The sequence below is a fragment of the Beta vulgaris genome, chromosome 4 (genome assembly GCF_026745355.1).
Source record: "Beta vulgaris subsp. vulgaris cultivar EL10 chromosome 4, EL10.2, whole genome shotgun sequence".
NCBI classification, from domain to species: domain Eukaryota; kingdom Viridiplantae; phylum Streptophyta; class Magnoliopsida; order Caryophyllales; family Amaranthaceae; genus Beta; species Beta vulgaris.
This window is the reverse complement of record NC_079205.1, coordinates 40,701,394-40,773,482: the sequence shown is the minus strand read 5'-3', so window position 1 is coordinate 40,773,482 and position 72,089 is coordinate 40,701,394. Positions and strand designations below refer to the sequence as shown.

The 72,089-nt window shown below is 35.1% G+C and overlaps 2 protein-coding genes across 8 annotated transcripts; one reads left to right on the top strand and one right to left on the bottom strand.

Annotated features, from left to right (window-relative positions):
* The first annotated feature begins 15,467 nt into the window (after positions 1–15,467).
* LOC104907693 (phosphatidylserine decarboxylase proenzyme 3) lies at positions 15,468–57,911 on the top strand. Of its 7 annotated transcripts, XR_007273450.2 has the most exons (23): positions 15,473–15,945; positions 22,113–22,192; positions 23,374–23,398; positions 28,536–28,595; positions 28,945–29,013; positions 29,271–29,360; positions 29,441–29,491; positions 30,549–30,632; positions 30,772–30,863; positions 36,535–36,690; positions 36,911–36,995; positions 41,299–41,410; positions 43,747–43,847; positions 47,128–47,175; positions 50,994–51,140; positions 53,849–53,944; positions 54,040–54,114; positions 54,259–54,348; positions 54,938–55,024; positions 55,120–55,170; positions 55,722–55,865; positions 57,304–57,417; positions 57,544–57,911. XR_007273450.2 is itself a non-coding variant. In XM_019252656.3 (22 exons), the coding sequence occupies exons 1-21, from the start codon at positions 15,778–15,780 to the stop codon at positions 55,830–55,832; spliced, it is 1,878 nt and encodes a 625-aa protein (XP_019108201.2). In that variant the 5' UTR covers positions 15,473–15,777; the 3' UTR covers positions 55,833–55,865; positions 57,544–57,911. The 7 variants fall into 7 exon arrangements, 6 of the variants coding, with proteins under 6 accessions (XP_048499074.1, XP_019108201.2, XP_010694963.2 ...); XM_019252656.3 differs by lacking the exon at positions 57,304–57,417; XM_010696661.4 differs by lacking the exons at positions 57,304–57,417; positions 57,544–57,911 and having other exon boundaries at positions 15,474–15,945; positions 55,722–56,036.
* LOC104907692 (putative clathrin assembly protein At1g03050) lies at positions 55,715–62,502 on the bottom strand. Its single transcript, XM_057394300.1, has 3 exons — positions 62,249–62,502; positions 58,087–58,534; positions 55,715–57,546 (listed from the first exon to the last, which is right to left on the bottom strand). The coding sequence occupies exons 1-3, from the start codon at positions 62,489–62,491 to the stop codon at positions 56,420–56,422; spliced, it is 1,818 nt and encodes a 605-aa protein (XP_057250283.1). The 5' UTR covers positions 62,492–62,502; the 3' UTR covers positions 55,715–56,419.
* Between the last annotated feature and the right edge of the window lie 9,587 nt (positions 62,503–72,089).

Genomic DNA, 72,089 nt, shown 5'->3' with positions numbered 1-72,089 from the left:
TTATATATTTATTTGCAGTGAAAACACAACCTTTTACACGATCGTGGACTTGTGGGTCAGGGCCCACAACATAATAACCTCAAAGTTAAATATCAGATTACAAAACAAAATACTCGATCCTCGAAAACAATAGAAGCCTTTATTCTAAAACAAGCACTTAAATATTAACAATTTCATACATTAGATAAAACTTTTGAATCATTAATCTAATTACAACTTAATAACGAAACTCTCACTTTGATCCACTCTAAGATGCCAACACCAACCTGCAATTTACAGAGAGAAAACACAAAACAAAAGAAAACAAAAATGAGCCGAAAGCTCAATAACTTTACTTCAACCTGCAATCACGACATGCTTTCCGAGTGGGAAATATAGTTGTAGTGGTGAAAAATTCACTACAATCAGGTGTATTTTCATCAACCTCTTCTACATGGACATCATCATGACACTTTATAAAAACAACAAAAAATAAATGTTATCATAAAGTTGATAAACATCATCAATCATTAATTATACAATCATCAATCACAAACACAAAAAATTATTTATACATCAATTTTCTAAATTTGATAAATATCATCAATTTTTCATCAACATTTTTGTAAATTAATTGCACGTACGAAACAGATTTAGTTGTTTCATAAAGTTTGGACCAAACATCTATATCTGCTTCGTGCGACCATCATGAAATAAGATACTGCTTCGTGCGACCACCATGATATAGAAGATACTGCTTCGTGCTATACATATGAAACAGAATAGATTGTTTCGTGCAGATTACACGAAACAGAAATAAACTGTTTCATTCAATCTGCACGAAACGGACTAATCGGGTTCGTGTAAATTGCACGAAACAAGGCAAATCAATGCATAATAATCGCCCGACAATGCATAATGAAGAAAAAAATGAACAACATACATCATATTGAAATTCGTTTGACTCAAAATTTTCGTCCATTGAGTATCTGATTAAAATTTGTGAATTAGGTCTTCTATGAAGCTTTTTTTCCTCTAACAGTTAGAAAGGAGGAGAGAATATTTTTAGATAGAGAAAGGTTTTTTTTAGAAAGAATATGATAATAAGGGTTTTTTGGGCTGCATTAGTAAAGTGAGGCTGCGCTTAGTCACCTCTTTTTTGTATTATCTTTTTTTACTTTTTTAATTAAAAGGTAATCTCCTTTTCTATTTTTACTTTTTTTATTTTTTAATTAAAGTAAGTAGTTCCTTTTTTATTTTATTTTTTGGTGTCCGACCCCCTCTTGACATATAGAATAGAGATTTTGAAACTACAACAGATTGAGATTAAAGATCCTCTTGTATATAGGTTTTATCAAATTGCGACATACTAGCTCCACAAATATTCCTACAAGCAATTGACATACTTTTTTTTTGTTAATAACATAATTATGTCAGCAAAGGGGCTAGCAGCAGCTTAATTTCTCTTCCTCTTCAAGGCTGAAGAGGTATCATCACTCTCCATGTCATCTTCTCTTCACCAGATTGAGCCAGACTAGGAGGAGAGAATGATTGAGAGAGAAGGGTCCATCTCCCATTGCTCTATTAGTCTTACAATAGAGTTATCAGAATGCAATGAATTAATGAAACGAGTTCTCAATAATTGAGTTCAGATCACCAAAACTGTCAGAATTAACATTTTCAAGCAAATAAGTAGTATCATCATTCTTACCCGAAGGAGAGATGAGAAAACCATGGCCTTCAAGCTCATGGTGAACCATGATCTAGGAAGTAGCATAAAGGGTAATTATGAGGGAGGTAGCGTGGGAAAAGAGATTGGGAAGATGAACTTTAGGGAAATCGTTTTGGGGTGGGGGGGAGGGGGGTTCTAGGGTTTTTTGGGTCTCTCTCACTTCTCTTTAACTTTTTTTTTTACAAGTCACAGAGAACTATATAAATCACATCAGTAATGATGTAAAATAATAAAATGACATAAATTAAAATAATAAAATATTGAAATCAAATTCATGTTATTATTTGTATAGTACATGTCATTTTTTTAGTAGTTTATGTTATTATGTACATGTGAGATTTTTTTTGAAATAATTTACATGTGAGATTTTACTACACCATATACCAATAACTAATAAACATCAGAACTTGATTTATGCACCCAAGTGCACCATGCTCACTATGCATCCTAAAGAACATATTTTTCTATTAAGAAGAACATGAACATATATAAGCAATTTTCTATGATAAATAGAACACGTAGTTCATACTAAAATAACATGTAGGATCTTCATTCACAAAAGAACATGGGTCATATTGAAAAGACCATATAAAAGAATGCACAATTTAAATTAAAAAAAATATACCGATTTCAAACTGTATATATTTTCTTATTAAACAAATTCATGTTCTTTTTCATATTGAGTTATGTTCTTTTTTTTTTTCTATATAATTTTTTTTTTGATGTAAATAACATCTCTAAGAAACATATTTAAATTATAGAACATATTTTCTACGTGAAAACACAAACATGTTCATTCTTTAGTTAATAGCCAACTGCTATATATATTCTATAAATCTCAAATATTTGTCATCTTCTAAATTCTCGTGCAAAAGCAAATGTAGCAAACATAGAGAGTAACCTAGCCCCCCTCTTTTTCTCTTTTCTCTCTAAAACCCTAGCATCCCATACCCATTCTTCATCAATTAGGGACTGCCATGGATGTTTTCATCGATAGTAAGTCCTTTTTCCCCTTTTATTTTCAGTTCTTAGTTCTTTTTCTTGTTTTGTTGAGTAAATTAGTATCTCTTTATGAGATTTCTTTGTGAATATCTATTTATCCCCTATGAAAGTTGTGAGTATGATTTTTTTTTTTAGGTATGAGAAATTGTTGATGATTTTTTTTTTGTTTTTAGGTATGAGAAATTATTCTCATTGGTTGAAGTTCGAGATTGAACATGAAGGTATTCTAACCTTGGATGCGATAAACATGGCTCAATCAAGAATGTTCTTCAAAACTATGTCAGAATGATAAGCTTCCTCATCGATAGTTGTTTGATTCATCAAATACGAATTTAATTTAACCTTATTTGATTGAACCTTGATTTTCTTTAATATCTATTGTAGATGACGTTTGGCTTTTAATTAATGAAATTTCTCTTTAAAAAAAATAATTAAAACACAAACATTTGAAAATCAAATAACATACTAATATAAACATCCTTTCTAACAAAACGTAGATTATGCACTATGATCCACAATGCTTATTGTGCACCCAAAATGAACATACCATTTATAAAAAAAAAAAACACAAACCTTTTTCAACAACTTTTCTACTTTAAAAAAAACACAAGACTTAAATTAAAGAACGTGTAAATTTATATTTATAAAAGAACAGAGGTTATAATGAAAAATATATATAGTAAACGAACATCTACATTTAAGATAAAAGAACATCTACCTTTTAAATTAAAAAAAAATCTTTAATTGCAAAATTTTGAGAAAACAAATAACAATAATTTTTTAAAATTATAAACTCTAAAAATGATATAACGACATACTCCCTCCGTCCTCTATTAGTTTACTCCTTTTTTTTTCTTTTTTCTTTTTGAGGGGAAAGAGAAGTGCATTAATCAAAGGGACAAAGTGTCCATAAGTACATAAGGTGTTACAGTACTAGGACAGTGATGCTCCCAACATCGTTCAACACCAAAAGGCACAACTCTAGCAAGGTTATGGGCAACAGTATTCCCATCCTTTCCTAACATGAGAAAAAGAAACAGAAGAAAATGCATTACGCATAGAAAGAATGTCCCCAAGTATTGCATCCAAATCTGAGAAGAAAATTGCTGCTTTCGTTAACCTCTTCGTTACTACCAGAGAGTCGGATTCAAAAATCACATCACCATACCCATGAGCTTTGGCCAAGCGGGTTGCCATGTAAATGGCCTTGCATTCAGCTACCTCGGGAGGCCAGTAGGCACGCTGTAACACCCCCAAAATCCACACGCGTCTACCACTGCTACGTCGCGTTGACTTCGGGGGCGTTACCGCCGCGATGGAACGCAAGGCATAATAAGAGTTGACGATAACTTAAAACGTTGTCTTGAAAACTAAAATGCAGCGGAATTAAAATATAAATACAACTCGGGAATCATCAATGACCCCTTTCATTCAAACCACAAACCATTTATATAAGTCTTAGAAAAACCAATAATACTTATTTCAAAATGTTTTAATGTAAATATAAAAGCCTAGTCCCCGTATGCTCGAGATTATGTAGCAGCACCAGCACACCTAGTCTGCTCCCCATTGTACCATCAATGGTTCATCGCAGTTCATCAAACACATAATAACACACAATCAGCTATGCTGAGTACGTAATGAACCATTGAATACATATAAGCATAAATGATGCACACATGACCAATCTTAAGCATGATGCTACATTATTACATCCTTTAACCTTTAATCTTTAATCTTTATTTGGCATCGAACGGGCACCGTCATCTTACTAGAATCATACGGGCTACTGAATCCTTAATAGACACTAGGTCTATTAGATGAAATGCAAATACGGTTTTGTTCCGTCTCACACCCATCACCTTAGTATGCATACCCCCAAGATCGAACGGAACCTTCCGCCTACTTGAGTGTCAAAAATATAAGGACACTACTGTCGTCACAGTAGGCCTGCGTAGGAGCGTAGGACAAGTCCCACACTCCCCCCAGTGTTCATCACTTGTAGGGAGTCCAGCTACAAGATATTGCCATAATTCATTTTAATATTAACCATTCATTTCATAACCACATATAGTCATTTACCTGTTTTCTTAGTTACAATGCTCAAATCGTATCTCTTGTAACACTCTTGTTACACTATGGATACATAGAATCATTTACCTGTCCTCTTAGTTACAATGCTCGAATCATATCTCTTGTAACAACCTTGTTACACTATGGATAGATTAAAAATGCTCTTGTTTTACTACGATTGAAATTACGCATTCCAATGCAACATATCGATTTCAATTACAAATGTCTAACCAGACAATCTCAATCAATCAAACGTTCCTTATCATGCTTCTAGGTTCCAATAACATAGTTGCAACCTAACTATGATACTAATACTTGGGATTAAACTGGTACGCGTACGTACCTTGTAACGGAGAATTTTCGCTGTCTTAATCGAACGTTCCGCTTATGAAATTGGGACCTAAACGTTAAATAAAAGCTTTAGTGCTACGTCGTTGTAACTTAACAACTACTACGTAATTAAGACTATACGGTTTAATAATTCGAATAAACGATAACTAAACCCCTTGTTTATGAATTTTGTTATTTTCTATTATAAAGAGTTTAACGTCTTTTAGGATTTAAGGTTAGTGAGCATACTATATATGTTAGTGTCATTAGTCAACTATCTTTACCAAACCAATTAAATCATAAGTCCAACCATGTTTTATGTCCAAAAGTCTTAGGTCCAATCCAGTATTATGTCCGAAAGTCAGATCCGCAATTATACTCAGATCAGTAAAATAAACTCATTAACTTGAATTATTAATTAACTAATTATAATTTAACATAATTATGAAAACATAAATTATAATTAAACTTAATATAATATATTCAATATATTAAATGTTTTATACCGTTAAGCTCGCCGGAAATCAAATTCCGGCAACCGATTTCTGGCAACGGCGCAACACACTCGCGCACTACCGCAGCCCTCGATCCAGCCTCGTTGCTCGCAGCACACACACGACAACACGCTTCGTCGCTCGCATCCCTCGCACCAGCTTTGCCACTCGCAGCCCTCGCACCACACTCCAACGCGAGGCTTCACACAGCACCCCTCGAGCCTCGTCGAAGGCTCGCACACACACGCTGCACTCTTCGCACAGCCCTTGAGCTTCGTCGCTCGTCTCGAACACCGCACACACACACAGCCTCGCTCGTCGCATGCAATCGTCACGACTCGCTCGATCTACGAACTCCCTTCGCACAAACCCGCTCGCTCACAGCACTTCACGTCGCAGCTCGCTCGCTCGCTCGCTCGCTCGCTCTCTATAACACGCCACGCTCGTCGCTCGCCTCTCCGCACGCCCAGCAGCCTCGACGAGGATCCGCGAAGGACCCAGCGAGGGGACGAAGAAGAGACGAACGACGAGGGAGAGACAAGAGATCCGAGAGAGAAGAGGAGAGCAGCGAGAGAGGAGAGGAGCGAGAGAGGAGAGAGAAATTGAGAGGGAAGAAGGAGGTGACGGCTGAGAAGGAGAAAGGAAAACTTAGGGTTTTCTGAAATTTCTCCTCTTATTTCCCTTTGTATAGTCTTCTAAAAGTGGTAACTCTAGATCGGGTGAACTCGGCTTAACTTTTATAAATCCGAAATTAACACAACCGACTCGTATTAATATTATTATATTCTTATTATTCTGTAAATAATATTAAAATACCTTTTTATTATTTTCTTGGTATTTCTTAATTATTACGAATTAATTCCAAAAATACGGAGTATTACACACGCACACGTCTAGTTGCAGTAAAGCACACCTTACCTTCCGAGTCGCAGGCTATCACTCCAAGTCCCACCCATCCTTCCTCGGCCAAACTTGCATCCGTGTTCAATTTAATAGCGCCAACCGGGGGAGCATACCATCGGCTTGGGCTCGGAGCCGCAGGGGGGCGCACTCCTCCATAAATCCTCACAGCATAGTTATTAAAATCATTAACTTGTCTCATAATTCTCTGGCCCACAATAGTGGCAGGGTGACTTGTATGCTCAAAGACTCTCCTGTTTCTTTCAACCCAAACGTTCCATAGGAAATAGCAACCCTTTTGAACCACATTTGCATCCATCTGACTCCATCTGACTAGGGTATCACACATGGCTTCATCTTCCACCCCTGGCAATAATATGTAACTGCCCAACTCTTCCCACAATTGGATTGACATCGGGCAGCGATAGAATAAATGTGATTGCGTCTCATCCTCTCTGGCACAACAGGGGCACCCTGCATCGTCAATGAGGTGGCGTCTCTGAAGCACTTTCTTTACTGGGAGTGAACTTGTGCAAGCGCGCCACATGAAATGACGTACCTTAGGCGACACATCTAAGCTCCATAATATATTCCACACTCTATGAAAATCCTCCAGGTTCCCCCCTTTTCCCAACATATAAGCAGTTTTCACCGAATAAGTGTCGTCCTTAGAGTGTCCTTAGAGTACGCTCAAGTTAACTCGTCCTGTAGACATCTAATGCTTAAAGGAATGGCCATTATACACTGTTGATCACGTTCATTGAAATGGCTCTCGATTATATCCACGTTCCACTCCTTCCTTGCAACATCCATTAAATCTCCCACCACTTCTAGTCCCTCCACTCGAGCACTCTTGATGACTTACCTTCTTCATCCCCTACCCATGGTGCACTCCATATGTCAATTTTCGTACCATCTCCAACCCTCCAAATCAAACCCTCCAATACCAAACTCTTCGCACCCCAAATACTCTGCCACGAGTAACTATGCGAGTATCCTAACCGCGCTTGACAAACATCACCATGAGGATAATACTTGGCACTCATTACCCTACTCAAAAGGGACTCTTTATTATGTAATAATCGCCACACTTGTTTACCCAATAAAGCATCATTAAAGACCGCAAGGTCCTTAAATCCCATACCCCCATACACTTGGGCTTGCACATTTTCTCCCAACTTAGCCAATGCATTTTCCGCTCATCCCCCTTTCCTCCCCACCAGAATCGCGCAATAGCAGAGTGGATTTCTTTTATGACAGCAGCAGGAAGCTTATAAACTCCCATTAGGTATGTAGGCAATGCTTGGATAACAACCTTGATAATAACTTCTTTCCCAGCTCGCGACAATAACTTTTCTTTCCATCCCCTTAACTTCTTCCACATTCTATCTAAGAGTTCCCGAAAAAGCACTTTCTTAGATGTAACACCCCAAAACTTTGGTTCTAAAACTTTATAAAATATTCACTTTTCATTAAAATATCTGACCAAACCTTTAGGGTGTTACCGCCGCATCTATTGTTCAAAATAAATGCAAGGCTAATTATTAGAAGTAAAAAATTTACTCACAAACCAAAGTATCAAAATAAACCAAACTAAGTTGTCTACTTTATACCAAAACAAAACTAAACAATCTCAAATGATAGTACTGTAGTGTTTATTAAACTAGATGAACTTAAAAACTATAAATTCACTCATTCCTGCAACGTAGTCCCTTTCACCAACCTGCACAATATAAATAGGAACAGAACAAAGAAAACAAAAACACAAAAATTAGCGAAAGCTAAGTAATTACAACTCCATCCCGTAAAATAATAATAATAATAGTTATATTTTAAAAATATTTTTTATAGCATAATACAGACAAATATAACGTAATACAGACAAGTATAACATAATACAATCAAGTATATAATATGATTAACCATTTCAATTATTCAAGTTTATATGAGTCATACACAACAATTTTATTTATTAGAAGGGAATTGAACGTCAGTAGGCCGGGACTAATCCCAGTAACCACCTACTTCAAAATGGGTCGTCACCCAGATAAATAAGAGTAATGGCCAATATCGTTTTGCGAAACGTCCCAAGTGTGCACACCCCTCACTAATCTAATGGGTATCCGCAATGCGCACCAATAGTATTAGGAGGAAGACAATAAAGAGTTGTAACATGATAAAATCAAATACTGTTCATCTCCTATGGAGGATCCAAGTCCACAGGATAATTCCCTTAATAATATTTTCACTTTACGTGATTAATCGATTTTAAAAGTTGTGACACATCAAAAATCACATTAACATTAACAGGAACATCTTCAGTTCAATAAATATTTTTCACAACTTAACCACTTTATAGAATTATAATAATCAACGTCCATAATTCATAATAACCAATATATCCATCATTTGAGCCTCATAGAGTCACAATATATATCAACTTATAATACCGTTCGTTACACCATTAACACACTAGTTATACTCATTGAGTACATTATCAATATTAATATAATCTTAATACGATGGTATAATTAGGTATATTATAAATCCAAATTCATAACAACAATACCAGTAGATACATATATATTATACGCAGGGATAATAGTACTATAGTAATAATAATAATAATAATAATAATTTTAGTCATAGAAAGTACTATACTATTCCTGTTACATAATATACATCTAACATAAACATAAATCACATAACCACATGTATTACACATAGCACATACGATTCCTAACGGGATTCTAGTTGTTGATGGACATTGTGAATTACCTCGAATGCGTCCCAAATATAGCAATATCAACTAAAAGTCGCATTCTACGAAATATCCGTCTACAACAAATAATATTACCTAAAGTTAGTCACTTGATATAATATTCCGAAAAGAAAATTTAACCAAAATTTACAAGCTTAATATTAACCAAAATCCGAAAACAGAAAAGAAGAATTGATAATAATAAAATCTCTACTAAAACACGTGACATGTCACCATGAAAAGGAAAATTTGTATATGGTTAATGGTTTTGCTGTGTGACAGAACACGCTGGCACCTACTCCCATTCTACCACTATACTAATACACCTTTTCCTTTCTTTTTTTTTTTGTATTAAAAACTTTTAAAGCTTGACAAGATGTTTTTTTTTTTTAAGAACTGCTGCACGCAGCAACAAGAAGTAGGAGGAAGAAAGGTCAAAGGAAAGAAGAAAGGAAAGAAGAAAGAGAAAGAAGAAAGAAGAAGAAGAAGAAGAAGAAGAAGAAGGAGACCGACGCCGGACTCCGGCCAAGTCGTCGGGTTTTAAAAGTTTTTTTTTTTCTGTTGAAACCTTCGAAACACAACAATGGTGTTTTTAGATCTGAAATTTAAAACTTACCAAAAAGATGAAGAAAGTGTATTACGTGAGAATTTTTGGGTGATTAGGGTATATATATATGTGTGTAAATCTAGAGTATTCACTAAAAGATAAGTAATTAAAAAAAAATTCAGAATTTTCTTTTCTCTCTATCTTTCTTTTTGAACGAAAAAAAATCTGATTTAAAAAAAAATTCTGATTTCGAAATTTTTTTTTTTTTTTAAAAGATAAAAGTCTGATTTAATAAATAAAATCAGTTTCATAAAAATCTGATTTATTATGATTTTACTTTATTTTTCAGAATTTTATATTTATAAAATCTTATTATAACGAAATAAATTTTATAAAATAGTTACAAAAATTTGGGATATTACATCTACTCTCCCTTAAAAGAAAGTTCGTCCTCGAACTTTAACGCTATCGCTTGCTAAAAAGTTAGTATCACATTCTACCCCCCTTAAATAGTTTCGTCCCCGAAACTCAAGCGTACCTGCTGAAAAAGTTCGGGATATCGGTGTTTCATATCATCTTCGGTTTCCCAAGTAGCCTCTTCAGAAGTTTGACTTGACCATAACACCTTGACTAGTTTTACCGCCTTGTTCCGGTACTTCTCTTTTTGGTGTCAAAGATCCTAACTGGGCGTTGTTCAAAAGATAAGGTCTCATCTAGTTCAATGGTTTTAGGTTGAATGATATGGATAGGATCATGGACATATTTTCAAAATTGAGGCACATGAAAGACATTATGAACATGAGCTAACTCCATTGGTAAGGCTAATTTATAAGCTACTTCCCCAATTCGCTCCAAGATCTCATATGGTCTAATGTAACGCAGACTAACTTCCTTTTCCTAACTTTTCAACGGATAAACTAGCTATGAAAGAATGAGACGCCCCAGAATCAAAAAGCAAGTAAGCAGGGTTAGAGTTTACGAGGAAAGTACCCGTCACAACATTGGCCTTGGTGTCTGCTTCATTCTGGTTCATAACATAGATTCTTCCATTGTTGCCTCGAGCACCATTTCCATTGCCATTCTGATTGTTGTTTCCTCTATTTGCTCGATTGTTATTCTGACCATTATGCTGAGTATTGTTCCCCCTTGAGCATTCGAAGTCTGACCCTGGGAGTTGTTTTGTTTAGGGGCGGTTGTTGTTATTCTGGTTCTGATTAGGCCCATGACCATTCCTATTACCCCCATTGTTTCCATTTTGTCCATTATTCTGACGCTTGGGACACTGATTAGCTTATGTCCTTTCTCTCCACAAGCATAACAAGTTATTGGGTCTCCTTGACAGGTAAATCCTGGGTGGCTTTTGTTACACTTCCTACAAGTAGGATTCTGGGTACGGGATCCCTGCTGGTTTGATCTCCCCTGACCTTGGTAGTTGCTACGATTCCCTTGATAATTACCACCACCATTAGTGTGATTATTCCCCCCATTACTATTGTTACCCCCATATCAGGTTTCTTGTCATTTCCATGGTCATTTTGGTTGTTAGGTGGGTCTTTTCTCTTATTCCTCCCATAACTTCCTCTTCACGCCTCAAAATCCTCTCAATATTAGAAGCCTTAGCATAAGCCTCTTGAAAAGTTGCAGAAGTTGCTCCCCCAAGTCTGGTCTGAATTCTAAATGCTAACCCATCCTCAAACTTTTGAGCCTTGGCTCTCTCATCTGGCACAACATTAGGGCAAAATCTAGCTAACTCATTAAACTTTTGGGCATACTCTTGCACAGACATAGTACCTCCCTGGTTAAATCTAGTAAACTCATTGTATTTCTGCCTCCTAATATGTTCAGGGAAAAATCTATCCTTAATAGCAACCTTAAAAGCATTCCAATTAAAGTTTTCCTGAGCTCTAACAATAGGTCCTTGACTCTCCCACCAAGTGTCTGCATCCTCCCTCAAATAAAAGGTAGCTTGGTCTACTTTTTGAGCTTCAGGTGTCCCAGTAGCAGTAAATAACTTATCAAAGTCTCTTAGCCAGTTCTCTAAGAGTAAGGGATCTTCCTTTCCTACAAAGATTGGAGGTTTAAGGGTTACTAACTTCTTTGCCATAGCAGCTTGTGGGTCCTCTCCCATTATTCCCTATTTGGTTTTGTAACACTAAACCCAACGTTGCGAAAGTTGTTCAAGAGATCTCAGTCTCTCAAGCAGTTGTTCAGGGGTTTCAGCCATTTGTTCAAAAGTCCTCCTACGAGATCTAGTGTATACTTGATAGGTTTGCATACAATTCCTGCACATTAGCATTGGTATTACTACACCTATTCACCTATAGATGATGATGATCTTGCACATCGTTTTATTTACTCAATACAAACTTTCATCATAAGAAAATTATATGCCTCAACAAAACTATATTTAATCATAACATTTCAAGACAAACTTTGCATGCTTCCATCAATTTTGACAAATAAACAACAATTATAACAAGAACTTAAACTCTATTCAACTCAAATAGTCAAGTAATAAGATTCCTAATAAAAACACATAAATAGGAACTTAAAGAATTTCCACAAAGAGCTGGAATACCAAGATACTTCTGGTGTCTATCAACTTGCCTCATATGGAGAAGATTAATCAATTCTTCTTTTTTCACACAACTTACACCCCTACTAAAGGATACCTCCGACTTTTTATAATTAATTTTCTGCCCGGATGCTGCTTCATATTTGTTGAGAACATCAACTATTGTCAAGCACTCCTGTCGGGTAGCCCTATTAAAGAGAAGGATGTCATCTGTAAAAAGAAGGTGAGAGATTTCTGGACCATTCCGGCTTGCTTTCGCACCATGAATTTCTTTCGTAGCCACCTTTTGTGTAACCATCTGAGAGAATGCATCAGCAACCAAGATAAACAGGAAAGGAGACAAAGGATCCCCCTGGCGTAATCCTCTAGAAGGGGTAACAAAACCACATACCCTTCCATTAATAATGAAGGAATACGAAACAGTAGCAACAAAACTCATAACCAGATTAACCCATCTTCCATCAAACCCCATCGTCAACAGTAGCTTCCTGAGAAAACCCCACTCCACTCTGTCATAGGCTTTACTCATGTCAAGTTTCATCGCAATCAATCCTTTCCTGCTATTATTCCTCTTCTTCATAGTATGAAAGATCTCCAGAGCAATGAGAGAGTTATCCGAAATCATTCGTCCAGGGACAAACGCACTTTGATTCTCCGTTACAATACAGGATAGGAATTGTTTAAACCTCAAAACAATAGCTTTAGAAGCTATTTTGTACAATACATTGCATAAGCTTGTAGGCCTGAACTCAGAGACAACAGTAGGGGATTTAACTTTGGGAAGAAGAGCAATATTAGTACAATTAACATTCCCTGGGCAAGAATAGTTATGTAAAATGCTGCTAACAAAATTAAAAACCTCATCACCAATTATATGCCAGAATCTCTGATAAAAGATAGCATGCATACCATCAGGCCCTGGGGCTTTACATGGGTGCATATCACTCAAAGCTGCAAAAATCTCCTCTTTTGAGTAAGGCTTCAGAAGAATATCGTTATACTCCTGTGTCACAGACATCTTCACATGCTGCAATACCTCCTGAAAATCATTAGAAGAAGGCTCGGAGGAAGTAAAGATCTCCTGAAAATAATGTTCCACCATACACTCAATCTCCTCGCCATCCGTTTGCCACCTCCCACCTCCATCAAAAATACCATGAATGAGGTTCCGTTTTTTCCTTTGGGAAGCTTTATGATGAAAATAGGAAGTATTTCTATCCCCATCCTTTACTTCCGCCACTCGCGATCTCATGTACCAGTAAGCCTCATTCTTAGCATGTAATTCATCCAACTCCTTTTCCAAACTCACACACCTCTCACAACTGTCATTCGAAATAGCTTCACATTGGGCTTCATGTAACTTTTTCTCCACTACTTCAATTTTCTTTCTAAGAGTCCCGAAAGCTTTTTTACTCCATCCCTGCAACTCCCTCGCAACAGCCCCTAATTTCTCACAAATTCTACAACCTCTGCTGCACTCCACGCACCCCTAACCACCTCCTCACAAGCATCATCGAGAAGCCAAAAGGTCTCAAAACGAAACCCATCAGCTCGTCTTCTCGGCATCCCCTCATTTCCCAACACAACGTAATACAATAGCAGCATGGTCCGAACAGTAACACACCTTATGATCAATAAAAGCCTCTGGAAATATGTTCAACCAAGAACGCGAGACGATAAACCGGTCCAAGCGTTCTCGAATTCGAGATTTCGGACTCCTCCCTCTCTCCCAAGTGTGCCACTGACCCACAAACCGCAAATCTCCAAGACTACATTCATCCATCACATTTCGAAACCCCACCATAGCTCTCCGCTCCCTCGAAGCACCCCCTTCCTTCTCATCATAACTCAAAATTTCATTAAAATCGCCCCCAAAAACTATAGGCCCCTCATACTCGTCACACAACCCTTTTATCAAAGCCCAAGTTCTATGCTTATTCTCCTCCTCCGGCCATCCATAGATCCCCACAAATCTCCAGTGAACATTCCCCTTACTCACTATGTCCCCACAAATATGATTTTGAGAGGAAGAGAACAGAGTGAAAGAAATGGCATCATCCTTCCAAAATATACACAACCCACCTGCTCTTCCCACACAAGACACACCATAGGCACTAGAAAACCCAAGACTCTTCTTTTTCTGTTCAACAATGTTTTTTGTAACCTTAGTTTCCGACGCAACAAAATGTCGGGGGTATTGGAAGTACTAAGTCTTCGCAATTGACGAACTATTATTTTAGTTTACCTTAGTTTCCGACACAAACAAAATGTTTTTTGTAACCTTAGTTTACCCCTTTCTTTTGCACAAAGTTTCAGTAGAAATAATTTTGTGGGTAATAAAAAGAAAGATAAACTATTATTTTATATGTGTGATGAAAAATTTGTGGTTTCATTACAAAAATAGCAAAAAACAAAGGGGTAAACTAATAAGGAACACCTTACAAAAATACGGATAAACTAATAAATGACAGAGGGAGTAGTTTACAAAAGGATGCACCCCCCTCCCCTCTCTCTTTTTTTCTCTCTAAACCCTAGCCTTCCCTACCTCTTTTTATCTGTGAGGGGCTGCCACGGATATTTTCATCCATGGTAAGCCCCTCTCCCTCTTTTATTTTCAATTATTAGTTTTGTTGAATAAATTAGTATTTCTTTATGAGATTTTTTTAGTCTTTATTTTGGAGATCTCCTTCTCCCCTATGGGAGTTGTGAGTAGGGTTTTTTTGTTTTTAGGTGTGAGAAATTATTCTCATTGGTTGAAGTTCGAGACTCAACATGAAGGTATTGGAATCTTGGATGCGGTAAACATGGCTCGATCAAGAATGTTTTTCCCAAACTATGTCAGAATGATAGACTTCCTCAACAATAGCTGTTTGATTCAACAAATACAAGGGGGCTGCGCTGTATTGCTCGATCTGGGTTCATTGTAGTTTTTTCGAAGACAAATTTGATTTAACATTGTTTGATTGTATCTCATCTTTCTTTAATATCTATTGTAGATGCCGTTTCGCTTTCAATTAATAAAATTTCTCCTTAAAAAAACAAAATTTACAAAAAGATGCACCAGGCTCTACCTGCCATTAGCGAAATGTACTTATTTGCGCCTTTCTGATTGCCGAATGGATATTTCGTTGATGAAAAGTAAAGAAGTCAGTAATTCACTCCATTATCAACTTTGGTCACACCAGTCAACAGTCAATTCCAACGTCTCTCAGTCCGACCACCTCCTTCAACTTTAAAATGTTCGATTAACGAAGAAGCAAGGAATAAATTCGGCAATCAAATTTGACAGCACTCATTCGGAATCAGTCCAATCTTTCCAACTGATTATTATTCGACAGGAGAGAGAGTGCACGCGCGCGCGAGAGAGACGAGAGATCAGAAAAAATGGGGCATGGAAGTTCGAAAGATTCGTCATCATCTCGGAGGGGGAAGATGCGTCAAAAACTCCGGCGAATTGTTCGCCGTGAAAGTCGTTCTAAGCATTCTGCTGATCGTTTTAAGTTGGTTTCCGCCGATGATTTCGCCGGAATTGCTCTCCTTACTCTTATCTCCGTATGACTCTTTCTCTTTCTCTTTCTTCTTTTCATTCATTTTCCCTTTCTTTATGCTTGTTTTTTGTTTTTTTTTTTTTTTTTTACTTTGTACGGTTTGTTAACGATTGGATCTTTTACTAGTTGTACTTGTCTCTGTCTGTTGGTTGTCCGTTAAAAAGAAATAGATGGTGTAGAAAAAATAGCTTTAAAAATTTATTTCATCATTAAAATCAAGGCTGTCTCATAAAATTGGGATCCTATTAAATTTTTTGGTAAATAGAAGAAATGGAAGAGTTATAATTGGGAGAAGAAGAAGAAAAACGCTAAATAGAAATTAATCTCTTTGTATTTGTAATTAGATTTAGGTTTTTTTTTTCCTTTTCTTAAGGTTGACAACTAATAGAATTGGTCTCTTATATTTCGGGGCATGTGAACATGGCCTTACGCCTCTGATTAAAACAATGATATTTATAAAAAAAAATGAAAACGATGATATTTTTCTAGCAATTTAAATATGAATTACACATGGGGTATTTTAGGCATTTCAGAGACACCAAAGTCCTCAAGTACTACCTTATCGAACTAATAACGTTATATTGGTGCGATGCATTCGAAAACATGTAGAAAATTATTAAAGAGTTTTTCTTGTAAGAGATCGCCTACTTTTAAATTGAAATTAGACAATGATAAGCCCAATATTAAAGCCCAATAGTGGCTAGGTTAATTTATTTTGGTGACTAGTTTAATCCATTTAGTTACCAGGTCTACTTTTATATTAAAATTAGAGCGTCTCTTTTAATTGCAATTATTAAAGTAATTGCTAATTACTCTCTCTGCTTCTTTTTATCTTTCTCACTTGAAATTTTGACATTATTCATGCTTAAAAAGAATCTTCTCAAATGTTGTCCATTTATAAGAAAAAACATAGTTATGTGGGGGTATTGTTTGATTCGTTTCGATTAATACTTTGTTAATATTCAATCGTTATAATTTTTACTAATATATAATGAAAGATATTTAAGTTAAAAAACGTGTATTGGAAGTGAGAATGATAAAAAAACACAGGGAGTACAACTAATAAATCAGTTATTTTAAAAGTTGTAATCAGTTTATCCCACAAAATCAGGGATTTTTAGTTTTCTTTTTTATTTTTTAAAAAAATTTAGTTGAAAACGAAGCAAGTGATGTCTTGTAAATTTTCTTAGTTTTTTTTTTTGTTGTGCCTTTTTTTATCATTTTATTTTTAAATTAATTAATTAGTTACATCTTTTCTTTTTTCTCCATTTTCTATTTTTCGTATCCTACCTCTATCGACATATATTTTTGAGATAAGACGTACTCATTATTTGAGGACAAAGCTTGACCTTTAATTATTTTCAATTTATATTGGTAAAAATTGTAAGAAAATAATGTAATGAAAGTATTTTGTAGGGTAATAATATAACTTTTATTACTAATATGTTCATGAAATGCTTTGTGCCTCATAAACAGGGGTAATTCGTGGTGACTCTAAAGTAATAAAGGCTTTTTAAATTTATTGGTTTGATTTAGGGCGACATATAATATAATGATTACGTACATTTTCTAAAATGGTACTTCTTCCATTCTAAAATAAATAAAATACATTACATTTTATGCCGTTTCAAGATAAATGAAACGTTACTTTCTTTGGTATTGATTTTTCTCTATCTCTCTCCTCATTACATGATTCTCTCTTTTTCTTTCTCTCGATCTCTCATCTCCTAAATCTCTGTGCGAAGACCCTACGTTTCATTTAAAACAGAATGGAGCAAGTATTATTTCTCAAAAACTTTTGACAAAATTACGCATCTATGTTATATGACTCCTCTGTTTCTTAATACTTGCAAGTTGCAACATATGTTGATGACACACAAATTCAAGGATGTGGAAAGAGAGTGAAAACATGGCCCGCGTGAAAGTAATAAGTTTCTTTGTATGACAACTTAGCCAAAAGAGAAATGTTGTAAGTGTTGTGCAACATCCCAAGAGAAGAACTACAAGTATAAGAAAATGGAGATTGTAAGGCTTTATTTTGTTCAAATTATTTTAACTTATTTCAAAAGAGATAAGATGAGATAAGATAAAATAATGGTTGAACTTATTTTCGCTCATTTAAGTAAAAATAAGATAAGACAAGATAAGTTCAGATAAGATAAGATAGTATAAGACAAAATAAGTTGAATCAAACGAACCCTAATTATTTCTTAATATATTCATTTTTATATCATTTTTGCTTAAATTAACTTATCTTTGTTCAAAATACAAATGAACTTGTTTATACTGAACTTAACCTATTTTTGGTGAACTTTTATTTACAAACTTAACTTATTTTTACTGAATTTAACTTATTTTAGCTGAACCTATTTTTATTGAACGTATTATTGTTGAAATCTTTTTAGTGAACTTATCTTTGCTAAACTTAACTTATATTTTTGGAATTTAACTTATTTTTGATGAACTTATCTTTACTCGACTTATTTTTACTAAGCTTCACTTATTTTTGCTAAAACTTATTTAATAAGATGAGGAGAATAGAGCCTAACTTTATTTCAATAGTTGCACATCTTTGATTTATAACTACCCTAGGTACTTATGCACGACTTGAACTATTAATATCTTTATATCGGTAAAAGTTATAATATGTTATACTCCCTCCATTTCTTTTTAAATTACTCACTCCACTTTGGAGGTGAACCAGGAAGGAAGTACAAAAATATTAGAGAGAAACTGAAAAGGTGGAAAGAAAAACAGAAAAGTAAGAGAAACAAAATGTGGGTTAAAATATTAAAAATTGGATGACGTTAGTGGAAAAAGAGGAGAAAGTAAATGGGACATGTTACCAAGAATAGAAAAAACAACCATGTGTAAGAAAGGACATTGTGTAGATTAAAAAGAAATGGACGGAGTAATTTGTAAGTATATCTTGATACTAATCCAACAATATTGGGTTGGGGCTTGGGCTAATGGTCTTGGCCGGGGGTACCCTCATAGTAGGGCTCCGGTCGATGCCCACTACATTACCCAAAAAAAAATTAAGCATCCTTTACACGCCTCCCTTAACTCTACTTCTATTCTACTTAAGTAAAGGTGCTTAAAGTAAGGAAAACCTATTCCAAGTGGAATAGTAAAAACTTACAAGCCAAATGGCAACATTTAACAATAAAACTAAGTAATTAACTAATTAACTACTCTAATCATGTCCAAGTAACACAAGAACAACTGGATCTTGTCCAAGTGAGACTAATCCAACTCCTAACGCATTTAGGAAATCCTCCATCGCAAGATCTTCATTAGTCTTGGATAAGAGCACCCTGCCAAATGCCATGCCACTCCTAGTTGTGCTTGGCGCCTCATGATCCTCATCTTTGCAATGGAAACCTTTGTGGAAGGTACTCTTGGACTTTTGGCAAGTGATGCATCTTTCAAGCACTGGACGTATTTGAGCATCTTAGGCCAATAGAAGGGTTCACAAAGCAAATCATACCTTGTGCACACCAAAATGACCGGCTATACCTCCAACATGCATCTCCCTCACCACTAGTTCACGCACACTACACTTAGGCACACATATGCGATTCTCTTTGAATAAAAAACCATCTTGGACCCTATAAGGGCCATTGGGAGCAATGAGAAACTCCTTGAAATCAGCATCATCACTATAGTGTTGTTTAAGAATCTCAAATCTAAGGATGCGAGCTTCCATGACTGGTAATCGATAACCTCTGCTAGACAAAGCACCCGCCACTACATTCTCCTCGCGTTTCTTGTATTTTGAAGAGAATGTGAAGGATTGCATGAATTCCACCCATTTAGCATGTCTCACATTGATAATGTGAAGATAATGACTCACATTAAGAAAGACTCTCATGATCTGAATGAAGCACAAAAGGTTTTAGGTCTTTAGGATAAAGATAGTGAAACAAGTGCTCCAATGCTCAAATGATGGCATAAAAATCTTTGTCATAAGGGGAATAATTGAGTCTAGCTCCACTCAACTTCTCACTAAAAAATGCTACAGGACGTTTTTCTTGTAATAGCACAACACCTGTTCCAAGCCACTAGCTTCCGTCTCTACTTCAAAGAGTGTATAGAATATTCTATATATATAAGCATAAAATGCACTATTCTAGCTAGTGAGAAATGGAAGATTGATTAAGTTTTGGTCTGTTTTATTTATGTACTATTTTATTAATTTAAGGGAACTTTTTGTTTTGTTTTATTTATGACTTATGATGCATTCTCTTCACCTAGTTTCAAGAATATGTAGTTTTGTTAAATGCCACTAAGTCTCTAATAGATTACAGTAAGTTCTACTCCCTTCGTCTCATATCAATTGCAACATGTTCCTTATCCAATCATCCCAGATTAATCGCAACACTTTTATACTCGGTCGTCTCATATTAATTGCAACATTTCTATTCTAGGCATAAGTCAACTTATTTTTTATGGTCAATTTTCATTGGACAAATGTATCTAACAACAATAAAAATAATACCCAACCTCAATAATTACTAATAGTAAGCTCCAACACTCTACAACTATACTTCCTTCATTTTTAGTTGCAACATTTCGACTTTTATGTTTTCCAATGCAATATTTTGACTATTCCTATTTATAATTAGCTTCAAGTGAAATCTTTAAAAAGTTCGTATTTTGAAAAAATACATATTAAAATGAAGTTAACAACTATCTTCATGGCTATATTGTTCTTTATGTATAAACAACCAAAGGTGGTCAAAGTGGAATATGTTAATAGTGCAAAGTCAAACTTTTGCAAATAAAAAAGAACTTAGGAAGTATGTTTGATTGAGTTAATATAAGTTTTGGTAAGTTTCAATCAGTTCAAAATAATTTTGGACAAATATGGTGAAGAGAACGCACGCTTAATGCTATTATGAAATACACCTTGTTTTTGTAAACTAGTTATTAGGCCCGTGCTATGCCCCGAGTAAGAAAAAAATTCATTTATTAATATAATACTTTATGATAATAACACTAAATACAACCTAGCCTAGTGGTTAAAACTTTAGTACATGTACTTGAGGTTTTGAGATCAAACCCTATACTAAGCAATTTCTTAATTTTATTATTGTACATGGATTACATGAACTAAAACTCCCTAAGGAGAGCGCCACGTCACACAGTTTCTTGTTTTCGCACGCCTTTTAATATATTTGTATAGATTTTTGTGACACTAATGTTTATCCTATGCATTGTGTATTTTTGTGCACTATGAAATAAGGATTTCAAATACTCCTAAAGTTTTATATAGTTCATATTATACTTTATTTGTAAGCTGTATCATAGGTGATTGCTGTTTTATAAGGTAAAATTGGAAAAACCTAATTGGGCTAATAGAAGACCATTACAATTTTATTATTACTCATATAAGAATTGTTCGCACCGAAGCCAACCCTAAGAGTGAGTGTGTGTGTGTGTGTGTGTGTGTGTGTGTGTGTGTGTGTGTGTGTGTGTGTGTGTGTGTGTGTGTGTGTGTATACTTCCTCTGTTTCTGAAAATTTTACTCACTTCTGTTCACAAAAACAAAGTAAATAGGGGAGAAGTTGGTGGGAGAAATGGAAAACGTGGGTTAAAGGAGAGACAAACAATTATAAAATAAGGAGATGTAAGTAATAAAGTTAAGTTGAAAAAATAAAGTGAGTAAAGTTTTGTGAAATGTTCCAAAAGGGAATATGAGTAAATATTTTGTGAAATGGAGGGAGTATTTTGTAAGCAAAGATATTGAATGTCAAAAGTGTGCATTTGGAGTTCATTAAAAAGAAGTTTTACAACAATTTTTTAGCAGAGGGAGTGTTAATTAACGGTTGACATAGACTCCTAGCTAAGCTTTGGTTTGCAATTGATGCCTGTCTATGATCTTTGATCTATGAAAGCGCACTACATGAGGCAATATATATTTAATCTCATATATGATGGTATGATGCTACTTGTTGATGCGAAATTAGGGAGTTCTATTTTTCATTAACTTTCTTGCTACCATCATCTTCACTAATACCTTATGGATAGCTTTTTCTTTCTTTCCAGCAAACTAAAAGAGACAAGGAACTTGAAAAAAGAAATATCTTTTGAGTGAAACATTATCTTTATAACAATGAGTATTAAGTGCAGTTTGAAGCAGAAAAGTCTGATGAATTTATTATATAGGCAAAGATGACATTTAAGGACAAATGGTTGGCCTCTGTTACACTTGGAGAACAGACATTCTGCACAAACATCACCGAGAAGTTAGTATTTTCCTGTTTTACCTTGATTTTGATCAAATTAATGCATTTTTTTTCAGTTTGCTTGTCTGTCTCTATATGTGCTATACTTATAGTGTATATCAAATATGGGGATTGGCACAGACCTGGTATTAGATTTCATTAAGTTATCCACAAATGGACAAACAATCCGATTTAAATGACTATGATAACTGAAGGCACATCTCTTACTTTTGTGTTTGAGAGCTTCAACTTATCATAGTTGATCAGCCTGTATTGGCTTCTCACACTTTTGATGGTCAATCAGCAAGTCCCCAAGTCCTCAATATTTGAAGGAGCTTATGTGCTCCTAATTCTGATAATATCTCTATTATGGTTTCCCTTATTGGACACTCTTTCTCCTTCCAATCTTGTTGCTTTGTTCCTGTCTAAAATTCATGACTCATAAAATGGTGAACCAAATTTCAAAGTCGTATTTCGAAAGAGGGAGTATCATATTGCTTTTCTTACCATTTGTATAAGTGTCTAAGTGACCGCACTTCCTTTCTTCTTTTCTCAACTTTGTCATCTCTCTACTCTTCACAGTCTTGCTAGCTATCATTTTTAACCTCTCCATAGCTGAAATATTTCTGGAGCTGTTGCTTTACTATACATGTTGCTGGGATTTTCTTTATTTGAAAGATCGAAAACTATAACATTTGTTATGCCAATAGTTTTATGCGTGAATAGTCCTTACTCCTCATACCAACTGCCATGATCCCTGTTATTAGAATGATAAATTTAGTGCTGCACTTCATCTTCTTCTTATATAGTTATATATACTTGTTTCGTTCTATAGTAATTGCAACATTTCCCTTATGTGAAGTTTCACATTAGTTGCAACATTTCCCTTATCTAGTAATATCTTCTCTTTAGCTCCCTCCTAAGTCCTATTACATAGGTCCCTCTTTCTATCTATCTCTATATATCTCCTCTTTACATGACTTTCTGAGTAAATTTGCCTAGAGGTGACGTTGCAATAATAGTGCAACAAAGGAAGTACAATTTTCTTTGAGGGTAGATGATTGTTAACTCTATGCATGACATTGCCCCTTCTGTTTTCATTTGCATAGTTTTCTCTATTGTAGTATCAATCTTTCTGCTCTGTCTTGCCTTCTATTTCGTAACTGTTTTTTTTTTGGGTCACTTTTTTTTTTTTTTTGCAGCACAGAAGAGCCTGTTTGGAACTCGGTAAGTGAACGAAGAAGGTTATGCTTTTGTGGCTTTTGGCTGCATTTACATTATGATGCCTCACTTATATGCTTCATGGAGAACATTCTTTGGGATGTGAGGCATGACAATCCATTTTATTTCTTTGTCGGACGGAGAATTTTTTTCTGTTTGGTTAGCGGTTATCGCTGTTGTCTAAATGTTTTGATATGAAGTGTATTATGAGACGTGCTTGGTTTTTCTTTGCGAAAGTAAGAAGTGGGAGTGTTTTTCCTTTTAGGTTACAAGGCTCAAGGCCTCAAGCAGCCTTCTCTTGTCCTTTTAATTTTTATTTCAATGGAATAAACACAAGCGATGTAGCTTGTTTTTGATTTTTTGAATATAGTTTTTAGCCTACTATTTGGTTTCATAACCTTGAATTATTATTTACTAAAAGGATTCTAGTGGCTGCTAGTACAATAAGGAGTTGTAGGAACCATGCATGTAATAAATGTGCAATGCTAGTGATTTCTTTCTGGAGGGTTTCTGGTGCACTTTTTGGATGAGAGTATTTAAATGTATCAAACGAATTACAGAAAAGAGACTGCAAATATACTAGCCTTAATTAATGAAATATCTGTAAATCCTGAAACCTTCTGTTTTGGAGGTTTGCATTCATCATAGTTTGCCAAATGGAAGCGTAACAGGCAGGGTCCAGCTATCCCAAGCAAGATTTTCTCTAGATACACCATAAGAAGCAGGCAAACTGGTTCTAGAAAATAGCTGTAATATTTGTGCTTTAGCTGTGTCCTTTCTCGTGAGCAGCAGTATTGTGGTTAGTAAATGGAAAGATGGTCTGATGCTTATGTTTGCACGCTGTGTAAAGAAAATCATAACACGGGATAACTGCATAGTGGCGATGGGTATTGGTGAGAGACAATAACTCCAGGCATAACCGCATAGGTGCCGACCAAGGTTCATGAGGAACAATAATTGCAGGCAAACTTTATTTCAATGTCAACTTCGCTTGGAAGCTAAAGGTTCTTTAAAGGTGAGAGTTTTTGTGAATGTCGGCATTGGGTAGGAATAAAACTAACGAGAGCTCCAAAACCGTTACCGGGTTGGCTACTTTTCTAGATATCTGTCTCCTTTGCCGAGTTTATATAGTGAGTCTTTTTTAGATGTTCTTCACTGTGAAATGGCAAGTGACCTCCAGAGGAATGTGTTTCTTTGGATGAGAATACTGGACTTGTCAATTAAGTGTTTTGGCATGGCTGCAGATCTGCTTTCTAGTGTGAGGCTGACTGGCTGGAGGGGAACTGTCATGCTTTTTTATGAGCTTCCTAGTGTTTTGATTCATCAGGGATTAAGAAATTGGGTTGAATTGTCCACACTTTCTTGTCTTTACTCGCTTTCTGAGTCCTTTTTCAGTTATTGATATAATTGAACAAAGATAACTGCAGGCAAGGTCCAAGCTGAGATGACTGAAGCATATAGTAAGGCTGTGGGACTCTCTTTGCTGTTGAATTGTTGTGGTTGAGTTACACCCATTTGGTAGACCTCCCTCAAAAAATTTGTTAGACCTCTGTTTAGACTGCCCTAAACTGTCTTTTGATGTATAAGTTATGTGTATGGGGACTATGGGCAATAGTTTGCCTTGAAGTCGCCAGATTGTCACGTTGTGAAACTTGCTACTTCTTATGGCACAAGTCTTTTGTAGCTAATAAGGGTGGATTTGTCCTGCTTCTATTTTGTTCACCTGTAATTTCCTTACGTGGGTTTTGGTAGGCATAAGGGGTTGGGAATACTTGGTAAATCTGTAGCATTGAACTTTTATGGGATTAATGAAGTTATCCTTGGAACCTCTCATGAGTGTTTTGTGGGGGTAGAGTTGTATTCTTTTTAAAATCCCTTTGGACTTGGCCTTGTAGGACTTCTTTGGGATAATCTTTATCTGATATACATAGTGTTATTCATGCAACTTGTTTTTTTTTTCCTCCATGTACTAAGCCGGAAGACTTCTGTTCTTGTATTGTGAATCTGATAAAGTTTTTGGAGAAAATATTGTGATTGATTGTATTTGCTCTAGTATCACGTATGATATACAAGCCTTACATAGCTGCACAAGAAACCTATACACAATGGAGACATAAAACAAACTAAACCCATAATACGTATGGGCTTCGCATATGTCTAATACTCTCAAGTGGGAATGTGAAGGTCCCCAACACCCAACTTGGATAATAACAGAGAAAATTAGGCTTCTCCAAGTGCTTTGGTGAAAATATCCGCAAGTTGTGCATTAGTTCAAATATGAGTTGTGGTAATAACACCAGCAACAACACAATCAATCTCGATGTGTTTGGTGCGTTCATGGAAGACAGGGTTGGCGACAATATGTAAAGTTCTCGATTATCAAACAAGAAAACTGCGTAACCATCTAATCTCCGCACATGTAAATGCCATGGACCAATAGTCAGCCTCTGCTGAAGACCCAAACACCGTCGTTTGCTTCTTTGCCTTTCATGAGATAGGGGAATTACCAAGCATGATAAAATAGCCAGAGATGGAATGACGGGTAATAGGACAGCTCGCCCAATCTGAATCACAATAGGCATTAAGTTGAAGGTAAACTAAGGAGGACGTCAATCACGTTGTGGGTGAGCTGAAGTTGGTGTGGCTTCAACAATGGGAGAGGAAGCAGATGAGGGACACCGGGCAGAAGAGTCGCGATCAGCAAGCACCATAGTACTAGGTTGTGTAGTGTTATAAAACAATAGGAATGCACTTCCCAAAAGCTGCTGAAGAGGAGGAGAGCCTATTGTCCTATATAAACCACACACCAACCTCCCATACGGTCGAGTTTGGAGAGTTTATTTTAGTGGTTAGCTTTGGGAGTGTGTCAAGTCACTCGAAAACTTGATAATCTATCTTTATTTTCTGTTATTTCCATTATTGTCAATCAAATATTATCATCTTATTCCTTAATTCAACTGTCCATTCAGTTCATTACAAATGGTATCAGAGCCAAACCTCGGAGTGGTGGCCTCGAACCAGCCAGCTGTGACCAACGAGGACGTTGGTCCTTATGAGGGGACGAATGTTATGGACTGATCCTAAGGAAAGGATCTCACATCGACCGTATGGGAGGTTGGGGTGTGGTTTATTTTGGACAATGGGCTCTCCTCCTCTTGAGCTAGCTTTTGGGAAGTGCATTCCTACTGTTCTATAACATGTAGCAGCATTTGAGGGGCACGACTGTAGGTGTGCTGCTGGACTGCACAGTAGCTATAGGTGTGCTACTGGTGGGCTGCAAATCAGGGGTGCTGGTGTGGTGGGTTGCAGGACAATGTGAGGGATGTTGTTGGTCTCAATGTTGCTCTCCCCCTATCTCTTGAAGTTGGCTGTAATGAGGTACTGCCAGGTCCAAAAATTATGTGCTCAAACTCCCAATCACATACAACCTGAAGTAGAGAAGATGTTGTTGGAAAAGTGTCAACAACTTCTTGAGCAAAAGGAAACACATCTTATTGAAATCGCACATCCCTCGAAGCAGAAATTTCCGTAGTCTCCATATCAAGAACCTTCCACCCTTTCTATCCAAATGGATAACCAAGAAACACACATTTATGGCTCCGTAACGCAAACTTATCCTTTTCGCGATGTTTATTATGGGCATAGCAAAGACACCCAAATACACACATTTATGGGTCTTGTCTAGCACGAAGCTTTGGAGCAGCAACACAAGTACACCCACACATTACATCCTCAAACCCATAAAATAAATCCCATAATTCCTTAAACTTGTTGTGATAGGACACATCAATCATGCCCTTTTGTCTCAGTGAATGATAATGTGATTTTAATTGGTTGATACGAGGGCCGTTAATAGTAGAATATCGTTCGCGCAAATCCTTCCACATCCCAATAGCAATTTAATGAGACATAACACTAGGTTGGATTGAGACAATAATTGAATTTAAACAGCTAACAACATATAGTGGAATTATTGGCTTTCCATACCGCAAACTAGGGGGATTTAAGATCAACAGGTTCATACCTGCTGTATTCCTACCCTCCAGCTCATTCATAATAGCTTTTGACCATGTATCATAATTATCACCAGTTAACAAGTAAGTAGTAAGGGACTCACTAGAATTGTGAATGATGTAGATATAATAGGTTGACGCATCATAAATGAATTGGGTCTTCTTGACATCCTTCTCCCCTTCAATCATACTCATGGCAAAGAACATGTGAGGAGAACGTGTGAAGAGTCAAGAGAAAAACTTAAGAAAAACAATTGATTACGGCGTCTGAAAAAATTGCGAATTTTGGATCGAAAAACCCTAAGGCTCTGGTACCATGATAAAGGTATTGGAGAAAATATTGTGATTGATTGTATTTGCTTTATCACGTATGACATACAAGCCTTATATAGCTACACATAATATGGAAACCCATACACAATGGAGACATAATATGGGCTTCCCCCATATATCTAATAGAAGCTCAGTCACAACTTTGGTGAAAATTTTCGCTCACCTTGCTCAAACTGATTTAAATTGGCCATTTCGATCATAGCAACTATCACCGTGTCTTATGTGACTATATATCTGTCGAAAGTCTGCCATTAGTGTTACAAATTTCAAGGAGGTGTTGGTTCCAAATGATTGCTACGAGTGGGTTTTGTTGCAATATGTTTGGCCATTGCAAATGTAGAGAAATGTGTAGTAAGAGTTGCATTATATTGTATGAACGTCTTAAGATTTGCTCATGTAGATAATTGTTTTGGACATGTTACAAACCTAAAGGTGATAATTGCTGATAAGTTTTGTTGTTTACATAATTGGGATTGATGTGACTGAGCTGTGAAATATTTCTAGTATAGTGGTTTTGTTACTTTGGATAGCTTTCTGGAACAGCATATATGTTTTTGTTTCTCTGTTGCTTTTTGATGCAGCATCTGGATATTTTCCCAGTCAAATTGTTAGATTGAACTGAAAGCAATTGGTTTGTCTTCTTTATTTCATTGCTATGGTAAACTTGTGACTCAGGACATCAGTAACTCTCCTCCCGCCCAAACTTTTGACATTTATGCCTTTTTTGCTTCAAGAAAATTTAAAGATTCCTTACTGCGGTCCTCTTCTGAACAATGTCCATCTGTTTATTTTTGCAGGAAAAGAAGCTTCTTTTAGAAAGCAATGGGTCTCATACTGCAAGAGTTTCTGTCTATGAGGTGTGAATATTCAATATTGCTGTTTGAGCCATATCAACACTTTCTAGTGATCTTTGTTTGCATTCCTCTGTCATTGTCGAGGGTATACTGTTGATTTTACGCTTAGGCGGTACAGAAAAGCAAAAAAGGAATTGGTTGGGCTAATATAGTTACGTAATTAAATTGTGCTCATGAAGTCCTTTTTGTTGCTTAATGTTTTTAGATGGTCGTACAATATGATGTCAAAATGGAGTGTTTTTTTTCGTCTTCCTAGTGTTGGAAAAGATCTCTTAGTTAATTGGCAGCTTTGTGCCATAAATTTTTTTTTTTTTTTTGATTGGAACTCATATCTTCATTATGTATTTGGCAGACCAACTTGTTGAAGAAGAACAATCTCATAGGTTATTGTGAAATTGACCTACTTCTATTTCTAACTCAGGTGTGTCCTCTAGTTAGTTTCTTTGCTACCATAGTTTACAGATTATTTTAGTTATTGGGAATTCTCAAGTGAAGGAAAGTGGGGAAAATATGGACCACTTTTAACTAATGAATTACAGAGTATCTTCTGGTTTTCCTTTATTATTACTGTTTAGTATTAAGAGTTTAAATCCTCTCGAAAAGAAAAAAATTGTAAAAAATAATAACAATAGAAGCTGTGTATAAGGTTATTACTAATGGAGTAGTATGATGCTGCAGGATTCAGATTCTGATATAGTCGAAGTTGATCTCTTAGATCCATCAGCAACTGACATTGTTGGCAAACTGTCTTTCTCATGTTTTGTTGAGGTATGTATTGCATGTGTAGTATTGATTGATTTTAATTGCCGTATTTGTACTATACTATGGTTAGTTTCTGTCTCTTGTAGGATCCAGAAGAAACAGAAAAAGATTTTGCAAGGCGTATTTTATCTATTGTGGTATGTTCGGCATTTCCATGTTTATTTGGTAATTTTTATCTGCAGGGTACTTTTACAATTAGACTTCTCTATTCCTTTTTTCTTTTCAATATAACATATTATTGGTAGAGATTGAAAGGATGAAAAGAGGTTCTAATTCACCTCTTTTTGGCCTTGTCCAACAATATGTAGCTGATGATATCTCATGAAAAAATATACCGGTGTGTGGGTGGTGAAAGCCCCACAAAAAGCGTGCAGTATTTTGATCGACTTCTTTTCGTTGCATAGAGATGTGGAGCAAAAACTTGCTATTAAGGAACAATGGTCGAGGAGGCTCTAATGAATTAATAAAGGGGGATACAATAATAACTGTTGGGTGCATGTCCAACAACTTTTGTCCTCATATTCTAGAAAATAAGAAAATTTGAGCACCCATGAATTTTGTTGTTTGTTGTTGCTAGACAAAAATTAATGGAACATTAATCCATTGGAAGATGCCATGTAAAGAAAATTTGGTATCTGAATTCTGAACTTCCAATAATCTTCTACACAATGTATAACCATGATCATTCACTAGGAAAGTTCAGTGTAGACAATATCTTTGCCAGTATCCTCTCATTTACCTGTTTTTTTTTTTTTTTTCACTAATGCGGACTTAAACGCTGTAGTTTTATGTATTTAGAGTCATCGTCACCAAAACTCTAAAATGAAAACTGATACGAGTTTCTGAAATTTTAGTTTAGATTAGTGTTTCTACTTGAAAGTTCCTTAGAAGTTTTTTCAAAGTATTTCATGTCAGCTATGCTTTAGAAGTTGGTATTGTTTCTTTTTTGTCATTTTATTCCCGCCTTAAGTGGGAATTACGTTAAGGATTTGCATAGAATAGAGCATGGTATTTCTGTTCTGATTAGCTTACCCATTGTTTCTCTTTGATAAATTGCTTATATATAAGCATTTTTAGTAGATTATATTTTATCGATTTGTTGTATATCTTTTCTTAATCTTACTTTTTCCAGGCTACTTTTTAGCGGGCATCCGTATGTTTGTTAGCAGTCTAATATTTTTGATATCTTTATAGGATTATAATGAAGATGGCCTGCTTTCTTTCTCGGAATTCTCCGATTTAATTAATGCATTTGGGAATCAAGTGGCAGCTGACAAGGTCTGGTTCTTGATTTACAACTTTTTCCCCCCTTTGCTGAATATTCATTTCATGCCATGTCCTTCATTACAGGGCCAGTAACTTGGGTTATCTTTTTCTAATGTTGTTTAGGAACTGTTTACTAATCTTGTCCTTGCAGAAAGAAGAACTCTTCAAGTATGCAGATATTAATGGGGATGGTGCTGTTAGCATTGAGGAATTGGCTGCCCTCCTTGCTCGTCATCAAGAAAAGTATGAAACGAGTACAACTTACATGCTTTGTCTATAGAATTATCAATTGGGATCATATCTTAGTTTCCTGATTTGAATCGCAATTTATCCTTAGGTTTGGGCTTATATTGTTATATGGGCAAGACAGTTTTTCCTCTCCATAATACGTCTCTAAATTCAGCTTATGGGTGAGTGCCTCGAAATTAACAATTTGGTAGGATGGTTGGTAGGGGTGGTAACGTGGCGCTTTTGTTCTCTTATCAGAAGGAGTACGCCGTGGTGATAGCTGCAACATCGATGCTAGCCTAAAAGGGTTGTGGTTGTATATTGCATGTATTAATGGAAGGAAAATCGAGATAAATAAGGAAACATGGATTCTAATAATCTAACCTTTGGGCCGTTCGCTCAAATTAATCCCAACTTTTGATCATTTTCAAATAATCCAACCTTTCTTTTGATTATTTTCAAATAATCCAACCTTCTAACATGATCCGCTCATATCAAACCATGACCTGTTGAAATAGGTTGATGACCAGTAGAATAAAATTGCACGCGTGTCTTCTAATTCGTTCAATGTTTAAGTAATCGATTTAAATTTTAATTAACTTAACTAACACAAATAACCACCAACACCACCACCAAGGCCCAACACCACCACCAACACTAAGGCACTACAGCCAACACCACCACCACCACTGCCAACTACCCCATTTCGCCCACACCACCGTTAACCACCAACATACAGCCGCACAACCTCTACTCTACCAAACCTCTTCACAAAACTCCTTCCCACCCCGTGCCTCTATTTGCCACCAACAACAACACTCAATCCTCCAAAATTTGCTAATAGTATCATAAATTGGTTTGACAATTCTATTCGAAAAAACATTCTCGCCAATAACAAGACGTATATAAGTGAGTCCAACATTTTCCTCAACATACTCCAATTTCTTATTCAATTCCAACGTCATGTGATGAAAATTGTAAGACAAACACTCGGGTAACAAAGACTCTAAACAAATACAAAGCGACATGAAGCAGCTCTCATCGTAGATCATTGTTTTGTCGTCGGTTGTCGAGAATCTAAACATTAGACCTGCGATGGAGGTAGCCGCACCACAGGGTGTAGTTTTTTAGGAGTTTGCGGCGAAAGCGGCGGAAGATGGAGTGGTCGAGGGAGTTGTCGAGAGGGGGTCGGAGACGCATCTGAGCATTGGCTAAGTGAAGTACGGAGTGGAGGCGGCGGGGAGGGGGTCGCAGGGGGTGGGGGTGGGGGAGGCGGTGGTCACATCGGGTGGGGATTCTTGGTCAACAAAGGGAGAGAGTGATTAGAGAAGAGAAAGAAGCAAATGGAAAAAAGAATGGAAAAATTGATTCTAATAATCCAACCTTTGGGCGGTTCGCTCAGAATAATCCAACCTTTTGATTATTATTTAATAATCCAATCTTTTATCCCAATCCGCTCATAATGCACTGTGACTTGTTGAAACAGGTTGATGACCAGGAGAATGGGTTAATTGCACACGTGTCTTCCTCTAATTTGTTGTGATTTAATTAAATCTTTTTTTACTACCCCCTCCCTCCCCTTCTCCACCCACTGCCACCAACCCCCCATCCTCACCCCTTCCCTCCCTCCCCTTCCCCACCCACTGCCACCCCCTCCCTCCCTTTGCCCACCCACTGCCACCAAACCCCCATCCTCACCCCCTTCTCGTCTTCTCAACGAGCAGGGGTTGTTCGCAAAGGGGTGGGGGTGGGTGTGGGGCAGGTATCGTGAGCAAGGAGTGGGGGTAGGATGGGGATCGTGAGCAGGGGGTGGGGTGGTTCTTCATGACTGGTGAGGCAGGGGAGGGAGGGAGGAAGGGAGATTAAAGGGGAAAATGAAAAAAAAAATTACCATTCCAACAGGTTACCGGTCTCACGGTGCATTATGAGCAGAAAAGGTTGGATTATTAAATAATAATCAAAAGGTTGGATTATTTTGAGCAAACGACCCAAAGATCGGATTATTAGAATCAATTTTTCCAAAAAGAATTAATCTTACCATCTTAGCAGGTTACCGGTTTCATAGTTCAATATGAGGAGATCGTGCTAAAAGGTTGGATTATTAAAAAATAATCAAAAGGTAGGATTCGTTTGAGTGAATGACCCAAAGGTTGGATTATTTTGATCAAGTTTTCCTATAATTAATGAAGCACTAACAAGTGTCATGACCATCATTGATGAGTACAAAGAGAAATGGAGGGGGGATACTGTTGTCGATCCATGGACATAAATATGTCAATTGTGTTGATGGACAGAGTTCCTTGCCTGAGATGGAGGGGTGGATTGGCAGTGAGGTAAGGGTTTGTGCTTCTTAGGTGATGGTTGATGGTTATGTGATGTATGTAAAGTTGGGTTTGGTTAGAATGAAGACAGGGTTGGGGGGGGGGGGTTTGTCGGGATGAAGGAGTTTGGGGAAAGTTCAAAATAGTAATAGGGGAAAGGACTGTAAATACATGAACCAGACAGTACCTAAAGGAACCAGGGGTATTGATTACCTTTTCCATCCTCAAAATCCCTATGCAATCTTCCCCTAAGTAATTTGAAGGTTCTTGCACATTAAAGTTAGCCCTGTAATTCAAGACCATTCCTTTAAACTAAATGTAAAGCATCTCATGATAAAATTAAGAATCCCAAATGTATGCTTATAAGAACAAAATCCCAATATCCCATGATAAGTTTGTAGTCTTTGCTCCTCTATCAACTATGCTACTAAATATGTTACTCCCCTCTGTCCTAATTTACTAGAAACACCCCTTCATGCCCAGTTTAGGAGATGGATAAGTGGGCAGATGTTATTATTATATTGTAAAAGTTTAATGACACTACCTCCGTTCCAATTTACTTGCAACACTAGGATTTTTGCTCCTCCCAATGCACAACTTTAACCATTGATATCTTTCATTATCCTTTATGTAAAAATTATAAAATGTTGATATTTGAAAGTATACATTGAGACAGATCTAACAAGATCACATATAACTATGTTTAACCTCACATATTAATCATCCTAGATGATCAGAAGAGTGTATGAATAGTGTACAAGTCCAATTGCTGCAAGTAATTCAGAGGAGTAGAAGGTAGTCGTGAACTTTTATACTAGAGGTAAACTATGTGGAACCTTTTATTGGGTGTGGATGGGTGGCATCGGCATTACTCTATTGTTGTTTCATCATCTTCAATGAAGGCGTGGGCTATATTGGTAGAGTGAGAAATACTAAAGGGTCCACGCCTTAAAGATATGGAAAGTATCCTGTTTACATTTGGATGGTTGTGTATGGAAAAGGGCTCACTAGAAAATTGAGTCGTTGGCATTAAGCATTTGTGAGAATGGATTTGGGAGGGATAAATGAGAGGATGGTGCTGTAGAGAGATGCTTCACAATAGTTTTTTGTCCTTGAATGTTCACTGGAGAGAATTGAAGAATTTTCAGGAACATAAATACTGCATAAATTTCCTATTTGGCTGGGTTGTTTTTTCACAGGATTAACTTTGGGCAGTGATAAAAGAATATGAGATTACTTTAGTATCGGGCAGCAAGTTTATGATTTGATCATTTGATAAATGTGTTTAATTGTCATATAACTTACTTTTAGTTTATACATTTGTTAAACTGCTTTGCGTAATAACAAATTTCACTTGAAACAGAACAGCTCTTAAGTTCTATGAACCAGAATATGCATAACCAAATTTGTGGCTTTGATTTAGGAATATATCACAAGGATAGCTTGTTAATAGGTGATTTTATTTAGGAGTATGTAAAAGAGTCTTAAATGGGAGCTACCCTTTTTAGGCCATTGGGGTCCTTTATATGGGTCCCAATTGGGGTTGTCTACTATGCCCAGTTTTGTTTTGGAGGTGGCGATTAGACAAAACAAAAAGTGGGAAGCCAAGGGATATGACAATCAGAGTGGTGGTTATGGTGTGCATATTTGCTGTTTGTTATTGATGACCTTGTGGGTTGGTGAGGTATGATGTTTAGGAGATGGAAGCCGTGTGAGTAGGTGAGGGGATGAGGTATGATGTTTAGGAGATGGAGGCCATGCGAGTAGGTGAGGGGGTGAATATGAGGTTTTGGAGACATGACACCAGGGAAAAAAAACTCGGTCGCGTTCGCGTTCGCGGGAACGGTTACGTTGTCGCGGGAACGGCTTGTAACGGGCAAATAGAACGTTTCGCGGCCGACGCGGCGTGAATTTTTTAAAAAAATTCACATAACTATGTTTCAACTTTATTTGCATTTTTTTAGTTTATGAAGCATTATTACAACATAATATAATCAAATCTAATAGAATATCATGTTTCATTAACTATATAATTAAATCATAGAAAGAATTTGGCCAATGTTTGAAAAAAACGGATGTAACGGTGATAAAAGCGTTCTAATGCGGCGAGTTCGCGTTACGGAACGGACAACACGGCGAGAAGTATGTGAATTTTATTATGGCGTTCCGTAACGGGATTTCGCGGAACGGCAAATCCAAAATCCGTTACAGAACGGCCGTTCTGTAACGGAACGGGAGAATTTTAATTCCCTGCATGACACACAGGCAATAGGGTATTCTGACCCATATGGGAGGGTCGGAACCCTATCACTAGGAGGAGATTAGTGAAAAGGTTTGAGTTGTCTAGTATTGTCAAAAGGAATATAAAATTTCAAAACCAAGAAAGGATTGACATCAACACAAGAAAGATGTGACGTAGTTGGATCTTGAGGGAAGAGTTAAGCCTCGGAGAAAGAATCGATTCTAGGAGATGCCATGAGAACTAGATATTGGAACATATGAATAATGAACCATGTCCGCTTAAGACTTATTTGTGTTTAGGTTTTTATAGGTATGAACAACACCTTGACCTCCATGTCGACCAAGAAAGGAATAAAGTCAACTCAAGAAGGACATGAGCTGGTTGATCTTGAGGGAACTGTTAATCCTCAGATGAGACGTTTATTATAGGAGAAGCTGTTGGAATTAGAAATTTAAAAATAGGAATAAGGAACAATGGCTACTTATGATTCATCTGTCCCACTTGATAAAATTCCTTCTGTGAAAAAGAGAAAAAAGAAAAGAAAATTACTCTTATCCGTTGATATCGTGAGCAGGACGACCACAAAGAGAGGTCTCTATAGGAGGTTGCCTCAATAAGATTATTTTTTTATGCTGTGCTTTGCTGGATGCATATCCGCTACTGCCTAGGCAAATGATTTATTTATTTCGAGTTGAAGATATTATGCGGTGTTCAACTGGAAATATATTTGTATGTGAATCGTGTTAATTAGCCACAGGTAGGAATGGTTACATGATACTTTTCCATATCTTTAAATTCACTAAAAAATGAGCCGTTGCTTGGAACTTCTTTGATGGGACTGCTTCCATTTTCATGTTGGTGACAAGTCATCTAATGTAATGGGGCACCCTTTTTGGGACTTGGCTGAGAAGGCGTGTAGGGACAGCATAATAAGCCTTTTGTTTCTGCGTCTTTGGGCAACATGTAATCCTATGTCTGACTGTTAAAGAATATGTTTCTTTTCTTTCATCTGCGCTTTTTTCTGCAGTAGTGCTGTGAATTGTCCCCTTGGCAGTTATGATTTCTGTTCTTGATATATTTCATGAGTCAGCTTCAGTGTCTGATGCTTGTTTCTGGTTTGCAGGGAACCACTCATAAACACCTGTCCCGTTTGTGGTGAATCGCTTGATGCTTCCAATCGGGTGGGTAGCATGGTTCATATGACCTTGTGTTTCAATGAAGGAGCAAGAAACAATGTCATGAGCGGGAGCTTCTTAACAGATAAGCAGGCTTCATATGGGTAAGAATATATCACTGATGTAAGGTCTGGTAGTTTATAAAATTCTGGATCACGTAGCCTAAGTGCCTAACCCGTTCCTAGGCTAGCAGCACCAATGAACTGGATTTTTTTTTTTTTCTGTTTTGCAGCTTGTTAACTATTGCTGGTTTTTCTTCTCAATTCTTGTGTCTGATAAGTAGACTTTCTCATTCTGTTTTTCATTTCTGTTCAATGGATTTAGATGGCTACTCAAGCTGAGTGAGTGGGCACACTACTCATCTGAGGGCACTGGCTCGCAATTGGCCACAAAGACGAGACATATTCTGGTATAAACTGCGGAAGATCCTTTTGTGCTTGTTTAACGCAGTAGTACTATTCTCTCTATCTACAGGTCATGCTAGTAAATATATACTTTCCGATGGTGTTGTTTGCTACTTATAATTGCTAATTTGCCCATGATCTCTCATCTCTTTACTCATTTTTCTGGTATTTAGTGTTTAATGTCCTTCATGTTAACTTGAATTTTGCGAGCCTGTAATATTCTGTTATGCTGCTGATAAGTTTGCTTGACGGATGCTTTTGAGTTATGATTGGTGAGAAGGATGTGAACTCTCACATTGGCTCCTGCAGGTAGAAATCCCCGTGGATTACAGTAGTTCTTGCTTCTCTTTGGTGTATATTTGTGAGAGAAACTCAAGGTTATCTTAGGACATAAAATGTGGTTGGCTTGTAGTTTCTCCTACATTTACTAGCTTTGGGCGCCTCTCTTACACGTCCTCTTTTATTGCTCACTAGTCACTACTAATGATGTTAAAGAATTAAGTCTCAACTTAAGGATTCTCGTGGTCCAGTAAAGATTTTTCTGATTAGATGCAAAATCCTCTCTTCCTCTAACATTTAGGGCTTTCTATATATGATATTACTCTAAAGTTGGAGAAGAACACTCGTACTATAGTGAATATGTTAGCAAGATCTTATTTCAAATGCCCACATAATATTATTGAATGGGACATGGATTGACTCTTTGTGCTCCACGACTTCATGAACTGTTTGTAACAGATTCGCTTATAATTTATCATTGGAGGGTACCACAACTGTAAATAGTCTAGTAGTGTACTTAACTTTATGAATTTTGACATAACATAAACTTAAGTGATTTCTCTAGTTGCTTGCCCAAGGTTGAGAAACTCATTTTACGAAAATTGTCTTGGATGGTGGATAAGTTTGAAATTATTATTATAGCAGCTAAACTTTTAGGGGGCGTTTGGTTCACTACTATGGAAAGGAGTGGAATCAAGGGAGCTGAAAAGAAAGGAAGCGAAACCCCCTTAATTCTCTCTTATGTTTTGGTTAGGGAAGGGAAAGGAATCCATATATGTTAGTGCGCATTTGGTTGATAGGAGATGTAAACCTCATATCTCTCAATGGTCTTCTTCCATTCTCCCCACCACCATAGGAGCTTCCTAATCCCTCCCCCACCGCCACCATAACAGAAACCACCATCTCCACCATCACTTCACACGTCAACAGACTTTTACACTTAAATTCGACCATATAAACTCCACATCTGGTTTTTTTTTTTTCTTTCTGGCTATTTCTTTATTAAGACTTCCTCTCTCCCTCTTCATATTCCTCTTTCTCGGTGGTTTAGGGTGTACTGAGTGGTGGTTGGCAGTGCATGGCATTGATGGAGGCTCTTTTTTCGGTTGTTGATCTTGTCTTTGGTGGTGGGCTTGTGGCCTAGGATACAAGGTGGTTTGGTAAACTGATAGGGGGTTGGCTTGTCAGTATTTTTGAAGAGGGTGTTTGGCGATGGGGTGCCTAGATGTCGGGGGAAGGTGGTTGGGTGGACTAGTTGGATGGTGTTTAAGATTGTGGTCAAGGGAAGCCATGGTGTAGATGGATTTGGGGTTTTTGAAATTCCACTAGGTGAGTGAGAAATGAGGATTAAGGTATGTGAGGGAACTCTTGACTAAATAGGGGAAATGGAATTCAAATAAACCTCGTACAAACACAAATACACAATAGGGGTTTTAGTTCTCTTTCCCTTTCTTAATTACCCCAAACCAAACAACCCCTTAGTGTATCTTCTGTTCGATTTATGACGCTTGTTAAAAATCTTATACTCTGTTTGCTAGCCACTAAATATTCTAATGACCTCAAATGATTTCAACAGAACTCCAACACCCGCGAATAAACGGGTAAAAATATCATTTTCAAGTCATTCCAGTAATAATTTTGTTTTTTATTTGTTGCTATGCTTTCTGGTCCTTCTACTTTGACTTAACCGTCTTTGTATGTTATTTATACTTCTACAACAATTAGAAGATATAATCTTGTATCTTTATAATGTTACGCTTTAAAACAAGATGACGTCTCTGATTGTCGGCAAATTTAGATTGATGGTTCTTGCATTAATTATCGCCTTAAAAAATATTTCCTCCATTCTAGAAAGATATAAACCCGACACATAGTTTAAGATGATAAGTTCCAGTGTGGTTATCATATTGGGTTATTCTATGATATACCCCTATATTTTTTAGAAATTTACGCCGTACCCCTAATGTTTTTTATTCTATAATGTACCCTTAAGTTTTTTATGTTTTCTACATAGTACCCATAGTATGTATTAATGAAGACGGACATTAATGATAGTTGAAATCCCAACCAAACCTCCGTTTAATAGTTTTAATGACTCTTGAACCTGTAATCAAGACGAAGTAAAAGCCTTAATTTGTCCCGGTCCAATATTCTCCAAGGAAAAATAAAATAAAACCTTTTCAAATAAATATATATTTTGCGTAATAAGATAAAAGCTCATTCAAGACATGAAGTGCACAAACTATACTCATATAAGTCATACCTGATTCTCCAATGATTTACTTTTTCTTTCGTTATTTTGTTTTATTTTCCTTGGTGGATATTGGGCTGGGACGTTTATAACCTAATTGAGGCCTTTAACCTACCTACGGCTTATAGATTATGTTTCAATATGACATAATAAATGCATATTAAGTTAATAACATAAACACATATTAGTCCAGGTATTTCTTTTGGTCTGATTATAAGTGTAACCTTTGGTCCTCGTATTGTTGTAACTTTCAGTCTTGATATAGTCATATAGGACAGTCTCCTCTACGACATTGGTTTTCCCAGCTTCTCGTATTGTTGTACTGAGCTCAATAATCATTTTACAGGTTATTGAGCAAGTAGAAGCTTTTACAAAGAATTTGTACATTTTAAGGCATTGATTAATGTAAGAACCATGAATTTGAATTTGCTAATAATCAGAGATGTTGTCTGCTTGTTTTAAAGTCTAAATTTATAAATAATCAAGAAGTTAGTTTATAATTTTGGTAGAAATAAATTAATAGTGAGTTAACTCGAAGTGGAAGGATCATTTCACAAAACTTGCTTCAATGTACAGTTGCTCTATGTTTGGGTTGTTTAGCATCAAGCAAAAAGCAAGAGAACTTCAAGAACTATAGAAAAATGGGTATTTCGACCAGTTTGAAAATTTGCGGGTTGTCCGAATTATTTTTGAAAATTTATGAGAGAACTAAAAGAATTAGTGGGCAGCAAATTGAACATAAGACGTTTAAATAGTAAGCATAAATCAAACAAAAATTCAATAAAAATTTAGCTGCTACAATACATTTGTAAATTGTTACCTACCATCCGAAATGATTGCTTGGAATGAGCTTTTCAACCTTGTGCAAGCAACTTAAAGACATACTCATGTTCAATTACAAACAACTCCACAAAACTTGACTACTTAATTACTTATAGCTATGATACCCCCTAATGATAAAGTTATAAGATGATCAGTCATAAACAATTCTTGAAGTTTTGGATCATGAAGAGTCAATCCATCGTCCCATTTAGTAATATTATAAATTGTTAAACACAGGGCTTAAAATTGTGGGCATTTGGAAATAAGATCTTCCAAAATTCCAACACACTCACTGTAGTATGAATGTTTCTCTCTAACTTTACACTAAATAAGACATGGAATGCTCCTAACAATCCGTTTGGTAGTTGGTCGTAAATGGTGGTAATGGGAATGAATTTGTATGTACTTTGTGAAAAAAATCATTGTTCATTCCCATGGTAATGTTAATTTATCCTAAAGTTCCAACACACTCACTGTAGTATGAATTTTTGACCATTTAGCTCAATGCCCTAAAAGTTGTTACAGCTACAATGTTTGTCATGTTCCGATGCAAAGGGATCGAGGTTGGTTTCCCATATCCAGAGACAAATTGTACCTACCCGTATTTTTCTTAGAGCTGGTAGAGGTCGTTCTCATCTCGTGTCTGTGTTAGTGTCGTATATAAACGGGATGGAAAACCCTTGACATTGACCCAATCCATTTGATAAACGTTTCTTTTATATTTCTTGATGTACATCCGGTCTATATCTTGGATAGATAGGAGATCTTTTTCATATTGATCTTTTGTACTTGTGAGCATTTTGATATTTGGTAGCTTAGTTATTATAGAGTCGTGCAGCTATTTTGAATTTTCGTGACTACATATTTGTATCGTTATATGTTTTTTGATACATTGACATGACAGATTTCTACGCCTATCCTTAAATTATTGATGAGAAATTCTGCTGATGTTCTAGGTTTTTGATCGTATGACAAAGAGGTTGGTGGAAGAAATAATTGATGGAAAGATTGTTTTGGCGATGAGAGCCTTGTACCAAAATAAGCCGGGAGTATACTTTCTTGAAAAAGGTACAATCAACTAAAGGAGCTCTGTTAATTTTCTCCCATGCTTGGGTGACTGAGTGAATATTTTCCTGAATGTCAGTAGTCAGTTGTATATGAAAATTGCTACTGGGGAGTAGTATTACTTTTATGTGAGTTAGGTGAAGTTGATAACAAGTCTCTGCTTTTATCTGATCAGACATCTCAGCTTTTCCCATGTGGAAGATATGAAGTTGTTGGCTTTGATCTTTGGATGTGAATGAATATTTGCCTGAATGTCAATAGTCAGTTGTATATGAAAATTGGTACTGGGGAGTAGTATTACTTTTATGTGATTTACGTGAAATTGATAACAAGTCTCTGCTTTTATCTGATCAGACATCTCAGCTTTTCTCATGTGGAAGATATGAAGTTGTTGGCTTTGATCCTTGGATAGTTTATCAGTTCTTTATAGGTAAAGTAATACCAGTAAAAGACCCTTTCCAGGAGAATATATGTGTGACATCTTTCTGAGCTATAGTGAAATTCCTTGGTCTGTGGTCCCCTTTGCTATTCCATTGGGGTCCCTGAACATTAGAGGCTGACTTTCTGAGGGTTTTTAGGAGACTTGGTGTTTATGTGTCAAGATTTGGAGCTTGAATTCTACCCTGGAAGCCCAGTAATCTATGAATTTGGTGAAGCTCACTTGATCTGCACTGCAGCTAGCAGCCAGCTCCAATTCCTCTTCCAGGATCAAATTTGTTGCTATTGTTTATAGTCTCATATAATTTGAAGCTGAGTCTTGTGTGTTGTTTGGTTTTGTTGATCAACAATCTCAATCAATTATGTGTTCTCACAGAAATTGAGGTGGAAGTTGGTGCTAAGGGGATGACAATTAACATGGTTTGAAAGTGGATTTTAGATAAGCTTAAGTTAAGTGTTAGAGACTTACATGATGGAGTATCCAATCTGCAAGGCTCTTAATCTGTCTTGAGGAGCTAAATTTTTTGTCTCATGTGTTTTCTTCCATCTAAATGCAGTCTCTGTTACCGATTATTCGATGGTTTAATTAAAATTAAAAACTGAAAGATTAGTTACATGAATATGAATGTGTACCCTGATGTTAATTCTTGTCCGAATCTCTTGGTTGAATGCCATATCCATTTTCCAGAATCAAATTATGGTCTGTTTTACACTCAGGCTCACCTTTTTTGTGGTAGTAAGAGGATTACATTATTGAGATGACGCAAAAATGCTCTCATCTCCATAAGGGTCCATGACCTATCGTTTACTTTGTTTCTATGAGTGTCCTCTATTTCTGGTGATGTTTAAGATTAAGTTCAGGTTGTCATGATACATTTCTTTCTAAGAGGAGTTGTTATCTAATTATTTGCACATTCTGCTCTAATTATGCAGAGAAAAGTGTTTCTATGTACTCTATGTGTCATTATATAGAATGAAAACAAAAGAGTAAAACATCTAGATTTGTTTTGAAGTGATGTATGCCTGACTTGCTTGAATTGCTGCGGCAAGTGTAATGATGAGGTAAATATATCATTCATTTTAATAAAAACATGCCAAGTTTAGATTCATCTTGTCCTAAGCTCACTAGAAGTCAACTATTCGGAAGTTTCATTTTTAGGGCACTTAGCATGAAGCATGCTAGCAAATTATTGAAGGTTGAGACAATAAAAGGTCAGGAAAGGCACATTTAAATGTTAGGTTTTCAGAAAGGGTTCTTTATCTTATGCTTGCTGGCTCCTCTTATAGGTTATAGTTCCAATGCTTGCGGATCTTAAAAGTTTGGGCTATTTTATGCGTGTGGATCTTTAAAACTAGCTTTTCATGTTCGCGGCCCATGGTTCTATATAGATAAAAAAAATTGCCCAAATGTTCACAGCAAACTGACATTATTTTGGTGATTGAGCACATGTATCTGTAGTTCATAGACTTCGTGGGGCTTGGTTTTGGAATGTATGCATCAATCTTATAACTATTGTGTATTCTTTAGATTTATATTTTGTAATTCTATTCTACATAACTGAAATCTTTTAAGAAGGATTTGACTCATATTTAGAAGTACTTGTGTCACATTAGAAGTATTAATCATTAAAGCAATTTTTAAGATTTGAGTGGTTTTCTCTCGTCGCTTTTACATAATTTAGTCAATGTGTATTGCATTTCCATGTGTTACACTCAATCTGCATGATATATGTACAATTTTGCATTATTTTAGGCTTTAGCTTATTTCTTTTTGCACATTTTATTTGATTTCCATTGGTCATTCCCTTCATTGTGTTTGAAGGTTAAACCAGTCAGCGCTGGAATTACCTTTATCTTATCATTATATATTTCCTGGAGTTATTTACTTGAGTTTGGTGCAGGAGGCAAGGAAATTATGCAGAAACTCTCTGAAAAACAAGGGGACAAAATGAATTCGGTTGATTCGATAAAAGAGATCCCAAAATTTATTGATCTTTTCAAGGTATGATTCTCATGATTTCCTCCTATTGGTAGTTTGTTATAATTATAACCTGTCCTCGTCATTGGTACAGGCTTTTCTTAGTTGTGTCATTTAGGGGGGTGTAGGATTTTCTTTCTGTCGTATGACCCAATCTCTTGCTTACATGCACTTATTCAGCTATCTTACTCCCAAAGTGCTCCCTCCATCTCAAAATACATTGCTTATTTGCTTTTGGCATGGAGATTAAGGAGGGAGTATAAGGTGGGTCATTTGGAAAATTTATATTGAGGAAAGAGGAAGGCATGATTGAAGATAGTGGATAATCTTTTTAAATATTGAGGAAAGAGGAAGGCATGATTGAAGATAGTGGATAATTTTTATAAATACGACGGAAAAGGTAGAGCTGATGGAGGATAATGGGCAATTTTATTTTGTAGTTGAGATGTAGTCCCGACCCAAAACAAATGAGTGAAGTATTCTAAGGCATCCTAAAGTGGAAAAATGGGTTCTGTATCTTGAGAGGGAGTGAGAATGAATTTTTTGTAGTGATAATGAAAACCACTTCTATATGAAGAAGAAATCAAGGAGGTTCTAACCTAACATAAAAGGGGGCTAGGTATAAAATCATTATACCCTCGAAACACTTACAGTCTCCCAGAAAATATCATGGCCAAGATGTTTTTCTTCTGGTGGAAAGCCAGGAGGTTAACAAATATTTACAATGGCATAGAGTCATTTCTTATGTGAGGTGCCACAGAAAGCAACTCAAGCCCCCAACCTATAGAATGATGTTGATCATATCTACAAAGTGAAGGAATGGCAATGTAATGGATCTCACTCGTCAGCCAGCCCACCAAAGGCCTCCTGTGAGAATTAATTACTCAAGGCACCACGTCAGCAAAGGGACACCTGGGGTAGTACCTGATTCTGCTGATTCACAGCTAGGTGGCAGAGAAAAGGGGGCTGCAATCCTTGGCACAATCATTGAGGAAAGAGCAGGGAACCTTCCTTAGAGAGAGAATAGTACTAATGGCTTAGTATAAATAGAAAGATAGGGAATTAAGGAGGATCATCCAAAAATTATTCTACAGATAGTAATCAAGGAGTGTGGGGGTCACTCGAATACCTCTTTTATTTGTTTTCCTTATTGTCAGTAATACAAGAACTCTATTTCTCTCTCTCATTCTATCATCTTCTTTCTCTCTTTCTCAACCTTTTCTTCTTACTGTGGTATACTGGTGCCTGAGGAGTTGGTTGTGCAGGTGGTTCTATCACAGGCAACTAGTTTCATGGGTTGCAAGCCCAGTATTGCTGGTCCATTATGTTTGTGACGAAACATAAAGTATAGGTTCCAAAATCTGAACAGCATACAAGATGTTCCATAGTTCAGAGAATTTGGTGCATTGGGTGCTCCATGTATCTTATACGAGTAGGTTGATTGTATTTAGGAAAGCATGAAAATACTCAATGTATTAGGTTATCTAGTGGTTGAATCTGGGAAGATTTCGGAGTTTCCTGATCTTTGTCTAGGTTTAGGTGGTCACGGAAATCTATAAACAGAGGTCGTACAAATGTACGTGCAATGTAGTATAGACATATGTGCATTTGATGTTGCACGAGGAACTTAATTGTGAGAGTATTCTGTGATAGTATACGTAATTTCAATTGGAAAGAATGAAAGCTTTGTGCGACCTCACGCTGGAGACTAAGTAGATAGCCTTAGAGAAAAAGGGTCCAAAAAGATTGTAGGGGACACTTAAGAAAATGTACTACATGAAAATCTTCATCTAATAAATTGCTCTTGAAAAAGTTGGGATTAGGGAAGATGGTGGGTTGGGAAACCATCTAAACAAGTTCAATGGCTTGATCACCTAATTGGCTGGTTTAAATAGATTATGTTAGAGAGTTCATAGCCTCATAGGTTCTTGAAGTTTCCTAATCCTAGTTCGTTGTTTCTTGAAAGGCTGTGAAGTTTCCTACCATTTGTGTGTTTTCCTTGGCTAATAAGTAGAGTAATAAGTTCTGGTCGAGGATTTGTTCCTTGATTTATGCACGTGTTTGGTGCTGCTTTCTTGCCTGCAAATGTGACCCTATAACTTGTTCACGGGTATTCATGATGAAGTGCTTGATTCAAACTATATGGACCCTCAAGTAAGAAATTTTAAACGCTTGGCATGATTAGACATAAGCAGTAGAAATTAAAACGCTCGACATTAGATGGTTTGACCCTTCGTTCATATAGGCCTCCATAGAAATGATCGTCCAGATTTTTGCAAGCCCTTTCTCCTTCAACTCCTGTTCCTTATTACTCTTTAGCAGGTTGAACTCCAGTAATTTCCAACAATGACAAGGTCAAGTTCCATGGCCCACAAGTGAAGAAAATAAGATAGAAAAGAACGAGATTGACTTAGTGTTCAGTGATTATGAAGTTCATGAAAATTCGTAAATTACACCTGCTAGAAAGCTAAAATTCTTTTGTTTCTGTTCATCCTTTGTTAGGATTCTGGATCTTACCCTTTTCAGCCGTTCTACCAAAGAACATGCTTTAGAAAGCGAGCCTCAGACCTCCAAATGGTTGAAAAACTTGTAAGGGATAGGAGAATCATCCCCAGTAGGTTCGATAATTTTCTTTAATTAGCGTCTTCCGCAAAGTATAGGCTGATCATCTTCAATTATACTGTGAATCTTTTGGTGATTTACCAAACTAGTTAGTTTTGTTGTTGGGAGTACAATAATTAAGATTGAGGAGATATTGAAGTTACTCATCTTTTGTTTCTCTTTGATTTTCTCCAATTACTAGTAGTTTTCTTTTGCTGCCATGTTTGACATTTAGGTAAGGCAATTATAATCAACTTTTTTATTTTTCTTCTTAACTAGTTAAATGGTTATGTTGTTTTGGATATCATATATGGCTGGAGATGCTATAAACATGATTTTAGGAAATTTAGCTGCCGTCTTCAAAAATATGTTTAATTATTTTCTGACAGTCGCATGAACTTTGCTTCACTAATTATTTGAATTGAGCTACAGAGAGTACACTAGAAGGCTCTAATATGTCACATGCTTTCATATAAACCACCTACATTTACTAAGTGCTGTTCAAATATCAAAAACTTTATTCTGCTCCGAGTAAATTAACTATTACACGATCTTAATTTCTGATGTGCAAAGAACAATTAAAATTACAACATAATCATTAGTATCATGTACTCTATTATTATATTTGGGAGGCCTCAGTTGCTTCTTTACTTCTCATTTTTCCTGAATTAATATTATATGCATGGTATACACTATTTTGCAGGATCAGCTGAACTTATCTGAAACAAAATACCCTTTGGATCATTTTAAGGTATGAATGGTGTCAAGAAGACTTGTGCACTATGAATTCCTCTTTATTTAATACATGGCATGAACCCATCCAATATTGTTTTAAGCATAATATTAGATTTCCTATGAAAATTTACCCTTCAGCAAGAATATTTCTGGGAAGTTCTTTCGGTTTAATTGGGGGCTATAGGATCTTTAGAATCACACATTCTTCGATGACGCTGGTGCAGCCAAGGGAGCCTAAGAAGTCTGTAGATCATAATCTAATGATATATGCGTGCATAATGCATCTAATACAGTGTGAAACAAGTGGGTGTGCATATTCATTGTTGGACTTGGTTTATAAGCACAAGTTGAATTGGTTGCAATTAAAACTTCTGTAAAGAATGAGGTATTTGTAGATACATTTGCAGTAATAAGTATCAATCTAATGACTTAGTATACGTTTTGTCCATTGCTCGTAATTGAATTTATCTGGGAAGTTTGAGGAAGGTTTGAGGCCTACATGATTTTTTTAATTGAGCTCCTTTATCAAGTATTATGAAGCTCAGTGGAAACTCAGTGCATCATTATAATCTTCTTTTCAGTAACAAGTTAGGGGGCTTGCTGATTGGGGAAATTTTTGTTAGGTAACAAAATTAATCCAGCATACGCAAGATCGTAATTGCTATTTTCTTGCATATGCAAACCATTTTATCATTTTGAGGCTTGACTAAAGATGGGTAGAGGTCCCACGACCACTGGACACTTAGAGCATCATCCTCGGTTGAAAGGTTCCTTTTGCATTCAAATTGGTTGAGCTAGTTGTGACTTGTGAGTTATATTTGGCTATATTGAAGTATGTTGTCAATCTTGTTGGAGTTTTACCAAATCTAAGGGACATGTAATTGTGTGCGGGAATATATAATATGGGACTGACATTGCTACCTTGGAAGTGAGATTAGTCTTGTTTTACGAATAATTAGAGCAGTAGTTGCAGAGTTAAGGTCTTCTTAGCAATTTAAATTGATCGGAATGGTTTAGGATATTCAGCAGATTGTGGTTTATCAAATAAGTCAAATTTTCGTTCCCATATGTAGAGGCATAAGCTCAACAAGAGAGCCGAATATTTATGCGCAAGTCACACTCTTGTCTATTCTTAAACTTAATACATATAAAGTTTGGATGAGGCAGCAGCATGTTTGGAGCAAACTACACTTTCATGTTGTACTTTTCCATTATATTAAGCTTCATATCTATTAAGTTTTCTTTGTCTGAGCCCAGAAACCAAAAAAATCAGGTTTCAATTTGAGACGATTCATCGGGTTTTTAAAGTGCATATGACTTAAGATGCTAGTTGAAGGGTTTTGGTTTAAAAATTCCTCAAGATAATTTTTCAAAAGTTCTTCCAAAGCCAATTTCAATCTCTACAAACTATTCCGAAGCTATTTCACTCATTAGACATGAGTGAAGGAGGAGGCAAGAAACTCTATAGTCTATATCCCTCATCAGACATGAGTAAAGGTTTGACAATGAGTGAAAAAAAATATTGGGACATTGAGATACTCCGTCCGTTTTAAAAATGTTGCTACATGTTCCTTTTCTGCATGTCATAATTAGTTGCTACATATGTCATTGTTTCTTTGTAGTTATTCTTGTTTCTTTTATCACATTTGCTAATGAATGACTCTAATAATTTCTCTCTTTGATTATTAATAAGCAAAAAAATATTAAAGTTGGTATTTGAAAATAGGGAAACTGTATATGGTACTCTTGTACTATTGACCTTTTCATATGGAAGCTTTTGCTTTTCACATGCCCTCAGTTGTTGATATTTCTATGTGGTACCAGTACCATCTCAGATAATTATACTACATGCCACCGTCCTAAGCACTTAGCGTGTTAGCTACCACTATAGTCACCAACCAGAACCACTTGGTGCCTTCTTTGCAATCCGTTGACCTTTCATTACTACTTTTGCTAAACATTATGATAATGATTAATAGATTAAATGGATGCTAAGAGGGGACGGTGTGGATCTGATTAGTGACGATAGTGGTAGTGGGTACTCTAGGAAGATGGCTGGTTGGTGGTGGTTAGGATTTTGGGAGTTAATAACTTTTTGACATGGTACCACATAGAGATGTTAATAAGTGATGGATATCACGTGAAATTTCAAAAGCTCGCAATGTTACCACATGGAAAATTCAATAGTACCTTGGTACCATATAAAATTTCCCTTTATAATATGCAATGAGGTGAATTTAACATGATTCCACAAGTCTATATTGTTTTCTCGTATAATTCGCATAATATAGTCAAAGTAAGTTATGTTAGTAGTGTTTGAATTCGAAACGAGAACAAAATTGGAAGACTAATTACTCTTCTTCTGTGGAAAGTTGGATCCCAGACCCACCCATTGACTTTTTGCTCTCTGCTTTTTTACTTCCCTAATAATTCTGTGCCAAAAGCTAATTTAGCAACATTTTTGGGACAAAGGGAGTAGCAAAGTATGCCAACTTAGTGGCTCACTGAACACCAATGTCTTCAAAACAGTTTATCTTTTTTTTGTAATGAGCAGCAATTTCTTCTTGCAATTTAATAAACATGAAGTCAAGATCCAAGAGGCAAAAAGATCATGGTCCCAAAAGATTCTTCCTCGGTTCTAAAGATCTATAAGGAAGACATTTCAAAGGTGTAGTCATCTTTGTTTTAATGCTAACCCTGCCTCCAAAGTCCAACGTAGCTGACATAAGGAATGCTTGCGTGGAATAAAGACTTGATCGTTCCATTAGTAACACGTGTTATGTAACGGATTTTGAACTTGCGATTTTGTAATATGTTGTTACATAAATCTGCGATAAAATCATGGCCTTCTCGCTGCAATGTTCGTTACATAATGCTAACTCGCTGCAATAGAACGTTTTTTTCCCATTATGTCCGTTACTACAGGCCAAAAAGAGAAAGGGACAAAATATTTTGCAACTAGAAAAAAAATTATGTGCTAACACCAAAAAAAGGGAGAAAAAACGTGACGTAGCCTTTTGGGTAATGTACATGAGTTAGTATTTATTTATAATAATAAAGCACTCATGTTTTAAGTAATTGTTCATTCACCATATGTATAACCTAAGTATATGTTATGTTCCCTCATATTATGTTGAAGGAATACTTGTTAAACTTAAATGATGCGAAGTTGAAGTACATAAATTTGTTAGTGTGATTTTTTCAAACAATATTCACGCCACTTTAACCGCGATTTTTTCCATCCATCCGTCACAAGATCCTTCCATGTCATCACAGCGAATACTGTGGACATGATCGAATCTCTGCTGATTTCTTCTCTGATGCCTTGACAAAAAGATGACCAAATTCTGATTTGAAGGCTCAAGTGTGTGGTGTTGGAAAAGGTCAACAAGCATATAAAAAGGATATTTCCTACTGCTACACAGCCAGCCAAGGAGGGTACATATAATTAAAGAAAGAATTCTCAAATCCAACTTAATTTATTAAGCATCCAAATGGTGTGAGCATCAAAAACCATAGTTTATACCCCAAAGGGAGGAAGGGTTAAGGGGGTTCAAAGAAAGGACTATGGAAAAGTCCAAATTTTCGTACTGATTGTTCGTTAATACTAAGATTCCATCCTTTCCAATGAGCTGCGGAAAGGGACAATAGATAGGGAAGAATAATATGCTATGACGTCTTGCTAAGTAGATCAAAGTATTGTGAGCCAATCTAGCTTGATTATGATTTCATAGAGAACTTTTGCTGTCACCATTTTGCATCTTTTACTTAAATTGGTTTAATGATTTCTGTCATCTTATTGCAATCAATTGACTCATAATCTTTATTATGCAGACCTTTAATGAATTTTTCATTCGAGAGTTGAAGCCTGGTGCAAGACCTATTGCCTTCATAGATCGTGATGATAATGCAGTCTGTGGTGCTGATTCTCGTCTAATGGCTTTTAAAAATGTTGAGGAAAGCACTAGAATCTGGATCAAGGTACTATTCATGATTTGCATATGAAGGGTAAAACAGTGTTCTCTTAAATTTTGTGTCAATACAAGTAGTTGATTTCTTCTTGTTTTTTTTTTTTGTGTACAATGAGATGTTCTTTCCCCGGGTTCTTTGTTTTACTCATTAAAGAGGAGTTATTCTTGCTTGTGGCTTTCACATAGTATCCCAAGCAGAACATTCTATATGTGACAGCAGAATGAGTTACCGAACTTAATTTGTTTTTCATCGAGCTGCACTGTGCAATCTTGCACCACCTTTTTATGCTGGATAAATCATTACATCTTTTTAAGTTCAAGCATAGGCACTTGGTGGGGAGTTGAAAGTGAATGAAAATCAAGCTTAATATATTGAGTTGGGGATTGCCATCTTCGGTTCTTGAGAAGTACTGCAGCATCATATGCGCTAATTTCCGATGTCTGCTGCAAACTATTGACTAGATCACATGGCCTTCATGTTCCGACTTCTTTACAGTACCAGATCATGGCTTGATCATATCTGATGGCTTTTATTTATTTTTATACTGTAATCATGTTTTAACGAAATGTGTATTTTGTATATGCCATGATTGTCTTTTTGTTTATAACTAGTCCATAATTGTTACACCCTCTCTTCATTCTCTTTTCTTTTCTTATCTCTATTATATAAGCCAATGAGGAGCTATGGTGTCCCCTCTTGAAAAAACTGATATACCCTGAATCTCACAAAATAATAAAAGATTTTTTTAATTCTTTCCTCATTTGCACAAATATGGGTAATAAGAAAGTTATACAATATCAAAAAGAATTACATAAAAATGTAGAAAAAGAGGAAACTCACAATTGAAAATATAAACTAATGACTAATTCAATTTTCAAACAATTATAAAAGCAAAGATTTATAGAGATTATTATTATCTAAACTCTCACTTACAATAGAAATTTCAAATAACATGTATTAGCAAACCAAAAAAGAATTAAGAACCTTTAGAGAATATTCAATTTAATTACTTTTTTTGGGGCTCACAATCAATTGGGATAATAACTAATTAAAGAGATAAACATACATCATCATATAATATCAATTTATAATTTTTTTATTGAAGCACTACTCACCATATGATGCCTAAAAACCTCAATTACCCAGTGAAAATAAATTGAATTACTATTCATAAATATGCCTATAAAGTATATTTATTTTAAATAAATAAAAAACATAACACAGATCATTGTTTAAAAGGAGAGTTGTTGAATTATCTAGCAAATATAAGATAACTTGTCCTACCTCGACATAGTCCTTTTTGGAAAACATTACTCTTTACACTAGAGAATGCAAATAAAAGATCATAACACTCATCAATATTCAACATAAATATTACACTCTTAAGTTAGTTTTTTAACACTTTTGATGTTAATATTAATTTTAATATACTGTCACATGCATCACGTGCATATGATGCTATTTTTGCTTATATGAACTTTTCTGAACTGATTTGAACTTATTTTTGCTGAAAATAACTTCTAATAAGTTGAACAAAACATAGCCTTTATTGAAAAAATTATCAACTTAAACTATTATAATGAGTTGTGGATGCATGTATTGCTTGCATGTATAAGTAACTACTCGATATTACGAAATATCACAATAAAAAAATTGTCGTCACACGCATCGCGTGCTTAAAAGGCTAGTTTGGAATAAAGGGAGAAACCAATGTTAAAAACAAATGGATAAGATGCTCCTTTTGTTTGTTGAGAGAAAGTCATGAGAAATATTCTAGCTAAAGTAATTAATGTGGAGCATTTTAATATTGCAAACAAAAAAGGTAGCATAAAATCACAAGTTCGATCTAATAGTACAAGGATCATAAGGGAAAAGAATGGTGCATGCCAACCATCTAAATTTTTTCTGTATGAACTATCCAATGAATAAAAAGTGCGCGGATCACTTCATTAAAAGCATAATTACAATAGCAAATGGTGGATAAATACATGGTGCTACTAAGTAAATGGATGGGTTAATAGAGAGAAGAAGCAAATGAAAGCATTAAATAGAGTGGTCCCAAGCAGTTGTAATTTGTAAACTAGGGACAAGGCTGGAATTAAAAAAATTGTGAGGTTTATTACGTCCAAAATTTCGGCTTTATATAGGATGATTCAAAACAAGAACAATATGAAATTTCTTGATGGGCAATACAGGATGAACAAATGAGAACGAAGGGAGTATGTTTTACGGAAATTTACTTGGGGAAAAATTCTGTATGTATGTATGTATAGATATGTATGAAAAGGTTTCTTTGGCATATGTTTTGAACTAAATGTGCATTATATTTTAAACTATATGTGCAACTTTTTTTTGAACAAAATGTGCTTGTTTTTAAGAGAATATTTTATCTTGAAAATTTGAATATACATATTTAGTTCTCGACATGTGCATATTATTGAAGCTAAATATGCATAATATTGTTTTCGAGCACAAGGCATAAAATACTTTCACTTTTTTAAAAAAAAAGTACATTGTGTAAGAAAATGCACATGACAAGTATATGCACATTTAGTATATTCACAAAATATCTATGCTTCTCACTTTAGAAATTTTCTCATTTGACCCTCAATCTGTTCAAAAAATGCACATGATAAATATATATTTTCGGCTGTATGTTAGTTGTTTCTGCTAAATGTACAAGTGTGCTTCCTAGCTGATGTAATATTATTATGCAGGGTCGAAGGTTTTCTATTAAAGGCCTATTAGGAAATGATGTTTCTGCCACTCCTTTCATTGGGGGAGCATTGGTGATATTTCGGTTGGCTCCTCAGGTAATTGGTACCTTCTTTTTTTTTAAGAAGGAGATTCAATCAGCCTTCCAGCAGTACGGCCACTTTGATGATTTAATATTTCATTATTATGGCAGGATTATCATCGTTTCCATTTACCAGTTTCGGGGACCGTTGAGAGATTTGTTCCTATACCTGGGTCCTTATACACTGTATGAATAATTTCATGTTGCTATTTGTTCAGTGATCATACTAGTATTGGAGTTCTTTTTCTCATTTTCACCAGCTTCTCTTGCTTTTTTTGTTTCTGTCTTTTCTTTTTCGTTTTTTCCCTTTCTTTTTTCGATTTGAGGCAGGTTAATCCAATTGCTGTAAATAGCCTGTGTGATGTCTTTACGGAGAACAAAAGAGTTGTGTCTATAATTTCAACTGCAGCTTTTGGAAAGGTTTGTCAATCTATTTCCTGTACCTGGAATTTTGTTGCATTTTACGGAGAACAAAAGAGTTGAGTCTATAATTTCAACATGTTACCAACAGAATGTGGGATTTTGTTCCATATTTCCAGGCTACAGTTTCTGACATCTTTTCACTACTTGTATCAAAGATGATTCTGGCTTTGCTGTTAGTATGTGACTTCTGCAGTCACGCGTTTTTTCTTGTTTTTCATGCTCACAAAGTCCATGTTGTCATTTAACTTTATCTATGGCTCTTCTATTGCACAATGCACATTGCTCCAGGAATGCTCCATCTCCCTTTTTGTGTATGTGTAAAAACCTGGATCACACTGATCATCTCAGCATGGAGCAATAATGTATCCATTCAGAATTAAATAAGCCTGGATTGACTTCAACTCAGGACAGAGGAGTGGCTCAACAAGAGAAAGAAATAACAGAGCTTCTCAATTCTACCTAAATGCACCTTCAACTTGTAGACCTGAATACACAGTCTTTGGATTGCTTAGACCAGTTATCCTAGTGTTTCCAAGTTCTATGGAGAAACTGTTCTCTCTTCTAACTCTTAGCATTCTGGTTGCAGGTAGCTTTTGTTGCTATTGGAGCAACAATGGTTGGCAGCATTACTTTTACTAGGGAGGAAGGTGACTACGTTCAGAAGGGCGAGGAGGTTTGCAATTCCTGAAATTTGCTTTGCGTTTGTTGCATATATTTTCCCACTTTCTACCCCTTCGTCATGACGATTGTTGTTTGCTGATGTTGCAGTTTGGCTACTTCTCATTTGGTGGAAGCACTGTAATTTGTGTCTTTGAGAAGGTAGTTTTTTATATAAGATCTGTTGATTTGTTACATGAGGACGATCATAAATTATGAAAGACAACATGCTTGATATTTCTAATTGACATGTAAATCTATGTTGGAGGTTTTGTTTTTTGTTTCCCTATCTGTAGGTTAGGATCAGAGGTCAGATTTACATCCAGCTTTTGCGAATTATATCATGGTCCTAACTCCTAGACCACAATTTTGAACATATAACTTAAAAAAGTTGTTTAACCGACACCGATAGCATGTAAAAAAATTTCTATGTTCAATTGAGCATAGAAATATTAGAACTCCATATTCAAAACTTTTCTTGTATGTTAAAAAAGTTCAATATTTTCGAGAGAAACTTTTAGGATGTTCAAGATGCTTAGTTGCTTACATCTATGTTTTAAATCATTTACTGGTATGTCCTCAACCCGTATGTGTAAAAGAACAAGGAGTTTTTCTTTCAATATATATATTTGGATGTTAACATGATTACTACGTAAAATTGATGCTTGAAGATGATGAATGCTCTAATTTCTTATTGACCCTATTCTTTGCAGGACGTAATCAAACTGGATGACGATCTCCTAGACAATAGTATGCGTTCACTTGAGACTTTGGTACGGGTAGGAATGACACTAGGTGTATCCACCAAAACTGACGGACGATAAAGCTATCGGCTACCAATTCTTTACCTGCTTCAGGTAGGGGATCTTTATTGTAAACCATGTAATGAGCTTGTGTGTTGCATCTCTCTCTCTCTCTCTTTTTCACTCCTTTTTATAGAGTAACTTTGGATCGCTCTCCCATTAACCTGTTGGTTGATGACAATGAGGATGTTTATAGTGATGGGAAAGTCATTTTGATCCTGGAAACTTAATCTTGCTGACTTTGGTATACTTATTGATTTTAAAGATACATAATTCAGAGCTGCCAGATAGATTTGGTTCATACTAAGATACAATCGATATCAGATGTCTTTTGCTGATGAGATAGGATCAATATCTTCTGATGTATTGGCCGGAAAACTAAAACTCTACCTCCTTGATAGTGACTTTGTGAAGGATATTACCCTTACCAGCAGATATTGTGCATTGCATAACTAGAAAGTCAACTCTATTTCCTTGCGTAGTAGGGAACCCTTTAAATTCTGAAGTAACTACAACAAGCTTTAAATTACTGCAAGGTTTTTCATTTTTACAACTTACAATTTACTCCCTACTGTAAATATCCTACTGGTGTTCTATACATTTCAGCATCAATATCCATAGTGATAACCATTATAGCCATAGCCATTACCTCCTGTGTTGGCAGGCTTTTGTTGTATCTTCGACAATGCAACATGGCCTTGCATACCATCTCTTTGATATTGTTGCCACATAAGCTGCTCCTCAACCAATCGTCTTTGTTTCTTCTCTAACTCTGACATCTGCACAAAAGGCGGTGGGGCCACCCCCAATGAGGCTGCAAACGGGTCAACATTTCCGGTGCTTATCGTATCACTGCCTGAAGATGATGGTGGAGCCGGTAATGCTAGCAACTGCGGGTTGCCAATTGACCCAAGAGCCACACTGCTAGCACTTCCCGATCCTCCCACGCGATTAGCAGCTATAGCTGCATTTGTGACTCCTTGCTGATACATGCCATCTAATAGCATTGTGTCAAATCCACCCCCGAGGGAGGGTTTCTGATGGGGCAGATAGCTAGCTGACTGGACTAGTGCTGTCTCCCAATCTGAATTGTCATTGAAAACCTCCCACATCGGAGGTGGAGCAGGTCCTGATGCATCACCCATTGCTCCATCGAATAATGCTAAGGCAAGTTTATCACCATGCTCTTCGCTTGTTGGCGCATCATCTCCCAAATTTAATAGGTCAGCTTCTTTAGGTTCAGGTTCTTCGTCTTTCTTATCTGGCTCAGGTTCCTTCTCTTCTTCCTCTGGTGGGAAACCTTCTGCTGGAGGAAGTGCTTTTATTGTGTTCATGTCTTCTGGTTCTTTATCCTCCTGTGAGACAGGTTCTGGTTCTTTTTCCTCTTCTCTTCTGTCCATGATGGCCAGTTTGTGTTTTGCGTTAGCTGCTTTGTCTCTTATAAATTCATCCATCAGATCAAGCTTCTTCTGGGTTATTCTTTCTACATCAGGGTATTCAGAGGAGCGTACAACTCCTATGTCCTTGCACCAGAGGTAGTAAGAATCGAGTTCATCGAATTGTTTTGATATCCGGCAGAAAATTTCATGGACTTTGATACAGTCTGGTATGTCAATCTCCATAAATTGATCGATGAGTATACCCAATATGTCTGTTATGTCATAATATATTTGAAAGCTATCTCGTACAGCTGAATAGAGAGCAACTATAACAATGCGGTTGTGCTTTGCAGAGCCTGGATATTTTTCACCCGAGAGAAGTTAATAAATATATTGGACAAAGAGTATTGTTCTCTTTGACAGTGTCAGATATATTCCTAAGGATTCGTTTTTAAAAGATATATCCTTTGCCACAAAATACTTGCAACATTTTCTTTTTCAAGTCGTAAGACTTGCAATTAAGCCATGTATGATATTGATAACGAGATTATTGTAGAATGTATAATACTTGTGCGTGGAAAAGTACCTATGTAACAACTTAATGTCTCTTACCTCACGCCTTCTCTTTCATCATTCTAAATTGTATGACAATCTACTTGTAAATCAGAGTTTTTTCTTGTCTGAGCTGAATATAGTATAAGACACTTCGGAGTGACTTCAATTTTATTAATTAAGGGGCTACGTTTTTCGTCTTATAATGTGAAACTGTCTCATACGAACATTTGCCTTCACAAATATAAAATACCCTACATTTCATTATGAATTACATGAAAGTAATGAAACAGAAGTCCTCTTTTGCATAATGATGGTAATAATACATTGAGGAAGTAAATTACCTGTTGGCCTGGTGGCTAAAAACCTTTCAAGAAGTTGTTGCAAATGGTGCATCTTTGACAATATCTGCTCTAGAGTAAGGTCAGAATTAGGCATAGGAGTCCTTGTAGATGAACTAGAAACTGAAGAACTATTATTGTCTTGATATTGCTCTTGTTGATAACGCTCTTCTTGTTGTTGCTGCTCATTCGAGTACAAGTAGGCGCGTGTACTATGGTGATGAGGCTTTCTCCTCCCTTGCATCTTGTACTCGAGCCTCTCATCTAAGTATAAGGCGTACATTCTCACAAATGCCGAATAATCCCAGGAGTTTGATCGTGAGTCTCGGAAATCTGACATGTTCAGCATTCGTGTTCCGCGCCTTGTTGTGAAGAAGATCTCTTGCTCATAGGCAGGATCTCCTTCTACCAACAATCTTTGGATTAGCATCAGTGTCTTCAAAGCTACTACCTGTTTGTTGAGCAGTGAGAAAGAATTTTGACATAATTATCAATAAAAATACCAGCTTAAGTGGAGGTCAAGTTATCAAAATAACCCCAACTTGAGATAATCATTTGAATTTCAACAAAAGAGATACTTCCTCCGTTTTCTTTTAGGTGTTACACTTTCTATTTTAGGAAGTTTTAAATTAGATGTTACATAGGAGTCCGTGATTTCAAAAGTGTAACATCTAAAAAGTTACATAGGAGTCCGTGATTTGAAAAGTGTAACATCTAAGAAAAACGGAGGAAGTATAATAATCAAAAAGCACCCCTTGATCTTTAGAGGGTGTTTGGTATAGAAAAAATTGATGTAGGAAACGGATTCAAATGAGCGTTTCCATTTCTAATTGTTTGGTATCATAGGCGGATACATAGGGGGTACAGTGGGTACAACTGTACCCCCATTAATTAGAAAAACATATATATATAGTTTACACATGCAAACTTTTATCAAGACTAGTGTTTGTTTCAGTGGTAAAGGAGAGCAAATTGATAAAAGAGTGTGAGGTTTCATGTTCGATTCTTGTAATCTACCTTTCAATCTTTCTTTCTTTTTCTTACTCTTTCTTTTTTCTCAAATATTCTTTAGCAACATTTTTTTTTCCTCTTACTCTTTGAGACCATCCTAAATAAAAGGAATAACTTATGTAGAAGTTAAATATGCAATTCTCATTATACATACACCAATATGAATTATAGAAAGTTGCTATCAGTTCTCACTTCTATCATGTTGCATATTTATCTCACTTCATATTGGATTATTTTGTATTTTTTTTTTATCTCACTTCTATCAGTTCTATTGGTGTATGTATTGGATTATTTTGTATTTTTTTTTATCTCACTTCTATCAGTTCTATCATGATACATATTAACAATTTTGTATTTTTTTAACATATGATATTTTTTTTACCATTTATAAAATACCAATAACAAATTTTGATAATAACATATGATACACATACAAAATTGTTAATTCATACACTTCTATAATCATGATACATATTAACAATTTTGTATTTTGTATTTTTTTTTATTAACAATATGAATTATCATGTTGGATTATTTTGTATTTTTTTTATCTCACTTCTATCAGTTCTATGTACTTATCAAGTCATCATTTTATCTTCTAATAACCATTTTTCACCTTAATTCATTAACATGATTATGTGACTTATATCAACAACAAATTTTTAAAAAAATTCTTCTACAATGATTTATCTTTCAAATTTTCCTCGGAATTCAAATTCATTACCTTTATCCACATCTTGTATCGGAGCATTTATATCATATGATATTTTTTTCTTATATATTAATGGTATTTTTAGGTTAAAGTTGGCGAAATTTGACTCCAAATAATAAAATATAGCCAAAGATTAGGGACGGAAAAATGATATATTTTATGAATCTAATTGCTCATTGTTCAGTACCCCCATTTCTGAATTTCTAGATCCGCCAATGTTTGGTATAAGTGTTAAGTAGCAAATACCATTTTCGGAGGGATTCACAATCCCTCCATTTGTTACCCTTATCAAACTAGTGGAAATAAATCACGTTTCCTTCCTCAATCATAAACTTCTCAATTGTTTCCATTCCATTAGGATACCAAACAACTAGTAAAGGTAACAACTATTATCTCCATTTCCCCTCCTTATCCAAATCCTTTCCATTCCGTTTCCATTAATCATACCAAACGCCCCCTTAATTACATTCTCAATGCCACCTTGCGAAACAGTTTTCATTTGATGAATTATTGAAATTTCTCTAATTACTATTGGACAGCTCAATTAACTTTCATTGCAAATGATATAAATGATATAAACTGAACTTCCAATAATGCACATTCCCATCACCACTCCAGCACTCTGTGCAACAATCCTTGCAACAATCTCAGATTCACCCCCTCCCACCTCACCCCTCTTAACAAACTCCAGCATTACAAATCTATGATTTATGAGCCCTCAGATTATAATAAAGGGTTAGCAACGTTAGAATTGACGTAGACACATAATTGAATTTTCTCATTTAGTATCTGATGATTTGAATGTGTCATCAACTTGATTGATTTGAAACAAAGAAAGAATAATTTAAATGGGTGTGTCAAAAATTTGTTTTAAAAATATAGAGCCTAAAAGCATGTTTTGAAGATCTGTTCAAAATTAAGTTTTTTAAAACCTTTCAAATAGTGCATTTATTTATCATTTATAGTTAATTAATTTTTGGTCGAATTTATTCAATATAAAACAATCAGATTGGTCTGCAAAGCTTCTAGTACAATGATAATTGCTAGATTATTCAGGGTAAGACATGATCGAAAATATGAAGTATTTATGAATAATGAATGATTAGTTGTAAACAACTGGTTAAGTGATTGTGCATTGGGCGCATTCTAATGCTTCCCACACAGGATATAGTTTACGCCTTGCGCAATTGACTCTAGGAAGCTATAGGCAAGAATTAAAGGATTTAACATCAACTAGTTATTAAGTCTGGGTTATACCTTCGGTAAACAAAGAATTTCATTTATTAATATAATACTTTATTATAATAAATTTTTAACGTATTTTTTACGCACCATTTTATCTATCTCTAAACTTTCATTATTTTCAAAGTCCAAATGCTACTCAAAACACAATTTAAAGTAGTTTCACAAGGCGTGACAATTGCTCATTCTGACATCTATAGTCCTTTTATACTTTATTCGATAAAGGTATGATCTTTGAGGGTTCAAAAATCCAATTCTCCTATACTTGCTTATATTCCATGTTGTTTACTAACTTGCTTATTACTCCATACTTCATGTCTTTGTATATGCATTCTAATTTACCTTTGTTTTTTCATCACCCATCATGTATATATTTGTTAAATGAAGACCGAGTTCCATGATTATCATGCCTAATAAGATAAATATGTGTAAAGAATTATCATTAGATTTTTATGGGGTGCTTTAAACATATTTGCGTGATAGTTAGATAATTGCATAAATAGTCCAAGGAATGTTAATACGGTGAAATTTGGACTAATATAATTTTTGATGGCATAAAACTTAGATACTACTCTCTCGTCTCATATTAGAAGTCTTGATTCTGATTTTATACGGAAATTAAGGTAAGTGGAATCTTGTTTTATTTGGATAAATAGATTCATTTTTATTGGGAAAAATTTACATTATTTTTCTTTTTAACAAAAAATAAAAACTTAACATTTAATGTTGCATGGTTTAATGTGTAGAGAAGTTAAATGAGATAAAAGATTCTATTTTGTCATTAAAAATGGTTCATTGAGAGCTGAAATTATGAGAACATCTAGGGATTTAAATTATATTCATGAAGGTATTGTGAGGATAATTATTGATTGAAAATAGAAAGAGGATTTATATTTTGGAACACCTTGTAAAGAAACATGACTTATATTATGGGACGGCGAGAGTATCTATCTAGAACGTTAAACTACCAAGGATGTCTTGACCTAGTGGTTAAGATTGAGGTGCTCTGAACGATAGGTCATAGGTTCGAATCCCCCTCCCTTCTTTGTACTTTGTACCGCCTTCGTGACTCATATGGATAAAAAAATATCTAGAACGGAAAACTTCAAATTTTCATGTCTCACTAAGATGTAAAAAGATTGAACATTCTTTCATACGAAGGACATAATCCATAAAGATAGCAATTAGGAAGGTAATTACCCAATTCTTTGTCTTGCTAAGGCGCCTAGAAATGGTATTAACACAAGATGCTACAAAGTTGCGAGAGTAGCAAGTCAAGCTGAAGATTTCACGGTAGTACTTTTCATCGGCTGGATACTCGTCATGGCTTGTTGCTCTTACAATGGCGACGTCTAAGTCTGCTAAGGAATTGCTGTTCCCCACTTTTGCAAGTCCTATAGTAGTTTGATCCTTCACTGCCCCTATAGCTCTTCTAAATGCCATGGATACTAATATTCTTTAAAGCTGTGTTGTGGTAATTCAACTTATTTTTTCCCCTACTTGTCTCTGCACAATTTAAGAATAGACCTTGTCAAAATCAATACTCCAGATCTATTTTAAGAAGCAAATTTTGGGAGGCAACATAAAAGTTCAAGAAAAAAATACAGCGCATTTATGGTACATTCGAGTGTATTATATGTAATTGTGCATAACACAAGCAACACCTTTTTTTTGCTGATTTGAAGTTTTTTCTATTGTTCGAATGTTGCTTATTTGAAGGTTTCAAAAGAATAATGAGCAAAAAACTAGCTGGAAGTAGAAATATTGTATGAGAAAGTTGTAGAAACCTTCAAATGAGTAATATTCGTTGTGCATCCGAGTTTATCTAATAAATAGCTGAACGTAATACTTTTTTTTCGAATTAGAAAAATTTTACAGAAATAAATAGCATATAAACATCAAATAAATAAGTTAGAAAAAAAAGACCAATACGATTGGAATAGTATATTATTACCATTATAAAAAGGTATCTAAGTTTATAAGGGTCATAGCAAGTACACTATAGTGGGGTTGTGAGCGAGAAACTCTTGGCGTCTCATCGTGAGAGGTCAAAATAGCGTCTCGTCGTGAGAGGCTAAAATGGTCTCTCATATGTACCAAAGTAAAAGTTATTGTACAAAAGGAGATATTAGTGATACCAAAGTTCGAAGTTGATACCAAAGTAAGTATTTGGTACCAAAACTCAAAGTTATACCAAAGTTCACTCACACTATATAGAAAAATAAGAGTTATTTTGGTACTGTTACCAATTTTAGTGAACTTTGGTATAAGTTGGTACCAAAATTCAACGTCTGTTTTTGTCTTTTGCGCGAAATGTCAAAAATATCTTGGTTGGCCTCTCACGATGAGACTTCTATCCAAGCTCGTTGTGAGCTAATCCTTGAAAAAACTTGGAAATCTTAATGCCACAATGTCTTTTATACCCTCGTAGTCATTGTCCTACTGCAATGATTTTTCGAATGAAGAATGCTCATGTTATGGTAATTCCTCCCAGATGGTAGTGGGGTTTGACCTACAGTAGGGAATCATTGTACAATGGTCAAGGGTGTAGGCTAAGTAAGAGGATCAGCTTTGAATTTGATATGAGCCAAAAGATGGGTTCAAATAAGTTCTTGCCAAGGACCATTCCGGCTAGAAACTATAAAGCAAGGAAATAGAAATGAGCACCTAGGCTAATCTAAGAAATGGATCATATATTATTAGAAATATTCTTATCCTTAAATTATGATAACTAAGCTTATAAAGAAATATATTCTCTTCAAGCTCCTAATTTTCCTCCTTCGTACATTCTCAATCATTAATTTAAGAAATGTATCCCTTTTAGTGGAAAAAGTATTTATGCCTGAACGATATACCGGATCAGTTACAATTATCAATATATTATTCATGATTTTTATAATTGATTTTATTGTCTTTTCGTGATTTTCCAGTTTAGTGCGAATTGAAAAATGGATGTTATGACATGATAAGTTGTTTAATAAAAAAAAAACTTCTAAGAAATTGGGTATAAAAATAAAAATTTCAGTGAAATTTGGATAAGAGAATCTTATTCCCTTAGTAAAAGTATTAGAGATCAAAAAGTTTGTCTATATCTTAGTTACATATAATTTTAAGACTTTATTATGTTCTACTTTGAAACATTAAAGATTGAAATTGTAGTGGATTGGTGGTTATACTTTCACATTTCATCTCAAAGGTCATGGGTTCAATTTCTAACTCATATGAAAGGTTAGACTGAAGATGATATTATATTTCTCGATTTATTTTCTCTTTCCAAACATGGGAACATGCGAATTCAAAGATGTTGATAGAATTCCCCTCAAAAAAGATGTTGATAGAATAATTTTTTGTTCTTTCCAGTGCAATAAAATGAACATGAAAGTAGATGGTTAAGAACAAGAAGATATACTCGAAGGATATGAAGATGTATAGTAAAGAACCTGGAAATTCTATTAAACAGATATAGAATGTAAACATATGAATGTAGAATAAATACATGAAGGTATAGTGGAAGGAACAGAGGAGTATTATAAAAAATAAACTCGGCTAAAGATGCCCAACTTAAAATGACCTATACAATTATGTAAATTTAGATAACTTTTATTTAAACGTCACTATGACGGTCTAAAATATGACTTATACTTTATTGATTTCTCTTTATAAGTAAGTTGAGCATAAACGTAAAAAAGACTTTACCGATGTTTAACCCAAATTAAAGTAATATAGATTATAACCAAACAACTCAAATTTAGTTATGTGAAAAACAAACAGCTCAATTTTAGCTGACCAAACCTAATGTCATCAAATGAAGGCTACCCAATTGTTGAGACGTCATGCATCAAGTACGTGGTTAATTAAATTTAAGTGCACCAATAAAAGTTGGCTCAAATGATAAGTAGTTTAACCTTACTTAAGGGAACTCTCGAGTTCGAGTTTCACATCATGCAAAAATTCTTCTGGTGAATCAGTGGGTGACCAGAAAAACAAAATTTATTTAAAAGCGAAAACTAATTTTTGCATTAGAAATAACTTTTTTAAATAAATTCGAGATAAGTTTCTTTCTTAGAAAACGGAATTAAAATATGATTAAACAAAAGCACAATTTGATAGAGCATGTTTCTCGTGTTTTTTTTTTCCGCAAGACAATTATTCGATATGCAAATTGCAAGGCTTTATTAATCAAACCATCCCCTTGAAGAATGTTTTTAGGTATAAAACATAATATATATTAAATGTATAATTTGAATTATTTTCTTACGGGATATGAATTAAAGTTGAATTTAATATATTTATACTTATGAATAATTAACATCAAATAATTAAGCTTAATAATTTGCACAATCCAACCCAAAGGTGCAGAAACCATCTTTTTCCTAGGTAAAAATAACACAAGATGGTAAAATTATAGTATGTGTATGATGTCAAAAGTCAATTTATCAATTTCTTTATGTACAAAGACAAGAGTAATACAAATATATAGGAAATAATCAAAATTATTGTATAATAATGAAAACTTTGTCAATAATTAAGATAGATAAAAATTAACCAAATTGCACACAAAAAGAAAAATAGGGAAAGATAATCTGACATACAGTTGGTTAATGATGAAAGAAAGAAAATAAAACTTACACAATTCTCAATGGGGAACCCTGAAATTTGCCTTTCCCAATTCAAAGGGAATAATTATTTCCTTTATTCATTTATATATTAGTAATGCATCATAAATACTTTGCAAATTATATTAATAAACATCATTGTTTCTTGTGATTGATGATCAAAAGAGAAAGATGAGGAAATGAGAAGGAAATTGTTCTCTTTTCCTCATTCCCCTTTTTTTCTTTCTCTTTCACTTTTTTTTTTGTCTTTTTTGGTTTGCTATACATTTTGTCAATAGCGAACACGCCGCAATAATCTCACAAGCAACCATATATTATCTCTATATTTTAGGGTAAAGAATTGGATTCTCCTACTAATGAAAATGTTCCAAATGGCACCTATTATAAACTTGGTGCTTCAAAATCAATCAATTCCGTATGTCTTTAGTTGGATTTTTTTTTATTTGTAGTTTTCATCTATTCTATTTTGAAATTATAATAGATCAAAGTAGTATTTTTGACATTTTTCAACACCAAAAGGCACTCTTACCCCTCTCTCTATCTATACTTGTTTTTAGATAAAAGGAATTAATTGAGCATATTATAGAAGTGTTCATTAATGTAAATCTTAAAAATAATCATCACGAAAATTTAAAGCTTTGATCAAGTACACTTTCACCTAATATCAATATAATAATTAATTACTTTTTGTAGCGAAGATTTTCATACAAAGATCATGTGATATGAAGATGAAGCCCTACCACAACTCTAAAAAGAACAGTGACCATTTTAGAAACTTAAATGAACATACTTGATTGGTTGATTGGTAATTGGTCATTTTAGATATCGCGTACCACACATGAATAGGATATTTAGTGGCTCTTGTACCACACTTGAATAGGATATTTAGTGGCTTTTGTATTGTGAATTTACATTGCAAAACAAACAGGTATGTGGATCATTTGAATGAAAGATAAAATATTAATTTATTGTATATTGTATTAAATTTAATATTGTGGGTCAAATTAACTAGAGTGAAAAGGATTAGGATACTTTCTCCGTTCCAAAATACTTTAACACTTATCAGTCAAAACACATAGTTTTAGATAATAAGTTGTTTCGTTATCAATTGTTATTTTTTTGAAAAAGATACATGTGATAGGATATTAGTAGCTAGTATGAGTAATATTGTTTTTATTTGGTAGAGATAGAATGTGGGCCAATGGTTAGGAGTTAGTAGGTAGTATAACTTATTATTAGAAGGAGAGAGAGCGTGAGCCAATGGTAAAAAGGTAAAAAGAATGAAATAATAGTGGATCTTATCCAAAAATAGAAATGTAAAGAGTATTTTGGACGTATGAAAAAGGAAAATATGAAGAATAAAGAGAAACTTTGGATAATAATATGAAATTAGTAGGACCATTCAAAAAGCAGAAAAATAGTAGGTAATTAACTAATAAATGCATAGTGTTTGGTCTGGCAAAAAAGGTGTATGGCGGTGAAATTAGATACAAACAAAGCATATTATAGGGTGGAGTAAGATCTTTTGGACTCCCTCAAAAAAAAAAAAAAGATCTTTTGGAGAACGTGAAGATGTGATTTGATACTATTTTGGTTTCAGTTGGTTATGAGATGTGTATTTATTGTTTCTCATTTTATGTTGTAATTAATGGCGAGCCATCTGATGTTTTTGTGCCAGAAAGGGGCCTTAAACAAGGTGATCCAATTTCTCCGTAATTTTTAGTTATTTGTGCTTAGGTGTTTTCTCACCTTATTCAGCTTGAAGTTAATCGTGGTGCTTTACATGATATTAAAGTCTACACGAATTCCCTAGTGATTTCTCATTTATTATTTGCGAATGAAAATGTGACTTTCTATAGAATAGAGGAGAGGGATGTGAACGCGTTGCGTCGGGTTCTTCATTGCTACAGTAGTAGTGCTTTTGGGCAGGAGATAAACTTACAAAAAATCTGAGGTAATGTTGAGTGGTAACGTGTTGCAGAACAAAAAAAAAAAGAGTTAGCATTATTGTTCGCAAATTAGAAGGTAGACACGAGTATACCATCTAAATGGTGCGCACCATTCTACATGGTGTCATTTCGCGTTATAATACAATGAAAAAAAGAACATCCTCAACGAACAAACTAAGCAACATGAAGCTGAAAGTAGAATAAACGAACAATACACGAGACTCAATGAACATCTGAATCAAGCAATGAACAACAAGAAAAAAGATGAACATAAGAGGAAATATCTGATGAACAACCACTCAACCTAATGAACAGACAAAGAAAACACAACGAACAAAGAAATATTTCTAATAAACAAATTAAGAAATATCAAGATAAATCTCAACAAAAGAGAATCGTCGAGATCGATGTACATTGGAGAACAGTTGATATACATTAGTTTCACATGTTCATTAGAGAACAATTGATGTACATTAATTTCACGCATTTTATATCTTTTGGATTGCGTTTTGGCCCATGTCTACCATTCTAATGGTAGAAACTAGTCCACCATCTACCAATTGACTATTGTTAGAGGTGAAATTAGTCAACTATCTTAGTAACTATTTAGGGTGATGGGTCGTCGGGTCGTGAACAAAATCTGAACATTTCAGGTCAAACACGGCTCAGCCGGCGAGCTTGGGAAAATGAAGGGTCGGATCGGGTCTGAGCCCTCGAGTGGCGAGCCATGTCATGTTGTGCCTGAAATTGTGCTTATGACAAAGTTGATGATTTATTAGCTTTAATTTGGGCGGTTGGAAAGAAGATGTCATTCAGGATACTTTTCTTCTATTTGAAGCAAACAAAATCTTAAGCATTTATGTAGCCTCATTGCCTATTCGCCTCTTAATAATTTATTTATTTGGAGCTAAGATAAATTTGGTTCGTGTTCAGTAAAAAACGGGCTATTAGTTTATCACCTTTCAGGAGCTACGAGGTCTTCTATGACCTTGAATATTTGGAACAACAATTGGAAGATTGTTGTCCCTTGTAAGGTGAGAGTTTTGTTTGGAAATTATGTAGTGGTGCTCTGCCAATATCTCAAGGCCTTCATAAGAGGATCAATTGTATTGTCCCTCTATGCTCACATTGTTAACATGATGAAGAGACATCTATTCAAGTTGCCAAATAGTGTAGTTATGCAAATGTAGTGCAAGAAGCTTCAGACTTGGATATAATAATGGGCGGATAAGGTGCACGTGAGGGTAAATACTCTAGATGATGTATTTAGGGAACGAATAGTTTCTGAAAACTCGAATTTTGCCTCATCAGTTTAAAGATTAAAATCAAATCTAAAAATAATAATAATATTGGCATTTTCAATAAATTTGATTGGATTTAGTGATGTTATTAAGGTGATGTAATTGAGGTGATATCATTAAGATAATATAGGATGTTAAAAATCAGAGTTTTGAGTAAAAAATGTGATTTTTTTCCTTTTTCAAACCCTAATTAATCACCTCATTTACCTATAAATACCTCCTTTTGTTTTCATTTTATGAACAACGAAAACTTCTAATAACTTGAAAACCTAAAAGTTCACAACTTCAATACTTCTCTCATTGTCCATACTTCTTTTCTCAAGAAAAAAACTCACTCAAGAAAAAAAAGTAAAAGTTAGGAAAGTAATTAGTAAGTAAGAAGTTCATCAAAGAAAAATAAACAGAAAGAGGGGTTTTAATTAGTAGTTAAGTGAATTTAGAAACTAACTTAAAAACTAAGAAAATCACAAAAATAAAAGTAGAAAACTTTGCAAATAAAGTGAATCATTGAGTTAGCAAGGTAAAATAGATTAATTATTATTTTTCTTAATTATCTTTTTAATCATATACTAACTTTCTTTTTGTTTTATCTTATCACTTTTTAATCTTTGAATTGATTTGGGTATGTGGAAGTCCTAATAGGTTCCCAACCATAAATCAACCCACCTAAAATAGTCAACTCTCGTGCGAAGACTATTAGGAAATATGTGTTTATGTGATTTTTGTAACATCCCGATAATTGTCTCTTTTCCATAATACCTTAAACTTAGAGAATCATCAAAGCATTATCGCCCATGTGAGAACGTATCGGCTTATTCAGAATTTTGCAGCGAAAAACATATAACTAAACTTTAGAATTGAAATATAATGAATATTAAAATAACTTTGAAACCAAACAACATTGTTGACTTTAACTTCAAACTAAACTTAAATGTAAATGTATCTACTAAAATAATAAAAAGATCAATCTGCTACACAAGCTCTCCATTCCCAAAATTCCATGATGCAACATATATATACCTGTAGATGTCAATGCACTGAAGAATCTGCTCACCAATAATGGGTAATCACAAGATCAATAAGGCAAAGTCATGATTAACACATACAAACAAAGCACGTAGTCAGCAAACCTGAGTACTACATAATAATAAATAAACATTTCCAACATGATACTAATAAATATACGCAGGGATAAATAACAACATAACAATCTAACAATATAATCTGCAAATAACTTTTACTGAACTAAACTTTAACAGTCTTTTTTATTACTTTAATTGAATAGTCATTGGATCGAGTTGTCTCATCTAAAACCCAAACTACACCTAGGAAGACGAAACACAGGTGCGACTCCGTATTCCATAATGACCTACGATATCGATGAACCAGTTAATAAAAATAGGAACGATAAGTGATCAATCCAATTCCCAGAAAAAAAAATGGCACGACCACCATGTACCCCAACTCCTGATTGTCCAACTTCAGACGTACACCAGTCTAAAGTTTATTACTATCCAAGTTTCACTGCACATGATTTACCAATTATTATTTGTTATGACATACAAGCAATACATACAATATATAATTAAACATTCACAACCTTATTCCTGTTTATCTTAGGATTAAATAAGTGATCATACAACTTCCAACCCAATATTAATTCCTTCTTTATTTCAATCCTTCTTATTTGTTGAACCTAGCTAAAAACCAACTTACCTTTCAAAGGTAGAAATTATCAACTTACCAAATAAGGTCCACAATCCCCATAGACTAGTGAAAATAATAATATAAGGGAACACATGATTCAGTCATTATCTAACTCTATAAATATATTAATTCCCCGTCTAAATCAATAAATAAAGTTCACAACCAAAATGCTTGTATCAATATTCCATACAAACATGATATTAATCTCATACTTAACATGTTTCGCACGCAGGCATAAAACATGTAAAATCCAACATTATAGCAATCATATATGAACTCACAAAGTTCCTATACATGATACTACATAACTTTTCTTTCTAAAATCATGATACTACATCAAAGAACACATAGGTATGTACGTACCTTGTGTAGACAAATTGATAGGTCACTTTTAACAACTTTAGAAGTCACTTATAGAGAAATCTCCCCCTAAAACAACCAATAGAATTTATAATCAATACTCCAATAAATAAATTTCAGCAACTTTAAAATACTTTAAATTTCCTTCAAAAATATTTAAAAGTTACTTTTATCATTAAAACTTGAATTACTCATATTTCCTAGCATATTACTACTATACTAGTCATGAAAACCCATAAAACTCCATTAATAACAATCATTCTAAAATTCCAGCAAATTATTAAATCTCCCTTTAAACATACTTAAACATGCTTAAATTCATAAGTTAAATTAATTTCATAGTTTATAACATGCTATTATGATTTTCCAATCTTTAACACCTTCAAAATCCATGCTTTCATAATTAAAAATCCAATTTCAACATAATAATCAAATCTGAATTTTTATTATTTCAATACATAATTTATATAATCATAGATTCATCATTAAACAGTAAATTAAAGCTTCTAATCATAATTAGTACTTAAACAAAATATAAAAACATAATCTTTAATCAAAACTTGAGAAAGAAGAAAAGTAATCAAACCAACACAAGAAGAGGAACAAAGTAGGGGATCGTCATCCGTGGACCAGCAACACAGGTGGTGGTCGGCGGTTAAGTGGTTGTGGTGGAGTAATGGTGTCTCTTGTAGATGAAGAAAGTGTTTCTTGGAAGGAGAGGAGAGCCAGTGAAGGGTCGATTCGTTCTTATGTGGGAGAAGGAGATCGAATGTTTTTGTGTAGGTATAATATTTGGGTTTGATGATGTTTATAAGAAAGCTTTCCTATGGGCTTAGGAAAAGGCAATTAGATTCTAAGTAGGATTGAAGAATGAATAGGATTGATGAATAAACTCCTAACATTACTAGAAGTTCCTTTTCCTGGTCCAATTAGTATTTGGTTTCCTCAAGCCCATTTAAAATCCTTTTTCAAATCAAAATAGTATTTTTATTTTTCAAAGCACGCCTTAACAAAATATTTTAACTTCCTTAAATTTTTAAAACAATTCCTTTGACTTTCAAAATAGTCAATCTTTTAAATAAATAAATTATTTTATACTAAATTATAT

Bases quoted from the DNA above. Each gene is read 5' to 3' on its own strand.
- LOC104907692 (XM_057394300.1), bottom strand. From the start codon at position 62,491: ATGGCATTTAGAAGAGCTATAGGGGCAGTGAAGGATCAAACTACTATA. The intron at 58,535-62,248 runs GTAATTACCTTC...CTCAACAAACAG, and splicing joins TTAGCAAGACAAAGAATTGG to GTAGTAGCTTTGAAGACACT. The intron at 57,547-58,086 runs GTAATTTACTTC...AAAAATATCCAG, and splicing joins TTTAGCCACCAGGCCAACAG to GCTCTGCAAAGCACAACCGC.
- LOC104907693 (XM_019252656.3), top strand. From the start codon at position 15,778: ATGGGGCATGGAAGTTCGAAAGATTCGTCATCATCTCGGAGGGGGAAG. The intron at 29,492-30,548 runs GTATGTTCGGCA...ATATCTTTATAG, and splicing joins GGCGTATTTTATCTATTGTG to GATTATAATGAAGATGGCCT. The intron at 54,349-54,937 runs GTTTGTCAATCT...TTCTGGTTGCAG, and splicing joins CAACTGCAGCTTTTGGAAAG to GTAGCTTTTGTTGCTATTGG.